We start from the raw sequence: 60,580 nt of genomic DNA, 5'->3' as shown, positions 1-60,580 counted from the left end.
CTAATTTTCCACAGGTCTGAGCGTTCACACAAAGTCGGTGAGCAACGCTTGAAACAACAGTGAGCAATCATAATCCCAAGTGTGGCAAGATAATTAATTATAAAACATGTCCAAAACTTGACATCAAGTTACATTTTGCTGCGTTTTCGGCAATGCAAAGTTATTTTTCTCTTTTGAATGAATTGACTCATGTACTATTGCAAAGGTTGTACGGCCTACAAACGTCATTTGTTCTTACAATTCTTTCACAGGATATCCATTTCTTTTTATTTCCTGATATATTTTGTCGCATAATATTAACATTTTTGGGGGCTTATTTAGTCGGTTGTAAGATACAGAACTGTACTTAATCACATTTTTAGTGGAAGTACAATGTTGGCAACAAGATTCACTTGATATAATTGGAAATTATTTGAATGCAGCACAAACTTTTTCTTCTTTTTTCCGTGTTTTTTTATACTTTTTTTAAATTCCTTTAAAAAAAATCTCATTGTGTTTATTTTTTCCGAGCTGTTACTTTTTTCTTTTTGTTCTCTATTTACTTTTTTCCTACATTTCTTTCTTTTCTTTTTTTCTGGCTTTTTTCTATTTTTTCTTTCTTTTTTCTCTTCCTTTTGTTTCTTTTTTTATCAGCTTTTCACTACTTTTTCATTTTGGTATTTTTTTCTTTTTTGTTCTATGCCCCCCTTTCTTTAAGTCATTTTGTGCATAAGTTTACATAATATTTGGTCATGTTGGGATTAAAGAAGCAAAAACAACCTGAAGAGCCGTTTAGGACCCGAAAGAGCCGCTTCCCTTTAGTGAGCCGAGCCGAAGAAGCCGGTTCTTGACAAACTCTACTAACTTTACTCATTCAAAATACCGCATTTAGGACACAACGTAAGGGGAACCCTTGTATTATTACCTTCATGGACTGTAACTTTGACTTAAGTCATTTCTTGATTAGTAATTGTGAGCCCTCATTTTTGTGCGCTGGCTAGATTTTCTTGTGCGCTGAGAATGTGCGAGCAGTGCGCAATTGCGCACGCGTGCAGCTTAGAGGGAACCCTGCCTATAAGTATTCCTTCAACAATGCTGCAGTTTAAGATACTTCGTGAACGTTTTTCTCATTATTCAAATCAAATTATTTTATTTTGAATCACTGACGTTTTTTAACCACAAGGAGGCAATAAATAAAACACAATATCCAGTTTATATTATTATGACTCAGACTTACTGAGTGACATGTGAAAATCAACCATTTCCATGTATGCGGACTATGGTGAAATCAGGATTTAGGTAATCCAAGGTCTAATGAACGAGGTTAAAGCCTGATCTTTAAATAAATGGCCATCCACGCGCAACCCTTCATCCTAGAAAAGCAAAAAAAACCCGGATTGTGCAATTGTGTTCTGGGCTTTCTTCTCTTGAGTCAAGTTGTGTGTTCAATGTTTGGATTTCAAAACAGAACATTCTGAAGAGCTTCATTCAGAGTACAAAACATTTTAAGTTTAGAAATGGACTAAATTGAACTGAATTGAGTTGTCTTTATCGTCATACATATTGACTTTGTGAAATATTGTATGCCAAGAGATTGGACATGACTCTCCAGGGTAAACTTGTAATAAAGACTTCTAAGAGGCGGTGAATATTAGGCAAGAATACATAAACATACATACATGTGAGAAAAATTAGATGTGGCCCTTGACTAAAAGTTTGACTTGGCCTCTCTTTTGGAAACACATGCCCCAAAGAAATGAAGCTTCATCCATAAACAAACAAAATCAGCTCCACACTGGTATCAAAGTCCAGCATTTTATTGACTAACGTCGCCTCATTTCCCGAAAGTTGTGCGGTTGAGGGGTACAGGGGTGGAGTTTGTTTAGCTATACTAGCCGAGTGCCCAACCTTGGGTTCTCATAGTCAAGTTCGCCATGTCTCCATGGAGGTTTCTATGTTGGATGATTCTCTTGGGCCTCCTGTGCAACGTTTGCACGGGGGGCAGCTTAAGGTGAGCTAACCCGCTAATGCTAATGCCAAAAGTGGGCAGTCAGGGCCAGCATAGCCCAGAAAACACTGAGCTGTATTTATAGAGTATGTTACTTTATTTTCATGGTAGACGTCTTTCAAATAGATAAGCTTAAATGAGTGCACATTTATTATTTTCTGTCCAATCAGATTTAAGCCTCTTTGTTGCCAGGTAGATTATATCCCCGCTGGATTTATCAAATCAAGAGTGCTTAGAGATTAGATGAACAATATTCTGACTCTATTTTTAATTGGGATAGAAAACAATATTTAGATGACATTTTTTTGATAATTTCAGAATAAAATTGCATTTACTTGAGAAAACTGACACATTTTTGGCAGGACTTTTCTTTAACGTGATGTTTTATATCCTGAGATATTAGCTAATCATCTCACTTTTTATTATTCTGAGGGTTTTTTTTGCTTTTCCTACTTTTTTAAATATGTTTTATACTCAAAATCCACTTTTAGCTTGAGGGGGAAGTATTTTTGGTTTGAGAGGCAGTAAACAACCATTACTGAATACTCGACCTCACTACCACTTTACGCATTGTACTACCGCTTTTCTCCCCTTAAAAACGCTTAACAATTTAAAAAAGAAATTCTATCGCTTTTCAAAAATTTAAACAACAAAAAGAGACCTTAACCAGAGATTATTATTTTAGTCTATGGCTACTTAATCTTGAAGCAAAACTAAGTATTTGTGCGTGAATAAACCGTTCCAACCATCGCAGTAGATTTCCGTTTTGGGAAAATTTTGTCTCTTCCTGTTTCAAATAAGTAAATGTTGTTTTTAATATCCCGTAATTTAGATTGTGTTTCATGTGTAAAATTAATGTACACGTTAAAATCTACTGCTTTATAATGTCAAAAAGTTGGCATTTGTACACATTACTGTACAAAACAATGTTTTATTGTCTTTTAAAAGAAATGATCTTAATTATTATTTGCAAATCGTGTGTTAAATAACAATAACAACTGTAACCAATTCTTTGTTAGAGGATTTCTAGATTTGAATGTGTTTATGTGTCAAGGTTAAAAGTTGAGATTGTGGTAGAAATAAGAAAAGAACATTCTCTGAGTTGGAAACTTAAGTTTTTGATGGCCCCTTCCATCGGAGGTACGTGTTTCCAGGACTGACTCAAGGAAGAACACGCTCCTCCTTTTTCAGGAAGCTCATTTATTGTAAAACACAAGAAGGAAACTACACATCTGATTAGTTTGTATGAACACAGGAAATGAATCTGATTGGTTTAAACAGGAATCCCATATTTAAATGCAGTGTTAAATGTTGGTCGCTAGATGGCGTGCGAGTATGATAAATGAGCAATAGGGATAGTGAAACTTTGTAAACACAATGCATCTCTGTGAGAAGAAAAGCAAGCTCTCAGCTTGGAATTAGGGAGTGTCAAGGTCATCTTCATTAGCCAGCTAGCAGGCCTCATAGTGGCTTTCAAGTTGTAGCTTTTTAATCAAAGGCACATCGCTTGGTGCCTGAGAACTTATTTTCCTGACCTTGGAGGTGTTTGCGAAATCATAAAACCACACACTTATTGAGCACTATAGAAATATAAACGTATTAAGATATGAGTATAAAAGTAAGAGTTTAGAAGAATATATTGGGTATGCAGTGTAAAAGGCACATTTAGACCATAATCTCTTTTACAATATGTTCATACATTTCGGGAGTTCAAATTTTAATTGATTATCATTTATAAATATCATTTATTATTTACAAAAATTTGGCGCACGCTCTGCTGCGACAGCACTGACTGGAGGAGACAGTCGGTGAAAATGCATATCATTCAGCCTACCGAATAAATTAAAAAAAACGAAAATTTAGATGGGAATCTTTATTGTGAAAATAGCTGGTAAACAGTTTAACACACTTTGTTTGTATAATGACTGCATTAAAAGCAAACTTACCTCATGCCCTTGGTAAACACTTGCAAAGAACTATCACTAACTAATCCACTTGTGCCCTCTTTGCAGAAAAAAATTCAAAAAGTAAGTATGAAAGAATCTTCTTGGTTTTGGCCATAGCACATGATTTTCAAAATTGTGACTTCTTTTTTTAGGGTGCTGCAAAAGATCGGGTAAGTCATTTGTTTTTTTTTTTGTTTTGTTTTTTTACACAAAGCCACGTTAATCACTTTCAGGTTTCTTTTAGCCTTTTGAACTCACAGCTAGTCAGCTTCAAGGTCATTCTTTCTAAATGTACTTATTCTTTCAAGCTCAAGAGGCTGGTTTATAATATCCATGATCTTGTAACCCACCAGCTGGGAATACCATATAACTGCAATACACTATACAGCAGGGTTAAGGAACCTATGGCTCGGGAACCATATATGGCTCTTTTCATGAGTACATATGGCTACGAAATAAAATTTAACTATTGCACATCTCTCTGTGGCGTTCCAAAGTCCAGTGATTTCATCCCGCATTTGGTCCATATAAAGCCGAAGCAATTTAATGCAGAAGTTTGATAAGAAACCATTTAAACTGATAAATAAAAATGCTGGCAAACGACTTTGATTGGGTGAGCAGTACAGGTGGGCGGGTCCCTGCACACAGCGCAAGGCACTTCCTTCTCTCTCTCTCTCGCTCAGTGCAGTCTACACCGAAAGTGAATACGACGATATGCTTATCGTTTGCAGTAATTTGTGACATTTTTACAAAAGAACTTTGCATGCACATTGTTTTGAAACCGCATCAAAATTGCATCAACACTCTTAAGTGAAGGTGGAAGAAGAATTGTAAATGGCATATTAACATTTATTTGGGACACAGGATTTGGCATTATTATCATTTCATACATTTGATTAAATCATCAAATGACAAACAGTGAAATCAAATGTGCTGAAGTACAGGGAGTGCAGAATTATTAGGCAAATGAGTATTTTGACCACATCATCCTCTTTATGCATGTTGTCTTACTCCAAGCTGTATAGGCTCGAAAGCCTACTACCAATTAAGCATATCAGGTGATGTGCATCTCTGTAATGAGAAGGGGTGTGGTCTAATGACATCAACACCCTATATCAGGTGTGCATAATTATTAGGCAACTTCCTTTCCTTTGGCAAAATGGGTCAGAAGAGGGACTTGACAGGCTCTGAAAAGTCAAAAATAGTGAGATATCTTGCAGAGGGATGCAGCACTCTTAAAATTGCCAAGCTTCTGAAGCGTGATCATCGAACAATCAAGCGTTACATTCAAAATAGTCAACAGGGTCGCAAGAAGCGTGTAGAAAAACCAAGGCGCAAAATAACTGCCCGTGAACTGAGAAAAGTCAAGCGTACAGCTGCCAAGATGCCACTTGCCACCAGTTTTGCCATATTTCAGAGCTGCAACATCACTGGAGTGCCCAAAAGCACAAGGTGTGCAATACTCAGAGACATGGCCAAGGTAAGAAAGGCTGAAAAACGACCACCACTGAACAAGACACACAAGCTGAAACGTCAAGACTGGGCCAAGAAAAATCTCAAGACGGATTTTTCTAAGGTGTTATGGACTGATGAAATGAGAGTGAGTCTTGATGGGCCAGATGGATGGGCCCGTGGCTGGATCGGTAAAGGGCAGAGAGCTCCAGTCCGCCTCAGACGCCAGCAAGGTGGAGGTGGGGTACTGGTATGGGCTGGTATCATCAAAGATGAGCTTGTGGGGCCTTTTCGGGTTGAGGATGGACTCAAGCTCAACTCCCAGTCCTACTGCCAGTTTCTGGAAGACACCTTCTTCAAGCAGTGGTACAGGAAGAAGTCCGCATCCTTCAAGAAAAACATGATTTTCATGCAGGACAACGCTCCATCACACGCATCCAAGTACTCCACAGCGTGGCTGGCAAGAAAGGGTCTAAAAGAAGAAAAAGTAATGACATGGCCTCCTTGTTCACCTGATCTGAACCCCATAAAGAACCTGTGGTCCCTCATCAAATGTGAGATTTACAAGGAGGGAAAACAGTACACCTCTCTGAACAGTGTCTGGGAGGCTGTGGTTGCTGCTGCAAGCAATGTTGATCGTGAACAGATCAAAGCACTGACAGAATCCATGGAAGGCAGGCTTTTGAGTGTCCTTGCAAAGAAAGGTGGCTATATTGGTCACTGATTTGTTTTTGTTTTGTTTTTGAATGTCAGAAATGTATATTTGTGAATGTTGAGCTGTTATATTGGTTTCCCTGATGAAAATAAATAATTGAAATGGGTATACATTTGTTTTTTGTTAAGTTGCCTAATAATTATGCACAGTAATAGTCACCTGCACACACAGATATCCTCCTAAAATAGCTAAAACTAAAAAAGCCCCACTCCAACTTCCAAAATATTCAGCTTTGATATTAATGAGACTTTTGGGTTCATTAAGAACATGGTTGTTGTTCAATAATAAAATTAGTCCTCAAAAATACAACTTGCCTAATAATTCTGCACTCCCTGTATTAGCTTTTGCCTAGAGAGTGTGTTTGGCAGTTTTTTCAATTTTGTCTGAAAATATATGATGTGGATCTCTCAATTTCTTTTTAAAACATTTTTTGCTTTAATGGCTCTTTGGGTCAAAAAGGTTCCTGACCCCTGCTATACAGTGACATGCGGTCAGGCAGTGTCTGCTGAGGCACAGTCAGATTTACAGATAAATGAACCTACATGGCATTCATCATTTGATTAGCAGAGCAAGAAAGGCATACTGTACATAAACTGCAGCCTAGAAAAACGTTCTATCGCCTTGCATTGTCTAATGAAGGCTTTACGCTGCTCCTTTTAAATAAAAGTATCAATTGATAGGTAATCCTCCAGTAAGAAAAAAAAGAACTGGATGGCTGGGTTTGCTGTTAGTTTAACTAATACTATCACTAAATCCATTGTTTGAGACTTAGCTTGCAGCAAATCAAAATCCTTGGTCTCAATATTGCCCTCTGCCATGAGGCAAGAGAACCGTATGCCTCACTCCGCAGACGCTCAGCACAGTAATAAGTTATATATCAATTGTATTTATAATATACATAACATAATAGGAAAATTCGATCATTTTAAATAAGAAAATCTCAAAACTGTGAAGTTAAAAGAGAAGTAACAAACTGTGAATAAATATAAGCATGTAATGTATTTTTAATCTTATGTTTCTATGAAAAGAGCTGAGGCACAGCCTCACCTGCCTCACCTGACTGTGCATCACCGAGTCTTTAGGAGGATGGACGAGTACCTACACCAGCCTTTTTAGTATCTGTACTCTCTTAACTTTTAGCGACCGAATAACAATCAGGGTCTAGATATTGAAGTCGTAGGAAATGGCCATGAAAGACATTCAATAATACTTAAGGAAAATATCTTGGGATTTTAAGGTATTTCGCTAAAAATATCACTTATTTTTCGTAATTTTGTATTTTCGTATTCTCGTGTGTATGATTTATTTTCAATAATTTGCAGCAAACATTACATAAAAAAATGAACAAACTCAACCGGGTAGAAAAAAGAGATAACAGGTTGTAGCCAAAGGCTCATAAGAGACCCATCCCTAAAATAACTGAACGCTTTTATCAATCATTTAGAAAGAATCACATTGCTTGAATTATGATATATTCAGTATTACGTTACAAACTAATTGTATTGATAATACTCCAAATATAAGAACTCAACGATATAAAAAAAGAAAATCCAACAATTGTAAAGTTAAATGATAAAGAGCTTTTACACAATATAACCTTTTAAATATATTTTTAATTTAATGTCACAGCTTCAGAGATAACATTTGAAAGTACTGCCTGAAGGCTCTTCCAAGTGCATTTCTTCCTTAAATGTGACCATAAAGTTACACTGTGTAATAATTGACAACTAGATGTCGCTGTATTGTTTAGCTCGACTGAAAACAGTGCAAAGCACAAAGAGGATTTTAGTTTTGGGTTTTGCCAGTAACAGCAAGGTGAGCTCAGATTATGTAAAATAAAAACATGTTTCTTGTTTTACAAGTATTAAAAAAAAATATCCGTTTATATGATAGTCCATAACTAAATCCATAAGTCATGTCTGTTTGTATAGCCCTTAATCACAAGGAGTCTCAAAGGGCTGCACAGACCAAAGATTGTTCCAAACCACAGACTATCATGACACCATCCCCTGATCTAAAACCTACATGAGGGCAAGGAAAAACTCAAAAACCTCAGCATGAGGAAAATGAAAAACCCTTGAGAAGGGACTGCACTTGAGGACGACCAGGCTGCAACGCATGTTGCAATAACAAATAATACACAGATATTGTCAACATGAAATATAGGTCATTCATAAGCTATAGAATAGAAGTGTGTTTTAAGCCTAGATTTAAACCGTTCCACAGAGGTTGCAGGTTGAATCTCAGGGGGCAGAGCATTCCACAGCACCGGGGCCCAAATGGAGAACGCTCTTGGGATCTAGTTAAAAATAATTCTTCAATGAAATACTGGATTTCATTTTCCTGTAGGTTCTCTCCATTGGAAGTTCTTCAAATTAAAGTTGATGCCACCTTAAAAAGAGCAAAATGTTACTTTATAGAGAGCCTATGCAAAATGTATTGAGATGCAGCATCAAGCATAAAAACTATTGAGAAATGTGTTTACTTTCGGCCGTGTTGGTTATGTTGCAACTATAACCAGTTTGCTTTTCTTTCAGCTTGCGTAAGGAGTCAAAACCAAGGTACAGTTGATAACCTACATCAATTTTTTTGCTAAATAGCATAAGTACATAAGTAGAGTACATAAGATAAAAGACAGCCCGGTCTTTTCGCTTGGCTTTTGATAAATGCTAAGAAACTATTTTGATTTTCAGCGCTCCGGCACCACCGCCACCTCCGCCACCACCTCCTCCACCTCCTCCACCTCCTCCACCTCCTCCACCTCCTCCACCTCCACCACCACCGCCAAGGTTATATTCTCAATCACTACATTACTATCCAGGGGTGGGCAATTATTTGAAGTCAGGGGCCCCCTAAGGTTGAAAAAATTTATGCCAGGAATCAGATCCTGAAGTCAGATTCAATGTTTTCATTTATGAATAGATATACATGCAGACATATACATGTTATTCTTCTTTCTATTAGTTTTTAAAAAGAATAGTTTCATCAAATTTATTTCGAAATCCTCACAATGAAAGCAAAGTGATAAATGAGGTCCCTGTTTTAAGCACTAAATGTGATATTTTGGTTTTGTTGTATCACTGTACTTCTATTTTTTGTGTACAATTTCTGCAGTCAGATATCTAAAGTATTTCTATATTTTTTTAGTATTACAGTAGTTATATCCATCCATCCATCCATCATCTGCACCGCTTATCCTCAGTAGGGCCACGGGGGTGCTGGAGCCCATCCCAACTATCTTCGGGCAGTGGGCAGGGGACACCCTGAACTGGTTGCCAGCCAATCACAGGGCACAGAGAAAGACAACTCACTCGCTCATTCACACCTAGGGACAATTTGGACCGGCCAATTCACCTGAAATGCATGTTTTTGGAATGTGGGAGGAAACCAAAGTGCCCGGAGGAAACCCACGCAAGCACGGGGAGAACATGAAAACTCCACACAGGAGGTTCGATCTCATGACCTCAGAACTGTGCCGCACACGCGTAAACCACTACGCCGCCGTGCTGTCCAATATACATAATAATAATAATAATAGTAATAATAATAATAATAATCATGGACTTAAAAAAACAAAAATGTCATAAATTCTGGATTTATTTCAAATCAAGTTAAATATTGCAATGCAAGATTTTTTTTTATATTTTGATATTGAAGGATATGGTTTACAGCGTACTAGTATACCGGTACTTTTTAATGATATTCTTATACGGATAATCATTTTTTTTCTACCGGGCAGCACGGCAGCCCAGTGGTTAGCGCGTGTGCGGCGCAGTTCTGAGGTGATGGGATCTAACCTTCCTGTGCGGAGTTTGCACGTTGTCCCCCTTGTTGTGTTGGTTTCCTCCGGGATCTACGCTTCCCTCCTACATTTCAAAAAGATGCGTGTCAGGTAAATTGGCCGGTCCAAATTGTCAAGTCAAGTCAAGTCATTTTTATTTCTATAGCCCTTAATCACAAAGAGTGTCAAAGGGCTGCACAGGTTACTGCAAACCACAGACTATTATTACAGACTGTTATTACACCATCCCCTGGTTTAAAACCTACACGAGGGCAAGGAAGCACTCAAAAACCTCAACATGAGGAAAATGAAGAAACCTTGAGAAGGGACCGCACATGTGGTAATCCCCCTTCCAGGATGACCAGGCTGCAATGGATGTTGCAATAACAAATAACACAGATATTGTCAACAAAAAATATAGGTTATTCATATGCTATAGAGTAAGTGTGTTTTAAGCTTAGATTTAAACATTTCCACTGAGGTTGCAGATCACATCTCAGGGGGAAGAGCATTCCACAGCACCTCTTCTTGGCTCTTGGGATCACTAGTAGACCAGCGCTTTCAGAACGAAGGCTCCGGACCGGAACATAGGGGCAATTCAAATCTGAAAGATATGAGGGAGCAAGTCCATGCATGATTTTGTATAATACCAAGAGAACCTTAAAATCACATCTTAAGCTAACAGGGAGCCAATGCAGGTTAGCTAAAATTGGGGTAATGTGATCAAACTTTCTTGTCTTAGTTAAAAGTCTCGCTGCAGAATTTTGTACCAGCTGAAGGCTCTTGATTTTGGACTTCGGGAGGCCGGAGAGTAGTGCATTACAGTAATCGAGACGTCCCTAGGTTTGAATGAGCGAGCGAGTTGTCTGTCTCTGTGTGCCCTGGGACTGGCTGGCAACCAGTTAAGGGTGTCCCCTGCCCACTGCTCGAAGCTCTGACCCTACTGAGGATAAGCAGTGCCGATAATGGATGGATGGATTTTTCTACCCTAGTCAGCAGATTTTAAACAATAAAACACTTGTAATATTTCAGTTGATTTGTAATTAATCGAGAACATGTCGTTTTTATTGCACAATATTGAAATCTAATTGTCATTTCATTATGTATACACTGCCTATCATATCTACAATTTACTTTGTAGAATCGTAGGTTTTATAATGGCTAAGACCAATTTGCAAATGTAGCAAACCTTGTGGTGCAACCAAAAGTATTTCAAAAGAAACAATAATCAAATTGTTTGATTGTTATTAGGTTTAAGTCCCCAACATTTTTAATAAAACGCTCTGAAATAAAAGAAGACATAGAGAATCGGTCATTGAGAATTGGTTATTTTATTATCCATTATAATGAGAGCTGCGGAGACCAGGCTGTTACAAATCTCCTCCTCACTCTGAAGACTCTCCGAACCCTCCCTTCTAATATTAAGGTTCTTGGTGAAAAACAACTTGAGTTATGGCATGCACAGGTCAGGGTGCACCCACTGAAATGTGAAACAGACAGAAACAAAAAGCAACTCATGGCCTTGAAGAACAGCTTACGGCTGAAAACTATACAAAAAGGGCTGAGAACACTTAAAACATATTAATGTCAACTGTAGGATAAATATATGTATATAATTCCAACAATTGTTAAATGACCCACAAACCATAACAATTGCTGTTTTTGAAATTAGTTGATCACTTGGTATTGGTATTGTCCTAATTCCTTTTTTTTTAGTTTTTCCTTGCCCTCCTGCAGGTTTTAGATCAGGGGATCTTGTCATCATGACCGGTGCAGCACTTCGAGACTCCCTGTGGTTAAGAGCTATAATAATAACTGTTTCTTAACATATGACTTGAACTTGACCTTCAGGTTTGCCTTGGTGGCTCCAGACCTGCTGAGGACCGACAGCCCTGAGAACATCTACCTGCAGGCAGAAAGAATCACTAGTCCCATTAACGGGGCCATCACGGTGACTGACGTCACCAAGACTACCACACTCTACACCGGTGTATTCACACTGAATGAGGGCAACAGCTTCCACACTCTCAAGTCTGTCGAGGTGAAAGAAGGCTTGCATGTTGGGCGTTAAAAATGATGTCATCTGTAGCCCCTAAAGCAGTGGTCCTCAACTTGAAGACCCAACATCCCACCCTAATGATAAGCTGCGACCCAAATCAAGAAACAATTTCCACTTCTTAAATTCATCAAAAAGAAACAAAATGACAAGCAAAACCCAAACGACTCAATGTACCATATTTACTCACATAAAAGCCTACATCACATATAAGCCGACCCCCCAACAACTGCTTTGAAATAGCCACACACTAGAAGAAATACACACCCAAAATATTAATGTAATGTTTACCTAAACAAAGATAATTATTGAATTGTGTAGATCAGGGGTGTCAAACTCATTTTCACCGAAGACCACGTCAACCTAATGGTTGTCTTCAAAGGGTCTTGTGTTATTTGTAAATATAAAACTCTGAATTTATTACCTATTAAAGTCAAAACCTTAGTTGTATTAAAAATGTGGCTACACATATTTATTATTTACTAAACCAACATTTTGGACATTTTGGGATATTTTGTTACACTCGTTAAACTTGAAGAAGAAACACTGCTGTATAGTGCCGCTGCGCTGTCACTTGCGGGTATCCTATTCGATAGGCATTGTGGGAAATGTTGTTTTGGGTCAAAGCACTTATGACCCATTTATTCTTAGATGCTTGGACATTTTAAGCCCACAGGGGCCACACAAAATGATGTGAGGGGTCACATTTGGCCTGCTGGCCTTTAGTTTGACACTTGTGATGTAGATAATAAAGATTAATATACCAGTTAAAAAAATCTAAAAATAAACAATTTTAAACCATTTACTGTACCTTTAAGGAGTGCTACAGTGGCAGACACTCGAACACTATTTACGCATTTCACGATGATTTCAATTTTTTTACTCGATTGTTGTCGTCACTGTTTTCCACTTTTCTATCCTTTTATCAATAACTTTCTTGGGACCCATTTCAAAAAGCAAAAAGGGGAAATACAACTAACAAAGTTCCAATAAAATGAAATGTGATTCTTTTCAAACCCAATCGACTGAGCATCAAGAAGAGATCAAGCAGGCCACTATAGTCATATACTCTTAAGGAGTGTAATTTACCCTTATTTTCGACTCCTTAGTATCATTTTTTCCAAGGAAAAGGCCGGCAACTCACTGAAAAAGGACCCATCACTTGAGAAAAACTGCCTTAAATTATGCATTTTAAAGTCAATGTTGTAAAGCCAATCAAAGGCTTTCACATATCAAAGGGTTATTCATACGCATCAAACGATAGACCCCTACGATCAAAAATCGTCCTCAATCATAGATGCTGTGGTTTTCCTTTAGATTCCCTCTGCTCCCTTAAATCGTGACGAGGCGAAAAACAAATATGTGATACTGCAAGTGAAATTTGGTGATTATCATGTGGAGGAGAGGACCGTCATGGTGTCCTTCCACTCGGGATACATCTTCATCCAGACGGACAAGCCCATCTACAACCCTGGGGACGAAGGTAAAGCCATCACTACAACACATGGAAAATATTGTGACACCTTTAAGGATGTAAATTTTCTGTCGGAAATAACAAGACTCACGGTGAAAAGTTTTAAACTAATTGGGGAAAAATAAGTAAAGACAAATCTTTGTCAACTAGTGTGCAGCAGCACACTCGAGCACTGTGAGACTGCCTGGTGTAATTCAAGAATTCATCTAATTCAGGGGTGTCAATGTCGAATGGATGGAAGGGACAATTAGAAAGCCAAGGGCCAGACTTATAAAATTTTAGATTATATTTTGTTTTCTAACACATTGCAATGTGTTTTTCTTTTTCAGTGCGCTTACGGGCATTTGTGTCATCGCTGTCCTTTAAGGCCATCGACAGCTCTCTGACCGTGGACATACAGGTCAGAAGAAATCGGTGATTAGTTAGACTTTTTCCACAGAAATATAACAATAAGTATGGTTGTGTGTGGTAGAATCCAGAAGGGGTCGTTGTTAAGCAGGTCTTGAGGACAAGGGCTTCCTCTGGTGTATTTTCAGATTCGTTTTCCCTCACAGAAATGGCCAAGTAAGTCACTTGATGTCTTTCGCTAGTGCTTCAAGTCCAGGTCAAAATCAAGCTTATTTGAAATCAGCTCACGACAAAGAATGAAGGATTGAAACCTAAACTTTGAGGAGTTATGATCAGGTCATTAAGAAAACCGGGGCTTCACTGACACAAGTCCCATGCCTTGAGGCAGACATGGGGACTTGAGACTTAGTGACTTGGACTCGAGTCGACTCGAGTCGCTGTTTTTATGACTTGTGACTTGACTTGGACTTGGCAATCTAAGACTCGGGACTTGACTTGTGACTTGACTTGCCCAAGAAAAAAATACTTGGGACTTACTTGGGACTTGAAGGTGAAGACTTGAGACTTACTTGAGACTTGCACATGTGTGACTTGGTCCCATGTCTGCCTTGAGGTAATTTGACTAAGCTCTGACCAATGGACTTTCTCCAAAGCATTTTTTTGTATAAGGCATAGATCATGAAATTTTGAATTTTGTCTCGGTCAAGCCAAATATTTGAATGGTTCCAATCAAAAACAGAACTTGGAAATCATTTAGAAATTATCCTTCGACTTTGAAGAGTTGACACCATATGAAGACAAAACTAATTGAACAAAATCATGTGGAGAGCAAAAAAAAACTAACTTTTAAATGTTTTTGTATGACCTCATCCAGTGAAGGGATGTGGAAAGTAATTGCCAAGTTTGACCACTGGAAGCAGAACACTTTCACCTCGCACTTTGAAGTCAAGAAATACGGTACGGCATCACTTGATCTCCATCTCTTCTCTATTCATTTTTGGAGCATACCCTACATGAAGTTATTCATGCTGCAGTGCTCCCGGCCTTTAACGTGACCTTGACACCTAAGACGTCTTACTTGAGCCTTGATGACGAGGAGCTTGAAGTGGAGATCTGGGCAAGGTAAACGCAAATGATTTTATTTTAATACCACGATGAACTGGTTACTACGAAGTGGCTACTACACCGGTCTTGGATTTAGGTACATGTATGGGGAACCGGTTCAGGGGACAGCATATGTGTCGTTTGGGGTAAACATTGACAAGGAGATGAGGCGGCTGCCTTCAGTCAAGCAGGTACAAAATGTAAGTCCCTTCATATAAAAAATCAATCAATAAGTGGCAAGAAAACTAATCAGGTATATATATTTAAATGTGATAACTATAGCTGGAGGGTGGAGTTGTCAAGCTGAGTGTTGACGAGCTGAAGGCATCATACCCTGACGTCAGGACTTTAGTGGGAAAGTCAATATACATCAAAGCTTCTGTCCTCACCAAAACAGGTAAAGGCAGCAGTATGGGAGTGCTATTACTTTCAGAAATGACTTCTCGATATCAAGACCGTATAAACCAAGAAAGACAAGTTTTTAGAGTTGAGACAAAATCAAGGCAAAAGTTTAAAAAAGTTATTCTAAAGTCTAGGACATTAAGCATGTGTTGATCCTCGATCAAGATCAGTGAATCCCAAAGGTTTGAGGTCATTATTAAGACTGATATGAATTGATATTAGATGAAGATTTCAAGACAAGTGTTGAGGCTGAAACAAAACAGAATTATCAGCAGTTTAGGCCAAGTCCTATTTTTTTATAATTTACAAGTCTCAATCATTTTTACCATATGTTTAAGGTTGCAAAGGGGTCAAAGCTTGGAGAACTCAATCATTAAATTGGTCTGATTAGGTCAAATGAAAGACTTTCCAGAATTGAGAATATGTCAAAAGCAAAACTTTAATGGGAAACTAAATTATGTCATTTTTAGTCCTGTCATGTGCTTTAAATTCAACAAGTTTATTCTTTGCGTGCAAAGGCAGCGACCTGGTGGAAGCTGAGAAGACAGGCATCAAGATTGTGGACTCTCCTTATGTTTTATCCTTTAAAGACACCATGAAGTACTTCAAACCGGGACTACCCTTTGATTTTACTGTAAGTCTGTCATCATGTTCATTGGTGGCATACTCTCACAATAACAATTGGGCCCCCATGTATCTATAGATCCAAGTCAGCCACCACGACGGTTCCCCGGCCCAGAACGTTCTGGTGAAAGTCAACTTACTGCCGGAGCCTGTGATGGTTAGCCTTGGGACTGTGAGACTCACAACCAACATGCCCAATGTTCAGAGCCAAATTCTCACCGTAAGAACCTACACTAAAACCTATTTGGAAGGGGAAACCAAGCCTAGACTGAGTTGTGATTTACTTAAGATCAAGACTTTGACAAAGTTCAGGTCAAGAACCAGCCTTGACCAAGACATCTTTGTTTGTGTTTGTGTCTTCAGGCCGAGACCCAACAGGATGGCCTCAAAGCAGAGCAGCAGGCCAAAGTCCAAATGGTTTTGTCACCATACGTCAGTACATCCAGGCAAAGTCCCAACTTCCTCTACATCTCCAGCACCACCAACACGGTGTCTCCTGGAGACACGCTGGCCCTCAAACTCACCATAAAAACTGCCGACCCAAACATCAGACAAAATATCAAACACATCACCTACCTGGTCAGGATGAATCCCATAAATACATGAATGTTGTTGTTTGTTTTTGAACTGGCGGCGCTCATTGTTTGGTTTGACGCAAGGTTGTGAACAAAGGCCGCTTGGTAGAAGCTCGGCGGTTGGACGTCAGTGGTCAGCTGGAGACCAGCCTGCAACTGCCAGTGACTGGCGATCTGATGCCGTCTTTCCGTTTTGTGGCCTTCTACAGCCTTCCCTCACAGGAAGTGGTTGCCGATTCCATCTGGGTGGACGTTATATCTTCCTGTGTTGGAGATGTAAGTCAGCTTTAGCTTTCATATTTTCTACCTACAAATAATTAGTAGTAATACACAGACAATTTTCATCTCATTCAGTTATATTTTTGTGAATTTTGACTTTTATAGACATGCAGGTCCAATATTCAAATTATGCTTTACATTTTAACCTTGTTATTTCATCACATTTTCTTGTTGTATTATAAATTCGTTTTTGTACTATGATTTAATTGTAATAACAGAGGCATTTTATTAAAAATGATTAGGGCCTTTAAACTTTTAATAATTCTTGATAATTTTAAGTTTCTCTGATTACTTTAAAAAAAATTCTCATATTGCAACTTTTTCTGATTATTTTGCAATTTTCTCCTTTCATTTTAATCATCACAGTTATCTCTTACAATGTACCTGTATACTGTAAATGTTTCAGCCACTGGTGTGTTAATGATCGCATAATATACTGTAAACTTCACTATCACTATAAATAATAGTTTTTTTTCTTTAAATAATAAGTGCTTTTTTCTTCAATATAGTTTAGTTTTCCCTAAAAGAATTACAAGGTTTTTTTAATCCAATATTGTGACTTTTTCATTCAATATGTAACTTTATACTTGTAATATGAGGTTTCTTTATCGTGCAATATTATTTTAATAACATTTTAATTGTTCCAATAATCCACATTTTTTCCTCTTAGATATGGTAAATTTTGTTATTTTTGTAAGATAAAAACTCTTCGCCTTGCATATTCTGATAAGCGTGTTTTCTTGTGATATTGGGGCATTTTTCCCACACAAAATTCAATGAATCAATGTTTTTTTTTAAATTAAGACTTAAAAAAACACTTTAATATTAGAACTTGGTTTTCTGGATATGTATACATTCGTTATGTAAAGATACTGTCATAAGGTAACTCTTTTACTTCCCTTAGAATTCAAAGATTTTGTTTTTACTCATAGAATACTTAATTATTCATTCTGGCAACACTTTGCTTCTTAATATTGCACTACTTTTCATTGCAATATATTTCTGATGCCCTTACAATTAAGGCCTATATTCAAGGGATATCTTGTAAATATTTTCGCCGATTTATTCTAACATTATTTTTGATCTTATTTTCGTCTTTTAAGTCTTTATTACATGTTTATGCTTGAGTTCCATGTCTTATCTTGTTGGAAAAAAAATTCACTACATTGTTATCAATTATGAAAAAGACAATTCTAATTGCAGTTTTAATTCTAACATTATTCTTGTAATAATGCACCATTAGTGTTTTATGTTGCGTCTTTTGTTTATTCCCTGACTGATAGAGATCATTTAGGGTAATGTTGTTTTATAACTTCTCATATTGATTTTGTTTCATAATTAATAATTACATTATTGTCAAAAAAGGGAGAGTTGTTTTGTAGTCTTCTTTCCACCTCCTGAGTTCTCACAAATAAATTATGAAAATTCGGGTTTGCTTCTGGTTCGGTCCCTCTAACCAAGTTAATTGGTCGGGGATCGGACTGGTTCAGGCATTTGTACTTGCGGGTCGGGTCAGGCTGGATTTTTTTAGGCCCGATTTTACCTGTAATTCTCTCGCTTAACGACGTAATTAACCTCCGATTTTGATAATATGGTTGGAATAACTTTAGTTTTTTTCTATGAAAAGCATGTCAACTCAATTCTTTAAATACTACAACATTTTTCCCATTAAAGTTAAGTATTTGTGAGTCTGGTAGTAGTCATATTTCTGCCTTATACAACTAAATTTGAATTAATAATGCATGTATGTTTTCAGCTGAGCGTGGGCCCTGCAGACGGCAGGATTCGAGACTACACGCCGGGCAAAAACTTGCAGTTACGCGTACGAGGCGACCCAGGGGCAAGTGTCAGTCTAGTGGCTGTCGACAACTCCGTCTTTCTGCTCAAGAAGGACCGACTCACCCAGAAAAAGGTCAGACGAGCACGTTTAGGGATTCATTTGTGTCAAAATCTGCAGTATTGTAGGTTGTGAATCTCCTTGATAATGAATCCAACCTTCTCTTCTATACAGTTGAAATTGCAAGATAGGCAGTAAGAAAGTAGTCATGTAATATAGTCCAAAGTAACAAAACTAATGAAAAGTAATTGTCAACTTAAAGACTGAAAACAATAAGTAAGGAGTGTATAGTGTGGTAGGCTCTCAAAACAAGAACAGAACACATAAATGAATTTTGAATTTGCAAGGAGAACACGAGAGGACTGTACAAAAATCCTCAAGATGAGAATTTTCCAATCGGTTCTATAGGTTCTCTTTTGAGCTTTTTTTTTTTTTATTAAATACCTGAAATTTCATAAAATGGATGCGCCATATGGGGTGTGGATATCAAAGAACAACAACATTATCCGTCTATGGTGACAATGATGCAAACGGTGCATACAAGTCCAAATAAAAAACAGAGGAATGATAGTCAAGATAGCTAACAACCCTGGCATCCTATGCAATCTCCTCTGCAGGTGTCGAACAATAAAAACAGAAACAAGCGGAATAAATTCAACAGGAGTTAAGCTTTATGAGAATACAATTGCAATATATTGAATTGGAAATATTGCATAGAACACTGTTTAGTAATATTGTGAGAGAAAAGTTTACTCTTTTTTTGAAAAGGAAATATAATAAAATAAAAAGTGGTTAAATAATACAATAATTTAATAGTAAAGAATAAAATGATAAATATGAGGGAGAAAAAAATGGAAAATGCACAAATAATGTTATTTTTGAAATGGTTGAGGTAATAGGTTGTGGATACATCAGGTTTATTTTGGGGGGACTTGTTTACAATGCATTTTAATGCTTGTAAAAAAACTCATTTTTTGTTTGATTTAAATACAAAACAATTTTTTGGGGAACAGTTAGGATGTTGCTTTTATATTATGACTTATTCTGGTAAATGTCCCAAATGAATTATTGTATATTGCGAGGAGGGAAAAAGCCAACCCCAGTTTTACATCTATTTGTGGCATAATCCTATATTTGTTGAATTTCACTTTCCCTTATAAATATTTCAATTTTCAAGTGCAAAGTTTCATATCGAGCCGATACCAGCCTCATTCTAAGGTATCGCGATGGTGGCCGATACCACTTCTTTGGTGGTCTTTCAAGAATGGAGAACTAAGAACTAACAATCTAAAAATTTAAGTCATTTAGATAAATTACCTTTAATTTGATGTGATTTTAAAGAAAAAGCTAATTTGGGGATTTATTTTGTGTCTTTTCCTAAAACTGTCCCAAAGTTATTCTTGTACATTGTGAGCTGCAAAAATGCTCATATATTTTGCTCTTTTAAAACATTTCCCTACATTTTCCCAGCATAAGCTCATATTTGTATCTTTTCTCCCAAAAATGTAAACACTCTACAATTTCATTTTCATCCATAGATATTCCAAATTTACCTTGTAAGTCGTGTAAATCTTTTCAGGGTGGATGTGTAAATACCGATAGCAAGTATGTTAATGTGACACTACCAGCGTTATTTCAAGGTATCAGAATATAGGAACTCATAATGGTGGCAAATACCAGCTCCCTTGTGGATTTTTGAGAATTAAGTGCTAAGAATGGGTAAACGGAGTTAAATGAAACAATTTTAAAAAGAGATTTTGCATTTGAATGCGCTTTCCCTTCAGATGTGGGATACGGTAGAGCAAGGTGATCTGGGCTGCACCTATGGTGGTGGAGCCAATGCGAAGGGCCTCTTTCAGGACGCCGGCCTGCTCTTTGCATCCAGCTACGGATTGAAAACAGACATCAGGAAATGTTAGCACTAATAATAATAACAATAATAATCCTGATCACGAAAGTAATGGCCCTACCTCTCCTTAGCCCTGCATTGTCCGACCAGCAACAGAAGGAGGCGCTCTGCTGAACTCTTGCAGAGGAAAGCTCAACTGGGTGAGTTTGATGTATTCATCAGATTACAGTTTTATGGAATTGTGTGTCCTGAGAACGTAAGGGTTTGGGGGATTCTATTTCCTTACAGGTATCGCAACAACATTTTCTTTTTGGGGGGTTTTTCATCTTGAGTAGGGAGGCAGGAAAGACATGGCAGGGACCAAATGGAGTGGACTTTGCACATTTCAAGCAACTATAATGCTACATAATGATGAACTCTACAATGTCTATGAAGGACAGATCCTTTCATATGTAAAACTATATAAATAAATACCTTCAAATATTTGCCCTGTAAATAAATGAACACGTAAATAAATCAAGCAATCACTAAGTATATAGCGTTAATGAAATTTATTCATTTGATTATGCATTTTGTTTTGCTCTCTTTGTGTGTGCTACACAATTTTAGAAACAGCTTTACTCCTTTTAGAAAAAAAGTGGGGAGTCAAGATTAGCATCCAAGCAATGCTTTAATCCGAAACAGAATACAAATGAAATTTGCAATGAAAATCCAGTGCGTCTGACACCACACCACAGATGATTGAAGAACCTATGAAGCAATTAGCAATTTCAGTGAAATACATCAAAAATATCTATTCACAAAAGTATATCTTCAGAAATTTGTAGACGATGGGGTTTAAGGCACAACAGAATCAGATGGCTGTTGATCGATGTGTCAATGAGGACGTTTCAATACTGAAACCATTATGACTCCCAATGTGACATCACTTTTTCTCTGAGAGTCACATTCAAAATACTGAAAACTACTAGGAGCAGAACAAATTGTATCATTTATTTTGTCATTTAAATATTTCGGGATTATTTTGTCATGTATTTTGGCATGTTTTTTGTCCTGTGCATGGTTACAACAACAAAATTATTTAAATAAGATGGCAGCCCAGTTGCAAGAGCAAAGGGCTGACAACTGACAACAAGTATGTCTCACAATATCTAAGTTAAACACTACTCACTATGTTTGAACAGAGAAAAAGAAGAACAATGAAGGGTGGATCATTTTTAAAAAGTCAGCAAGAGAATCTCGTCCAGTCCCAAATGTAATGATCAACATTTTAGGCCCCACCGGCGTAAAATTTGAAATAGGTCGGGCTTGGGCTCAGGCTTAAGCTCTTACCTGTAGGCTAAAAGTAGAAGATAGAACCTTTACCTGCTGGTGAAAGGCTTGTTCGCTTCAGAGTTGTCTGACCTTTTCACTATCAACACAACAGCATATTTCCTTGAGCAGCTCAGTCTTTAAGTGTAACAGCTGTTGGCGCTATCTCATTGGTGGATTACCGCTTCCTAGCCAATTATAGTTTGTGAACCGGTGACGCTTCCAAAGACCTGCTAGAAGGCGCTCAGACGCCAACTTGAAATCTGATTGGTTAAGCCAACAGCTTTCTCGAAGACTGATGGTTGGATACACAGCCTTCAGGATTTTTTTAATAGGCCTCCAGGTAGATTTCTGAGCCCTAGCAACAACCAATGGCTGAAATGTGATTGGTTAAATGCTTACATATGAGAGCACACATATGGAAGCAGCACAACCAGGGAAAAGCAATGAAAGGAAGCTGAAAGACAATTCAGAATTATTTAATAAGTATTGATGAATATAATTAACATCACATAATTCAGATATTTTTAGGCCAGCATGGAAAGCCTTTCAGGCTCTGACAGCCCTCCACTGCAAACTATATGACAGAATGCATGGAAAAAATACACGACAAAATAAATGACAAAATAAATACATGACAAAACACATAAATATATAAATAGATTGCATTCATGTTGTTTTTGGGTATTACGTATTGTTTAATGTGTTCATTATTTTTTTATTGTATATATTTGCAGCTACTATATCTATTTACATACATGCCAACCTTTTGACATTAAAAAGAAGTAGATTTTCTTGCAAAGATTTATGCGTGAAATACAATGAATCTCTAGAATATTTAAAAAAAAAACAAAAAAACATGTATTTTTTTGGACTGGGAAGAAGCAAACATTTACCAAAACCTAAACGTGATGTGATCGATGGAGTTGTTTATTCACACAGAAAGACAGCCTGGCTTAAAAATAAAGCAGCCATGGACTAAAATACAACTAGTCTTGAGCCAAGGGATTTATTGTTTGTTGTTTAAGTTTGAAAAAGCTGTAGATTAAAAAAAAATAATTGTTACGTGTTTTAAAGCGGTAGTCTAACCATAAAACGGTAGTCTAACGTGTAAAGCGGTAGTGTTGGTGAGTTTGCATTTATTCATACATGTATTCCTACATACGGCAGGATTGGTCCTCCATAATGGTGTGCCTTTTCAACATTTTGTCTCCCAGAGAGTCACTACAAGGAGAAGCTAGCGCAACGCTGCTGCAACGATGGTCTCCGAGCCGTGCGCATGCCATACTCATGTACGCGGCGTTCTCTCTACATCACCGAGGGCTGGGAATGCATACGAGCCTTCCGTTACTGCTGCGCCACCTACCGAGACCAAGTCCTGGACACGGAGATGCCAATCACCCCTCCGCCCACCAGGCCTCCACCTACCACGTCCGCACCTGCTACCACCGCTCGACCAGTCCCCACGCGGATTCACCTTGGAAGAGAAATGTTTAGTAAGTCTTGAGACTTGGAATCTACTTAACTTATTCAATGCTTATTAAGTGGGGTAACACATATACAAAACATATGCAGTGGTACCACTAGATACGAGCTGCAGGATGTTCCAGGATCATGCTCGAATTACTCGTGTGACGAGCGGATTTTCCCAAAATGAAATGATCAGAAACTAATTGGCTTGCTCCCGACCTCCAAAAAGGATATACCGTAAATTCCGGACTATAGAGCGCACCTGATTATAAGCTGCACCCACCACATTTTCAGAGGAAAACCGATTTCGTACATACACAAGCCGCACCCGTATATTAGCCGCATGCGCCCACGTTAAATAATTGTAACACAAACATTAAATTTCATTGAAGTACACAGTCCAAAAATCACAGCCGGCAGAAGGAACGGAAAATCATACCGTACTTTGATGTTGACCTGCAGAGTCCGGGTACCCGTTGAAACTAATCCAAGGAAAAAAAGTCTATATTTCCAAAGGTAAGGGTGGCAAAAATATATATCCACTATTGTCCGCCGCGACAACAGGTCTCACTCTCCTTTACCCCACTTCCCGTCAGCCCGCGTTTGCTCCGCCCTTCTTTTTTAATTCGCAAAACATATCAGAATAAGTGTCTCAAATAAATACATTACAAAAATATACAGGTGCAAATACATATTATACTTGGGTTACACATATTTACAAAGAAAGACGGTACACCGAGAGAGTTTTCAAAGCTTTAATAATAATAACTTTCATCCCAAACGGTGCCTGTGACAGGTAGCAACATGAGAGCAACACGCTCGCAACACAGTAAACGGGTCTGTTAAAAAAACATACCGTACTTGTAAAAATCACGGTAAACCGTCCTCATCTTCCTCCTTACAACTGAAGCCATCAAAGTCGTCTTCCTCAGTGTCGGAAAGAATCAGTGTCATATAGACGTCGTCCCACGCTCCCGCAGCCTCACTCGCGCGGTCACTGTCGCTGGTGTGCCCTTCTCTCCGTCATGGCTTTTGGGAACCCGTTGGTGATGGTGGATTTTTTGATGCTGCTGTCAGGATCCACTGGCAGACTTGCGAAAAAGTTGCCTTTCGCATGCGGCCAGTTTTAGTGAAAGATTTCTCGCCGCTAGTCAAGCCAAAAAGTTGCAGTCTTCCTCGGCGCATATATTCCACCGGTCTAAATCTTACCTTTGGTACTCGAGCGCCGCTGGCGGCCGTTAGAAAAATTACATAAATTGGCCGCATCACTGAATAAGCCGCAGGGTTGAAAGTTTGGGGAAAAAGTAGCGGCTTATAGTCCGGAATTTTCGGTAAGTGAATTTAAAATAGCTATAAAACACATCTTCCTGATCACTAAAAACACTTTCAAATAATATTTAAACTTCAAATCTACAGTAATACGCCAAATCGGATGGTTATAACGAAATAAAATGTTCATTATGATGAGGTCCATGTCACTAAGGAGATTTTGTGATGAGGACGTGCGGAAGTGGGGGAAATAGGAGGAGGGTATGGTTTTAATGATACGTAATCACTAACTGTACACCTCAAGTCAAGTCAAGTCATTTTTATTTGTATAGCCCTAAATCACGAAGAGTCTCAAAGGGCTTCACAGATTATTACACTATATTACACAGACTATTTTTCAGCCGACGAGAAGAGTAGGTTATTCATATGCTATGGAGTAGAAGTGAGTTTTAAGTTTAGATTTAAACATTTCCACTGAGGTTGCAGATCGGATCTCAGGGGGAAGAGCATTCCACAGCACCGGTGCCCGGATGGAGAACGCTCTCGAACCAGCAGAACACTTCTTTGCTCTTGGGATCACCAGAAGACCGGCACTCTCAGATCGTAGGCTTCGGACCGGGACATAGGGGCAAATCAGATCTGAAAGATAAGAGGGAGCAAGTCCATGTATGATTTTGTACAATACTAAGAGAACCTTGAAATCACATCTATGGCTAACTGGGAGCCAATGCAGGTTAGCCAAAATCGATGTTATGTGATCGGACTTTTTTGTCCTAGTTAAAAGCCTCGCTGCGGCATTTTGTACCAGCTGAAGAGACTTGATTCTAGACTTCGGGAGACCAGAGAGTAGTGCATTACAGTAATCGAGACGGGAGGTGACAAATGCATGAATTATAATTTCCGCATCAGACTGAGACAGTATTGAACGGATTTTAGCAATGTTACGAAGATGGAAGAAAGTGGTTCTAGTAATTTTCTTTACGTGCACCTAAAATTAAAGTTACTGTAACTTTAAATGAACATGAACGCACATTTTCTTTGAGCCTGTTTCAATTTTTATCCATCACCTTCTTTTGCCCTTTCGGCTGTACTTGCAATGCTATCACTTTCTATAGGTCTTTTGAAGGAAACCTATCTAATGTGATTTGTCATTTCTTGAATCTTCTTTGAAGATTTCAGCTTCTCTGGTTTATCCTCTTTGCTCTTTGCGACAAGAATTCAACCCGCGTTTGGAAATTGTTGCAGTGAAGCCTGAAATTTCTCATGTGGCCTTTTCTTTGGCACTTCCTGACTGTACTCCTTGGCTTGGTCACTCACACGGACACCACGCTAGTGTTTTTCTATCATTTCTCACTTCCCTTTAGTTTTCATCATTTTCCTTTCTTTTCTCAGACACCTTACTGTTTCCCTCTCTGGAACTCACACAATTTAACAAAAAGATGATGCTATAAATTCAAAATCAAAACAAACTTGCTGCAGAATGCAGGTACTTCCTGGCATAACCAAGGGCGCGGAATCAGGTTTTTGATGACGGTAGGTGCATGCACAAAGTGGACCTAGCTAATGGTGGTTGATGGTCACGAGCGGTGAGCGGTCTCTATTGGTAGTCTTTGGGACTGCTCGTGGACTGGATTTCCTTTGTAAAGCGAGCAAGATTTTTTTGTTCATACCTTGGTCACTTCTTACTTATTCTCCAGACTGGGGAGATCGCAGGACCGACATTGTTGCCTACAGCAGAGTTCAAAAGACAATGGAGGAGCCCATAGTTTACGCCAGGAAGCCCATCATACCAGTGGTGCAGCACTTAGACGAGACCCCCGTCCAAAATGAACAAGTGGATGAGTACGAGGAGGACGAAGGCGAATACTTGGAAGAGAGTGATGTGTACCTGCGCTTTCGCTTCTTTGAGTCTTGGCTTTGGACCGACGTAAAGCTGCCTAATGTGGCAGACAGAGACGGGTGAGTACTGGAAAAGGCAAATGCTGACAAAAGGGTCAAGTAAAGACAGACAAAAAAATAGACACAAGAATGACAAGCATAAATGGTCATCCATAGCATGGAAGGAAAAAAAATCTATTTAGTGCTGTTCATGTTAAGTTTTCTGGGCTAGACCCAAGAGAGATGGAAGCAGAAACTGAGGCAGGGGTGCTCAAAAAGACTGCTGGTATTTAATAATGAAAGAATGCCCAAAGTGACAAACAAACAAGGGTTCAAAAAACAAAATGTCTTAAGAACAAACCAAAAATAGTGCAAAGGAAATTCCCCCGACAACGTGTGCTGCACAAAATATCATTATAGTTATGGACAGGTGTGTGGTGATTCGACACACCAGTGCCCAGTTCCAAACCTAGTTGGCGCCCTATGGGGGAAGGTTGACATACCGAATCCTAACAAAAACTCCCGCTCAAGGACCGGATAACAGATGAATACCGTCCCACACACACACAAAACAAAAATATTTATGGATGCTGCATTAATAGGAATGGGACAGTTGAAGGTCTTTGTTCCTCGCCACCCAGACAGGAAACCAAGAGCAGCCTGGGGGATTTTTCCTCGCCGCCGAGACAGGAAACAGGGAGCAGCTAAGGGTCTTTATACTCGCCGCTGAGACATGAAACCAAAAGCTCCCCTTTAGGTCTATTAGAGGTCGGGTCATTCTGTTACATTTTGCTGGGTGGACCCAAGAGAGAGAAAAGCAGGAACAAAGGCAAAATAACTTGAAATGAGGGAAAGCATTTACAAATGGATGTACAAAGTGACAGCAAACAAGGGTTCACAAAACAAAATGTCCCAACAAGAAAAGAGACACCAAAAACCAAATCTGATGTAGCAGTGACAGTAGAAATACAAAAATGCCATCCAAAATGTCATTATGAAGGGTCAGGATAATGAGAATAGTTTCAAACCCAGTTGGCACCCTCTTAGTAAAGGGGGCGTACCAGATCTCAACAGTTCACACTCAATTTAATCATTTTTAACATCAGGTCCTTTGTGTATGTGTGTCTTTAAATGGCATCCATTATTTCCTGTAAACAACGCGATCTTGTTTTGTTTGTTATCAGGCTGGCGTCTGCGGAGGTCAGCCAGCCTCTGCCTGACAGCATCACCGAATGGGGTGTGCTTGCCGTCAGTTCCTCAACAAACAAAGGTAACATCACATCTTGTTCTTTTGGATATTATAATGGCATAGGTTTTATGAAACTGCATTCATTTAGTGCAGTACTTTATTTTCCGGACTATAAGGCGCACCCAAAAACCCCAAATTTGGATAAAATTGGAAATGCATAATTATAATCAAATGGTACTGCGTACTGCAACTCTTTGAAAAGCACATAGAGTGGTCTTCGAGTTCTCGCTTGTGGTTAACATGTTGATTACACAAATATGCTTGTTCCATGCCAACCATAGATGTAAGGGATTCTTATGATAACCAAAATGCAGCCATATAAAAATGTTTGTCTTTGTCTAATTTTCAGGGCTCTGACAATCCTTTTGAGAGTATTTCATCCAATAATTTGTATTTTTTGAATTGTCTATGTTTAATCAAATAGAGATAAATAATATTTGATCTACAATCATTTGCCAGGGGGAGGTTACTGTTCTGCTTTTGACAAACATATAAAGTGGTCTTAGAGCCCCCTTTTATGGTCAACATATGAATTGTTTGTTACTGAAATTGAAAGGGGCTGTTACCTTATAATCTGATACCATTGAGTAAGACCTTCATCTATTTGATAGATTTTTTATTTTTGCTTGTGCCATTTTCAAATATTTATCCAAACTGTTTTTTATTTACTAGCTATTGTATAATTCAATGTTATTTCTTTTGTGGTGAGCTCTTACTTCTTATAAAATATCCTCAGTGAAAAAAGTAGATTCGAACAGCAACATGATTGGCCGAAAGTGACAATTGTGTAAATAGTGCATAGTAGTCGAAACAATGACCAACAGTGCGCAATCATACTCAAAATAACAAACTGGGATTCAATGTGATCTCCTTTGCAAGTTTCCAATATTGAAAAAAAAAGAATAAACTTATCATTTGCTAATATATTTGTTGCTTGTAATTTGGTGACTGTTCTATTTATTTTGTGTCTTTACTTTAGCGAATGATAATTTTAATTATTTTGGCATTGGTAACCTTTGAATGGCTTTTTTGTTTCAGAGTGTTTTAGTATTTTTATTGTTTATTAAAATAGCCTTCTTTATTATTTGAAGGCATTTGTGTAATGCTTTTTAATGGATTTTTCATTAATTTTATCAAATAAAAAGTAATACTGTCTTTTTGTTGTTGTTTTTTGTTAAATGAATTTGCCGGTCAGGTTTCTGCGTAGCTGAGCCGTACAACATCAAAGCGTGGAAGCGCTTCTTCGTGGACCTGAAACTTCCGTACTCTGTGGCCAGGAACGAGCAAGTGGAGATTAAAGCAGTCATTCATAACTACGGTGATGACGACCTGCACGTGAGTGAATCTTCTATGGAAATAGTCCTTTTGAATTGCTGTCCACTGACTGATGTGACCTTACACCCCAAAGGTCCGCGTGGTGCTAAAGAAGACGGAAGACATGTGCAGCGTGGCCTTCCGTGACAGCCACACGCAAGTAGTCACGTTGCCGGCAGGCACGTCCAAGGTGGTACCCTACACCATCATGCCCCTGATGGTTGGGCAGCTCCCCATCGAGGTGATGGTTGCGGCCCGGGACTCCTTAAACGGAGACCGCGTACAGAAACTCCTGCGGGTGGTGGTGAGTAGTCAAGTGAAGTCATGTTTATTTGTATAGCCCTTAAACACAAGTCTCAAAGTGCTGCACAGGCTACATATTATAAATACACCACCCTGATCTGAAACCTACATGAGGGCAAGGAAAAACACAAAATCCTCAGCGAGAGGAAAATGAAGAAACTTTAAAAAGGGGCCGCACATGAGGTAGTAGGCACATAAGACATAAAAAACTCAGATAAATAAGTGGTTACTCATGTTTTCTTAGTTTATGACAAAACCAGCACCAAATTTGACACACACAAAAAGTGCATCTTATATAAGGGCACAGGTTTTTGTATCCAATCTGCATGAAAATTCTTCATCTTTTTTTTTTCAAATAAAGCGGGAGCAACTCATGCGTATTTGAAGTTTGAGCTGGAGCAACACAAGCACGCATATTTAAAAATAAGGCGGGAACGAAACTTAGGTCAACTTTATGAGGTATTGATGACAAAGTACTAACATGATTTTAATCATCGACAAGCGTGGTCATGTTAAATAACATGGATTAAACAAGAACATGGCACTAGCTGCCAAAACCAGAATAACAATTAGTTGATGTGGAATTTGCTGTTAAATGTTAGCTCGGCTTGCAAAGGGCAGGCATGATTGTAATGCTGATCTGCATAATTGAGTATTCCATAATGCACAAATCTGTGGTTTCTTATCGATACCCACACTTCACCCATGAATGTTCTCATTGTGCCCCCTACTACAGTGGTTATCAAACTTTCTTCAGTTATGTACCCCCTTAGAAATATATTTTTAGTCAAGTACTCCCTGTCAGGGGCAAAACATTTTTGAAAGAAAAAGAGGTACAGTGCTCTAAAGTCAGATTTATTCAAGTCAGACAACAGTGAACCTAACGATGGCAAACATTGCATGTACAAACAAAAAGAAAAACAGAGCACGTTGACCACCAGAAAGCATAAAACCAGTTCAAACTCAAACGTGCAAATTGTTAGTAATAATAAAAAATTTTTAAAAATATACATAAATTCCAAAAATCTGATCACAGAAATAAATTCACAACTTAACTATAAATAGATAAAATTTAATTTACAAAATATATGAACTTCATAAATCAAGATTTGCTCAAAAAATACTAATTAACGTGAACAGTTTTATTTCAATGTCAGGAAACGGACCAGGAAGCAGGAAGTCGGAACTCATGCGCGTAGACGATCCGTCACTTTAATTAGGAAAGAAAACACACAAATGGACCAAAAACAAAACAGGTTCAAAGGCAATCAAAATTACAAACTAGGCATTACTCAGATCAAACGGGCATGAACAGGATTTCAACGAGGGTTAAACAATGGTCTCGCAGCAGGCAGTTCCAAAAGGAGTGCTTAAGTACTCCAAAAGCAATCAGTCCAATGTGTCTCAGCCGGTGTCAAGGGGTGGGGCCAGCTGGGCGCCATGACAACCGTGCAGGACATGACATTCAAAGGATATTGAAACTAAATACTCAATTTAAAATTCAGCGCATAGACACATAACTATATTTTATCTGACTTTTTACAAAATATTTTTTCTCAAGATCTATTATTAAGATAAGCATACTGATTTAGATAGATATTTTGAAAAGCTTCACGCACCCTGTGTAGTACCTCCACGCAACCCCAGGGGTACACATACTCCCATTTGAGAACCACTGCCGTACTACACTCACAACAAAAACACTCACACAAAGTTTTCGAAAATTCTTATGTTATCAAGCTATTCACATTAAAAAGTAACCTTAACTCCAACATACAAATACGTGGGTTTTAGGAATTCCACTTGGTCTGCACATGTTCCTTTTTTGTCAGCTAATGTGTTTTTTCAATGTATTTACAGATTTAAGCAATTGTCATTATTTACAAAGAACCTTACGTTATTACTGTTTTTTCTTATTACCTTCACGGTATTCAATGTGTACACAAACAGATGGATGGTGTACAAAAGACCAAAATGTGGAGCGCCGTTTTGAACCCGGCAGCTGAAGGAGGTGAGGAAGTTTTATTTGTCTGTCTGTGTTGCGATGTTCCGATATCACTTAGGAACAATTAACTGTGCAGACAAAACCCGGAAAATCTCCTAAATATTGTTAAAAAAGAATTGGTTAAAAGTCATTAAACTGCTTAGCCTTCCGTAGATAACTTTTGCCTCCCTTGTGTACAGGCAAGCAGAGCATCCGTGTGGGCAAGGTGGAACTACATGGAGTGGTGCCACACTCAACACCAGAAACATTCATCAATGTCCGAGGTAAATCGACACATCCAATAAAACTGTTTTTCAACTGGTGAACGTCAGGGCCCAAGGGCTGCATAACTCAGGCTTTTTAATCCGACCCACTGACCAATTGTTTATATTAAAAAAAATAATTCATAGGAAAAAAAAAACATTGGTTTTCTGATACCACTTATATTTTTCATAAAAGCCTTGTGAAAATTCATAAAATGTGAATATCAAATTTAAATATATTTTTTTCATGGTGCAATTTTTTTGTATTCGATTAGTTTTTCAAGATACTAATAAATGCCATGCAAAAGTAAACGCTTTTTTAATGTTTAATAGCAAACTTAATGCTTAAATTGGAGCATAATGTGATATTTTGCTTGAGTGTCTCAAAAACATATTGATGAAATAGTCCAGGGGTGGCGAACACGAGGCTCCAGAGCCGCATGCGGATCTTGGCCAATAAGAATGCGGCTCTTTGCCTCATCATATTTTCTATATACTGTTGCTCTTTGCCTTGTTTCATGTTTAGTTTTTTTTTTTGTGTGTGTATTGAGGGTGGACGTTTTCCTTAAAATCAACAAAAGAACAATACTTGTATTGTAAGGAGAGGAGTGTGTTATGGGAAATAATATGTTTTTAGTTGTTGGTTTTGTGTGTCTCTGTCTGTCATGGCAGGTGAGTGCATGGTGTGGCTCTTTAACTCTCACAGTTAAAAATTTTGGCTCTTTGTGTCAAACTTGTTCGCCACCCCTGAAATAGTCTATTATTAACAAATATAAAGCAAAGTATTACATGTAAAATAACATGTAAATATCATGCATGTTCATAAATACAGATGAGAAGAATTGGATATAATGATATGTTACAAATGGGCAGCCCGGCATTGCAGTGGTTAGCGGATGTGCGCCACAGTTCTGAGGTCATAAAATCAAACCTTCCTGTGTGGAGTTTGCATGTTCTCCCCGTGCTCGTGTGGGTTTCCTACGGGCACTCTGGTTTTCTCCCACATTCCAAAAACATGCATATCAGGTTAATTGGCCGGTCCAAATTGTCCCTACGTGTCAACGAGGGAGTGCGTTGTCTGTTTCTGTGTGCTCTGCGGTTTGCTGGCAACCAGTTCAGGGTGTCCCCTGCCCATTGTCCGAAGATAGCTGGGATGGGCTCCAGCACCCCCGCGAACCCTACTGAGAATAAGCGGTGCAGATAATGAAAAGTAGGGTATATTTTTTACTCATGCATTGCTAAGGTATTGGCTTGAGATTCTGTTTTGGCAGATACAAAAAAGTTAAATCAATCATTTAACCTCATTATCGTGAAAGTTTGCCCAATCCTGCAATGTAACGCTAACCTGCCCCAGGGAACGTGTTGGCGGACAGCATCGACAATTCCTTGGGCGACGACTCACTGGCGGCGCTCATCCGCATGCCTGGCGGCTGCGTGGAGCAAAACCTGGCCACCATCACGCTGCCGCTCATCGCTACCATCTACCTGGACAAGACTCTCGACTGGGAAGCGGTGGGGATGGAGCGCAGGGCTCAAGCGCTCAAGTACATCAAGAAAGGTCAGGATGCAAGGGCAGATAGCGCACAGCTGAAGAGGATGACACTATCTTCATATTCTTGTGTTGTTTACAGGCTATGAGAACCAGCTGGTCTACAAGATGAGTGAAGGTTCTTACCCTCCCTATAGGAGGGAGGGTGCAAGCACATGGTACATGAAAACCGACATCAATGTTGGGGCCTTTTCCTGCCAGGAAAAAGAAAAAAAAAGAACAAAAATGCTAGTAAAAGAAAAATAACACTAAAAAAGAGGAGGGGCCTTTTGTTTAATCAAAAGCAATATTTACGTCAGTAGGGGGGGGGTCTTTTTTTCCCCACTGTCAGAAGCCAATTTTGGTCTTTGGAGTATTTTTTTTTTTCTCACTTGTGAAAAGACTGTTGCTCAAAAAACAAAAATGAATAGATTTTTTATTTGAATGATATAATCAGAAAATTATTTCATGTTTTTGCCCCCCAGCATTAGACATGTAAGAAATGCAATGGGGACATTTTAATTGTTGGGGGTGGAGTGTGGGGTGGAGGACTGTTTTTTCTTAAACCATTATTTTAGCTTAACATGGGAAAATATGATTATGTTTTTATATAACCAGAAACAACATTTATGCCGTTAGAGGAAATATTCTTTCTCAAGCCTGCTTTATGGTGGGATACGTTTCCCCCCCACGTTCTTAAAAGAGACATTTTGTACTAATTAGAGCCTCCATCCATCCATCCATTATCTGCACCACTTATCCTCGCGGGGGGTGCCCCTCCCAGCTATCCACGGGCAGTGGGCAGGGGACAACCTGAACTGGTTGCTAGCCAGTCGCTTAGAGCCTCTTATTGTAAAAAACAAAAAAACAAACCCCAATTCCTTAAAAAAAACAGTATTGATATGAATAGTAAGCAAAAATACATGAACTATCATAAACACATACATTTTCTGAAGACTTTTAGTCAAGAAATGTATTTATTTTACATAACACAAGGCTTACCCATAGAAGGAGCTGACATGATTGTCTGCCATCTTGCTGCGAAGGGTACCCAAAAAACAAAAACCTTATGCAATGCAGGGCAAAAGAATAAAATAAGATAAATATCTACTCATTTATTTGTGTGTTGCACAGGATCACGGCGTATGTGGTGAAGGTGTTCTCCATGGCACACTCTATCATCGGTGTGGACACGCAGCAAGTGTGTGACCCGCTCAGTTTCCTTGTGCGCAACAAGCTCAAACTCCCCAGTGGAAGCTTTGTGGAGAACAACCCCGTTTATAGTACCACCATGACAGTAAGATACACTTTTGAAATAAGTGCATGTGTAAAAAATGGGGGTTCATTATCAAAGTTGAAGTCAGGGCACTGATGTGTGGTGGGGTTAATGTCTGGTAAGAAAATTGTCAGATTTACAATTAAATGAACCTCCATCTTATTTATCATTTGATTGGCAGAGCAAGAAAGGAATTTATTAACTGAATAGTAAATGTTTTTTATTGTCTTACCTTAACTTATAAATGCTCCTTTTGAATAAAATCATCAACAGATAGATAATTCTCCTTTATGAAGAAAATGTCCATACAACAAGAAAAAAATTACTGGATGGCTAGACTTGCTTCTATTGTTTGAGGCTGAGGCTAAATCAGAATCATTGGTCTCACTTTCGCCCTCTGCCTTGAATCAAGAGAATGGTTTTCGTTACTTACAGTTTCTGAGAGATTTTTTTCCTCATGCTTCTCCTTAAGGGAATGACGATGTGAAAATTCATGGAGCAAGTGTAAGAAGCGTCCTTTCTCTTGAGAACCCCATAAAAGGTCTATACTATACTTATGGTATCTGTGTGCTGTGTCAGCCTTGATGACTACTCAAATTATTGTTTTTGGTCTGATTTTTTTTTGTTTTGTTTTGCAAATGGAAGGGTATCTACTGATAATATCAGTATATTGTGTCAGTATGGGTGACTACTCAAGACCTGGGTACAAGTATCGAATGAAAAATGCAGCATCAAACATCCCTAATCTTGTGGTCTTGTCATGTAGGGCGGCATGCGGGGAGACGATCCCGAGATCACACTGACAGCATTCGTCCTCATCGCCTTGGCAGAAGCCAAGCAGGCGGGAATACAGTGCAGCCAAGAAAAACTGGAGGTTAGTTGTCATCGTCGTTGATGGGTGACATACTTCAAAATACAAAGCCCATGTGTGCATCCTACAGGAAGCTATTGGTAGCACAACAGAGTTCCTGAGGAAGGCACTGGTGACATCAGGTAGAAGGCCGTACACGGTGGCCATCGCGTCCTACGCAATCGCCTTGATGAGAAAAGACCCCGCCGCCTATGACCCCACCACACAGCTCCTCGCTGCATCCCCCGATGGTGCATACAATCACAACACAATTAGAATTAAAAATGTTAATGGGCGTCAAGTCATGTTTATTTATAATGGCCCTAATCAAAAAAGTATAAAGGGTTGCACAGACCACTATTACAACATCCACTGACCTGAAACCCACATGAAAGCAAGGAAAAACTCAAAGAACTCAACATGAGTCCCCAAAATTTTGACCGATGCAGCAGGTTTTGGATAACGCCTTACATAGTGTCCAAATGCCAGTACTATGGCTCGGAAGACATGTATTGTACAACAAGGAGCAGTGGATTACAGGGCTGATTAAACTAAAAATATAAGAGCTAGGGTTGCATAAAAATGTCAAAAAAATATACGTATATAGTATATAAAGTGCGTCAGATTATAAAACACGAGTTCGGCGTTTTAAGGTGCGTCTTAGAGTCTGGAAAATTGGTAATTTGTTATTCATTCAATGTCAGGTTTTGGATTTTTAAATGACCACTAAAAGATAGAAAACACTGGTATCAGGTACTATCAAGAGCATTTAAAAGCTGTCTTTGGTATGGCTTGTATAAATACTTGCCCGTACGTAGTTTTAAATAAGAATTCCATGCCATGGTAACGCTCTTAAACTGTAGCGGGTTCAAACTGGTGTGATACCCACGTTAAATTTTCAGATTAGGGGTCCCAGGATCAGGTTTTGTTTGTCATTATCTTGAGTAGCCTTTATTGGGGTTTTGAATTTAGTTTTCAAGTAATTTTTAGGTTTTTCCTAGTTAAGATTTGGATTTAAAACTAGAGTTTCAAGCTTGTTTGGTAATTTCAGAGTAGGTATTAAAACTTACAAAGTAGGTCTGAAAGTGGACTTTCAAATATTCAATTAAGCTTTAAATTCAAGTTTGAAATAAGAGTTTTTAAATATTGTTGATGTAACTTGGGAACTGTTACAATGGTTTCAATTAGATTTTCAAATCTGTGTGAGGATTTCAAACAAAATACATAATAATAAATGGAGGTTTTGAGTGGTTTATTGATACTGTAACCCCTATAAAAAAATAATCTTTGGGGGGTTTTCAAATCAGTGTTTGACATTGTCTTTATAAACATGGGAATTGATTGATTCAAAAAATTAGGCCAGACACCTCTGTTAGTCTTCAAAATCAGTGTTAGTGTTAAAAATGCAGTTTGAGGTATTGGCAGATTAAGGCTTTCAATGTAGTGTTAATATTCATCGCATCTCATCTCATTAGCCGTACCGCTTATCCTCATTAGGGTCTCGGGGGGGCTGGAGCCCATCCCAGCCATCTCCGGGCAGTGGGCAGGGGACACCCTGAACTGGTTGCCAGCCAATCGCAGGGCACACGGGGACAGACAACTCATTCGCTCATTCACACCTAGGGACAATTTGGACCGGCCAATTTACCTGAAATTATTGGGATTACATTTTCATGTTCCAGTTTCAAGCCAGGGTTATGGTTTCAATTGCTGAAGACAGGTTACTTAATGTAATGTTGCCCCTTTGCAGGGAGCCATTGGCCAGACACTCACAATCATCTGTTCTCCCTGGAGGCGACCGGCTATGCGTTGTTGGCCCTTGTCAAGATGGGTCACATGCAGGAGGCTGGAAAAGCTTTCCAATGGATCAACAGCCAGCGAAGAATTGGCGGTGGGTACGGTTCCACTCAGGTATGGGCTTCTCTTTAACGCTGCGCAAAATTCAATATCTCAATAATTCAAATAAAATATTGTAAATATTTAATCTTGTTAATGGTGCTGCTAGTCCACTATGGTGGTGCTGCATGCACTGTCCGAGTACTTGATGGCGTCTCGGACAGTCAGCGAGCAATCTTTGAACGTGGACGTCAAGATTACTGGCCGACGAGACATCCGATACCACTTTAATACCAGAACCGCGTACGCTGCCGAATCGTCGAGGGTGAGAAACGCACACTGGGCAGGAATTCACAAGATCATCCCAAATTTTGCTTCTAAGTTGTCTTTCATCACTGTTTTCCAATTGATACCCCCAATGTTAGCTCATGTAAAACGTGCACCCCAAATGTATTCATTTTATGTGCTTTAAAGTCTGATTCAACATCAGATACACAAAGAGATGCTTCCCTTGTCACGATTTTTTATTCTATCTTTCAAGACAACTTTCTTTTTTCTCCATTCTCTAACATTTGTCTTTGGTACTGCGATCAAAATTATCGTGTTAATGAGATAAAACCCAATATTTTTTAATATGTATTCTATATAACTGGTGGTTAGCTGTTAGATTATGACGCTGTCACTGCCACGACCAGGGCTCGGTTCCCACAGCAACCAATGTTTTGAAATTGTGGTCAGCAATATTTTTATGATTGCACAAATACGAATAGATACACTAGCTTGTCTTCGGTACGAGACCGGGTGGAAACATTTGTTGGCCTGTAGAGGGATGGGCACCACCAGGCTGTACTTGCCCAAGACACACCACAGGAAATAGTGCCCCTACGACCCTAGTGATTAAGGAATACAAACACCCACCCACCCACATTAATTTAGTGGACTAGTTTATAATATAAGCTAGTTTTACCGCTAATTTGACATCAAAGCAAACATAAAAAAAGCATCATAAGCCTAAATTGTCAGCAATTGTTTCATCAAATGTCATATTGGGACTAAAGTATCTAATGTTACCCTACCTACCCCCTATGTTGTGCAAAGAAGGACCTTTATCAGCTTCTATTGTTATTGTTTTTTTTTTTTTTACCTCTGAAGATAAAAGTCTCAAGTTAGCTTACATTGTTAGCTTAAATGTGTCCTTCCAGAGACGGCTTTCAATTTCACCGTAGCTATATTTTGACATAAGCTTTCTACATTTATTTCCGCTGTTGGCTCGGGTTAACTTCAACCTTTAGCACTACTGCTAAAAATGATATTTAGCTTCCATACTAGCCTACAGTGTTGGTAAACCTACCTTACTTTTTGTTTTGTTTTCTTCTGTAAAGCTTCCAGCAAATATGGACCTGACCGTAGAGGCCACAGGCAGTGGGCAGGGCATACTAGAGGTAAGGCTTTCATCAAAAAGGTCAACGGCAGAGCGTTAACTTACCTGTTCATTACACTATCATTACACTACATCTTGACTCCAGGTGGTTACCTATTACAACCAGCTGCATGAAGTGGATGACAAAACTACCTGCCCACACTTTGAACTCAGTGTTGACATTGAAGAATCCAGCGGTAAGTCATCAGGTTTTTTTTCTTTGTCTTTTTGTTTAAGAAATAAAACATAACCTAGGTAGGAAACACAACTAAAAGCTGGCAGTAAAACTGTTCTTAGTCACTATAATTTTGCATTTCCAATTTTATGTATTTTCCATTATTTTAGTCGTACTGGTTAAGAGTGCACTAACAAAATCCTGGCAAATTTAGGGCTCTTGGGTGTGCCTTATAAAATAAAAGATATGGTTCGTACCTACTTACTTACTTATTTACTGACTCACTAACTTACTCACTTTATTCTAAACTGAAACAGAAAAGCCTACAGCAGATGTGGAAAAAACCTTCCTGATGACCATCAAAGTCAGGTATGAGGCCTGTCCACCCTGACCTAAATAAAGTCTTGACTCAAACATGATCAAATGGATTTGTGTGGCGCAGGGCATTAGGATCCAGCGATCTCAAGATGGTGTTGCTCGATGTCAGCCTGCCCACGGGCTTTACCCCGGAAAATTCTGACCTGGAGATGGTACATACTGTATTTGTTTTTATATTTTTCATTTGCACTCCTGACTATTGAGACCCATACTAATTTTGTTGTTGATACCAATGTCAAAAAACACCTGCGTGCCCAGCTGTCCAATTCTGTGGACCGCTACATCAACAACTTCAAGATGGTGGACAACCTCAGTGACAGGGGCTCCCTCATCATTCACTTGTTTAAGGTAAATGCTGGAACTGGGCAAGAATACTCTCGCTTCTGCTGGATTACAGCTGATGTGTTCTTCATCTTCTCTCAGGTATCTCACAAGGAACCTGAAGTCCTGATTTTCAGATTGCGGCAGAACTTCAAAGTTGGTCTGCTGCAACCTTCCCCAGTCACTGTGTACGAGTACTACAACCCTGGTACTGCTCATTGTCAAACCAGACTACATATAGGGTACTCCCCAGTTTTTTGTGATGGGTTGCGTTCAAGAATGGATCCTTGATAGTCGAAATCTGCCAAATTGTAACCCTTACTTATTTATCCACGGTGTGGAGGTTCAGGGTTCAAGTCCAGCTACCGCAGCCTCCTCGTGTGGAGTTTGCATTTTCTCCTGTGGGTTTAACCCAGGCACTCCGGTTTCCTCCCACTTTCCCAAAAACATGCATGTCAGGTTAATTGGCCCGTCCAAATTGTCCTTAGATGTGTATGAGCAAGTGAGTTGTCTGTCTCTGTGTGCCCTGCGACTGGCTGGCAACCAGTTCAGGGTGTCCCCTGAAGTCAGCTGGATGGGCTCCAGCACCCCGCTGAGGATAAGCGGTGCAGATAATGGATGGAAGGATGTATTATACATTGCAACCAAACATCAAACCTATTTACAGGCGCAAGCATTTGTTGTCAAATAAAAGTACTTTGTAAAAAAAATAATAATAATCTAAAGTAAACCTTTGAACTGTCGAATTTAAATGTTAACAATAATTGTTTCTGCTATATTGACCTATTAATGATTTTTTTTTGTCATTAGACCACCGCTGCACTAAGACCTACATGCCACCTCAGGATCAGGGACATGTTACACACATCTGCAAAGAAAACGTCTGCCGCTGCACCCAAGGTAAACCAAAACTAAGCATTTAGCATAAATGGACATAATAACGGTAACTCATCTTGCTTCCACAGGGGATTGCGGTGTCGCCAAATCAGATAACGAAAGCTTCAGTGCTAAGGATAGAGAGACCTTCGCTTGCAAGTCATTGCACCACGGTACTTTCAATTTCCAAATATCAAAGACACTTTGGTCATTGTTCTCAAAATAATAATATAAGAAATGCCACCGCTTTTGTGAAGGAACTCCTGCTTGCTGGTCAAATTTCAGATTCTGATTTCTCATAACCCAATCTGACCTTGGGTGTTAACCCCACTAGGGGGCCTAACATGGTCCCCATTCTCTAACACTGACTCCAAAATCACCCCTCTTTTGGTTATCAGTTTTCCAGGTGAAAATTCTGAGCATCCAGCAGGGTCACTATGACAAGTATGAGATGGAGATTGTACGTGTCATCAAACTTGGTGAGTCCTTCGTCTTGGTGGTTTTGAGAGGTTTGTCGATGAGGAATCAACTTCACTAAACGGTCTATACAGGCAGCGAGGCTGGAGTTAAAGCTGGTCAGACCAGGATGTTCCTGTCCCACGGGGGCTGCAGAGGGGGGCTAGATTTGAAGGTGGGCTCCCAATACCTCCTCATTGGACCCAAGGACGACCAGTGGAACGTGGACACGGCCAACAACAGGTATTCCCACAAATTGATTGCCCTATGTTTAATGAAATACGTAACAGGCAATTATATTTGAACGCTTCACCCCCACAACAGTTGATCAGTTTTAAGACCCAATAGCAATGGTTACCATTAGATGAAAAACACCATTCATTTTAAATTCCACTTGTTCTCAGGTTCACGTACACGTTGGGTGTAGGCACATGGGTAGAGCGCTGGCCAACCACTGATGAATGCGCCAATGGAATCCTGCAGGAAAAATGTGCCAGCCTGGACGCTGCCGCCACAGAACTGTCTCTCAACGGCTGCCGCTTGTGAGGAGCTTCATTTTTTCCGGGAAGACGCTTTCTTATTTTCTGCATAGTGTCAGTGTGTGTTCAAAAAGGAAAACGGATGCAATGATTTGTGTGCATCCTTTCAAATAAAAGACTGCAAGAATTCTGATATGGCAAATATTACATACAGTGGATTTGAAAAGTCGACACACATCACTGCTTCAAACTGTTGATGTTTGGGCATATTTTTTAATCACCTTGTGCATGTTAGATTTCACTTCAGGTCTGATTATGATTTTATTTTGTTTTTTATAACAATGAATATAGTCCATGTCTGTTTCTGAGTTAAACTGGTATCACATGTACAGATAACGTACCTGTCAACCTAAGCCAATTGTTTACAGTATTAATGATTGTAATTATTAAGCAATGATAAAACCTTGAAAACACAATGTGGCACCTGTTTGCTTACATCAATACAGACTATGTAGAATAGGGCAACAATATTTGCAATCTACATTGACGTTTTGGTCTGCTACCAGTAACCAAGACAATCAATATTAGAGCCTAAAAAGGCAAGATGAGATCAGTTTAACAAAAAAAAAATAGTTTTTTATTTTTAATTTCCTGTAAAAAATTGTTGTACGGCGTACACATTTTGAAATGATCACAAAACATAAACTCATAAGTTTACAGGTATGATTTAAACCTTGTTACTTTGAATTCAAATTAGCTCAGGAGGTAGGATCAAGAGGTCGCAGGTTCGATTCCCGGCTCCTCCGTGTTATATGTCGAAGTGTCCTTGGGCAAGACACTGAATCCCTAATACCCCAATAAGCAGGTAAGCGCCTTGCATGGCTGAGTCCCTATAAGTGTGTGTGTGAATGGGTAACTGTGAAGCACATTGTAAAGCGCTTTGGGAGGTCTTCATTAACTTGAAAAGCGCTATATAAATGCAGACCATTTACCATTTAGAAAAAAAGTGAGGAGTAGGAGAGAGAAAATGTAAGCACTATTAACACATACTGTCATTTACATTTTGTCAACAGGCATTGATGGCGCTTTAGATGGATATTGTGTATTTTTTAGCACCTCCTAGTGGTGCAAAAAACATCATTAATTTAGAAAATATTGATTAAAATCATAAGCAAAAATTGTGCTTTGTTTCACTTGCAACACTATTGATATCTAGTGATCAAATATTACGCAGTGTCCCTTTAAATTTAAAACATGGAAGCGATTTTTTAATGAATAACTCCCATGAGATGAAACCATTGTCTGATTTTTGGATTTTTCATATCAACTTAAGATATAAAATTGCAAAAGGGTAGAAATGATATATCCTATTTGTCTAATGGAATTTAAGAAAGGTTTTCTTTATCTTGAAAAAGTTCAATCTTGTTAAAAGGGTAGATGAAATAAGCACAAGTATCATCTTGTAAGTTTTAAGCCAGTTTTTTGTTGTATTGCTCATTCTGTTTCACTGTATTTTTGTGACTGATCAAAATAAATTGTCATCATGCATCTATTTATTTGAATATTGCATGGTGTAGTTATATAGAAATGCGGGATTTTTCTAAATGACTGGCAGTAAACTAATCAAAATAAAAAGTCCAATATTGTGAAGATCAAGCACGCAAACGCACGCAAATGTGGACTCAAAATTATGTGGACATGGCGCTGATCAACCGCCTGCATAAAAGGACAACACAGACGGGTCTTTAGTGTCTGATCATTGACTTTTCTTCCTGTCTGTGTCGGTGGCTAAACCCTTGATGCTTGCTTTGTACCAAGTAAGACTTTTGTATTCATCGAGCCTTGAATTTTTTTTTGGACTGTCTCTTATTGTTTAATAACGGGCCGTTATCACTTCTCCTCCCTCTGCGTCTTATTTCCCTTGTCTCCATTAAAACTGTCTACGTGAGGCTTGTGTCTGCGTTAGGATCCTCTCCGCCTAACACAATTTACTACATTTCTATACAAATGTAACAAGAAAATTGACTTTTTTTAAACGTTGATGTAACAATTTACATACAAAGGCATTCTACCACAACCTACCCACGTAAGAATGTTTTTTTAAGCTTTAAAAGTGTGTTGAATTTTGATTGTTCACTTACTTTAAAAACTCACTAATTGTGTAAGGAACAAATTATATTGTGGAACAACATGCATTTTTTTAAATTATTAACAAAAGTTGAGTCATTTTAATTTGTTCAATATCTTATTAAAGGTGTTGGCATGTTTTGAAAAACTTTGCAAACATAGTATGTGATGAGAGGCGTGGAGTGTACGTGCTTCTAATTAATGTTGGTGCATTCTATTAGAACTCCACTAGATGATTTTACACACTGGCCCTTTTAGAACAAATCATCCAATGTGAGAATTCCACTTAAAAGTTCCGCAACGTTGTTTTTCTACAGTTGATGCGTGTATAATTTAGTAGACTACAAAATAATGAGAGAAAACATCAATTAGTTTTGAACCTGCAAAGAGAATAGGAGAGGACTGTACAAAAAACAATTCCAAATCTGTTCTGAATGTCCTCCCCCGACGCCCTTTTTTTATTAAATCTTCAAATAAATAAGTAAAAGGAAATCCATTCTAAAGGGTGTGGAAATTAAAGAACCAGCATAATAGATGGACGGACAGACGACGAGAGAGAGAGAGAGAGAGAACATGCTTGTCTGTCTCATTCATTTTTTTCTACTAACATACAGTATTTGGTTTTTTCAAGTCTTATGTCCTTATTATTACTATTTACTTACTATTCATTTGTCTATTTTCTTTATCTTAATAGTTACTTTTTAATTGTCAAATATTATTCTGCTTGGAAAAATATATTTTAGAATAGCTGAATGTTTTATCATGTGGAAAACCTGATGTGGCCACACTTTACCTGGACCTTAACTTCTGAGGCCCCCAGGTAAAATGAGACGCCTGCTTAAGGTCCATCCATCCATGCATTATCTGCACCGCTTATCCTCAGTGGGGTCACGGGGTTGCTGGAGCCCATCTCAGGTGTCTTCAGGCCGTGGCCTGGGGACACGCTGGACTGGTTGCCAGCCAGTCGCAGGGCACACAGAGACAGACAACTCACTCGCTCATACACACCTAGGGACAATTTGGACCGGCCAATTAACATGACATGCATGTTTTTGGAATGTGGGAGGAAATCGGAGTCACCGGAGGAAACCCACGCACGCACAGGGAGAACATGCAAACTCCACACAGCTAGGTTCGATCTCGTGACCTCAGAACTGTGTCACACACGCGCTAACCACTGCCCCACCGTGCTGCCCTTCTGTGAACTAAACTACTGTAAATATAAACCGGTCATCTGAGTTACTATTTTTGTCTATTAAGCTTGCTGTCATAGACAGGTATTTTGCTTGTTGCTATGGGTCGTTGTCGTATATAACGCACAAAAGCTCCACAAAATGGTTAGCTCAATCTATTTGTAGCTCCATTCAAAATATATATATTTTTTTTATTCTTGACTTTGTTTACTAAAATAAAGTAGCTATTTTGCTGCCTGCCCATACTTTGTGCTTATTTCAGATTTTACCACGATATTTTTTCGTCAATTGGCTGGTGTGAACTGACTTGAATTTCACCATTTTGCCTCAACAACGTGTGCGCAGCTTAGCTAAGTCACACTTGTTTACAAACACGGAAAGCGGCCTATATTGCATTTGTCGTGCATTTTCCAACTTAAGTTATTCAGCCCCCGCTCTTGTGACATTACTATTGCCCATAAGTGCACTTGGGAAGTTGTTTGCAAGGGCACAGAGAAGACGTTCCCCTCAGAATTTGCCCTATAAATCAATAATCAAATCATGTTTATTTGTATTGCCCTTTATCACAAGGAGTCTCAAAGGGCTGCACAGACCACAGATTACTGCAAACTACTTTTTCTCTCTCTTTCTCTTTTCCCCTCTTTTTCTCTTTCTCTCTCTCTCTCTCTCTCTCTCTCTCTCTCTCTCTCTTCTCCCTTTCTTTGCAAAGTCTATCATCAGTTAATTTGCAATATAATAATGTCACTTATGATTTTATAATATGGTTTCAAAATAATGTTGAAACAATACAATGCAGGCAGCACGGCGGGGCAGTGGTTAGCACGCATGCGGCACAGTTCTGAGGGCATGAGATCGAACCTTCTGTGTGGAGTTTGCATGTTCTCCCCGTACTTGCGTGGGTTTCCTCCAGGCACTCTGGTTTCCTCCCACATTCCAGAAACATGCATGTCAGGTTAATCGGCTGGTCCAAATTGTCCCTAGGTGTGTATGGGCGAGTGAGTTGTCTTTCTCTGTGCCCTGTGATTGGCTGGCAACCAGTTGAGAGTGTCCCCTGCCCACTGCCCAAAGATAGCTGGGATGGGCTCCAGCACCCCCGCGACTTTACCGAGGATAAGTGGTACAAATAATGGATGGATGGATGGATAATACAATGCATTAGGTATTCTCAATCCTGGGTAAATAAAGGGTTTAAAATTGTATAATTTCGTTAAAATGTTTGCTTTTTGTCTTGGGCTTTGTATATCTGAGGGTTTTTTTTCTAAAAATCATCGATACAATCCCAAAGAAGCACATGAGACTTTGAAGACAATTTTACTTGAATAGAGTAATAAACCTTTGATTTGTATGCATCTATGTGCTCGTTTTTGGTTGCACTGAGCGACACAGTGACATCTAGCGTTCAAAAAACACCAAGAAAAATTTGAACTGGCCAATCATTAAACGGTGCATGCCTAACTGTTGATAATCGTGCTGCCCCCTTATTCGGAAACTGGCCAACGGGTGAAAAGGTAGGCGGGTTTTCAGAAACAAGAGCGGCGGATTTGAAGTGAACAAACAACATGGCAGCGGGTAAAGAAGCCGACCAAGTCAAAACAAAAATAAGGTAAAGACGCACCCCCCTGCGTTATTTTAAGTAGTTTTATTCCTACACCGTCGCAGGAGCCAAATTTATGCCACCTGGTAGCCGAACGATTAAAGTTCTAGCTGTAAAAGATAAATAAAAATAGCGACTATCCTAACGACTGTCACTTGTTGTGGTTTGCCGCTACGATAACAGCCTTTATCAAAACGAAGAGAACAGATGACAAATACATCCGCTATTGGGTTTATCTTCGACATAAGAACAACAGAGTTGATTGCCATTTAACCTCACTCCCTGTATGTTAGTGTTGTCTTGTATAACACATACCTGTCAACCTCCACGGCTCCATATCCTTACAAAATCTTGTATTTTCTCTTACAAAATACAAAATAATCTTACACCATATTTTTTTTCAAACGTGTTTATTTATGTAGTTTAACATATTTTATTGTACACGTGTTTCATTATATCATCCATCCATCCATTATCGGCACCGCTTATCCTCAGTAGGGTCGCGGGGGTGCTGGAGCCCATCCCAGCCATCTTCGGGCAGTGGGTAGGGGACACCCTGTACTAGTTGCCAGCCAGTCGCAGGGCACACAGGGACAGACAATTTGCTCGCCAATTCACACTTAGGGACAATTTGGACCGGCCAATTAACCTGCCATGCATGTTTATGGGATGTGGGTGGAAACCAAAGTGCCCGGAGGAAACCCACGCAGGCACGGGGAGAACATGCAAACTCCGCACAGGAAGGTTGGTAGCTGGATTTGAACCCAAGTGAGCCGTTTGAGAGCTCTCTTTAATGAGTTGAGCCGAAAAATCCGGTTCTCTAAAAGGAGACGGACTACATCAAACCGCTCGCTTCGTTTGCAACAAAAAAAAAAAAGCTACCGAGATAGAGGCTTCCGCGGCGAACTCGTTTGTTTTGATTGATTTGCCGTTTCTTGATAGTCAATGTATACAGGATGGTACCCATAATTGACAAATTTGCATTATTCCGTACAGATTTTCTTGTACGTCGTACATGTCTTAAAATGCATAATAAACGTACTTTGTACGGCAAAAACTTACAGGTTGACAGTTATGAAAACATATGACAATTTGTTAGAATTAATAGTCCCCACTAGACTATCACATTCACGTGACACGCTGTACAAAAAATACTTTTTATACATCTTTGAAGCAAATAGTTAAAACATATTCAGGGTGTCTGATTTTGGCCATTACTCATATATCTGCCAGTTAGCTTCACGTGCATAACGTTTCCTCAATGAGGAAACATTGAGAAGGTTGGTAATGAAGTTTGGAAGAGTGTGTGATAGGTTTAGTGATAGATTTTCCCTTTTTTATTTTCTTTGCTATTGTATGTGTCTGTCTTGCTATCGGTCACCCCTTTGAGGGATATGACCGAGATAGATAGATAGATAGATAGATAGATAGCATAATGTTCCCACCACTTGATTTCGCTGCCAATTTAGGCAAAAAAATGACATTGTACTTTTGTCAAAAAAAACTCATAACAGCCTCGTTCTCAAACTTTTATGTAGCCAATGTCATTTTTATTTGTCAATTTCTCAAATGTACTTCACCTACAAATATATGCAATTCCGCTTCTCATTCTCCCATGCGCAGACAATTGACTGCAATAAAGTGCAAATCCATGGAAAAGTCCTGTCCTATAATAATACTAATATAATAATAGTGCAAGTGTATTTTCAACTAACGGTTTGTAGGTCCCTTAATCACTAGGGTCTTGGGCAAGTACAGCCTGGTGGTGCCTATCCCTCTCTAGGCCAACATGTTTGATGTCACCTTGTCTGACATATTGGACACGGCATACAATAAGATGTTTAAAGCACCCTCAAATAGTGACAGTGATATAAATAACAGTTAAAATTATAAAAGATAAAATATGTGTAAAAAATAAATACAATCAGAAGGTGTGCAAGTATATGTGTAGTCATTAGTTTTCATTTCTCCTCTTACTGGGTGTGGAGAGAGTTCTGTTGTCTCACTGCCTGGTGGAAAAAAGCTGTTAGTCTTGTTGTGTGGGAGTGCAGGAACTTCGTGTCGCTCACTCTTTTTACAGCAGCGCCGTCGATGGTCAGTGGGATGCGGCAGGTTTGGCCTCCCTAGAAAATTGCTGATAGGTTCTTTGGTCTTATTGACATTTAGCAAGAGGTTATTGTCTTTGCACCACATTGTCAGGAGCTCGACCTCTTTCCTGCAGTGGGTCTCACCGCCCTTTGTGATGAACCCCACCAATGTTGTATCTTCAACTTCACAAGGTTGTTGGAGCTGTTGGTTAGTGTGCAGTCATGAGTCAGCAGGTTGAGGAGCAGAAGACTGAGCACACAGGCTTTTGGAACCCCTGTTTTCAGGGTGATGCTTTTTGAGACCTTTTTGCCCACACGTACCGCCTGAGGCCTCCAAGAAATCCAGTAAATACAGTAGAAGCATAGAATGCTTCTTTTCTAATGTGTCCGAGTTTTTTTCTTTTGTGAGGGAAGTGGACACTCTAGGTCAGTTCATCAAGAAGGAGAATCAGGTCTTTTATTGATTTCAAATGTTTAAAACTGTTCAAATTTGACATGTAACTGGTATCTGATGTTCTCCAATTAAAAAACAGGCACTCCAATGTGATGGTCCACCAGGTTGTGCCACCAGGAGGTTCAAAAGGTGCCGCCCGCCTACCTGTCATCTTCAACCCCGACTTTTTTGTGGAGAAGCTCCGTCATGAGCACACAGACGCCTTCATGGAACTCGTGCTGAGCAACATCTCTCGTCTTATTGACCTCCCGGGCGCCGAGTTCTCCCAGCTCCTCTGCGACGAGGGTCCTAAGACCCCAGGATTTTTCCGCTCATTGAACTTTCTCAGACGCAAAGGTGAAAGACATAACTTTTTTCTAAGCTTCGGTATTTTAAAAGTGGCTATTATGAAGTAAAGTAACACAATGTGTAAATATATTTTTAGGGTGTAAGTAATTATTGAGTATTTTGCATTATCTTTGAGTGAATTATGTTGTTTTTGTCTCAGATAAAGGTGCCATGTATGGGACTGTCCTATCAGAAACCGATGTGTCTTACATATATCGGCTCATTGGATACCTGAGTAAAAGTAAGTTTACGTCTACTACACTTTTCTAAATCTCACCTTAATATCCAATTTCATTGATTTTTTCACTTCGCATTATCCATAATTATTTCATTTTGCAAAATGATATTTTTCCATTTACTTTATTCAACTCAGTTGTTCAAAGACCAATTTTTTTTTTCCTACCGTAATTTTTCGAGCGCAGCATGTTATAGATTTGCTCTGTAAGTAGAGTTAATTTTCCATCTACAGCGTTGTCAGGAGGGTCCGATTCAATTTGTTTTACCTTCTTTGATCTGAATCTCGGTCTCTCTTCTAGATCTGCACATAGAGGGCCTGTTCCGCGTTCCAGGAAACAGCGTGCGGCAGCAGGCTCTGAAAGAGCTTCTCACCAGTGGCACTGATGCAGACTTGCAAGCTGAAGGCTTTCATCCCAATGATGCTGCCACACTGCTCAAGTCTTTCCTGGGGGAGTTGCCCGAACCTTTGCTCACGCATCGGCACTTCCATGTCCACCTCAAGATTGCTGGTAAGTTACACACTGTACATCCAACGTTTCAACAAAAAATAAAACGTTCTTTTTCTATTTTAGTGTCTAAAATGTTACTCAAATTGATTGAATTGTTCCCAACACAGATCTGATGTCTTTTTGTCCTTCCAGAAATGACGCTGCTGGACGAGCAAGGGAACAGGACGTCTGTGCCGAACAAGGAGCGTCAGACAGAAGCTCTGCAGCTCCTTTTCCTCCTCCTGCCCCCTCCCAACCGCTCGCTGCTCAAGCTGCTGCTGGATCTCCTCTACCATACTGCCAAGCAGCAGGATGCTAACAAAATGTCCGCTTTTAACCTGGCGCTCATGTTTGCACCGCATGTGCTCTGGCCGCGACATGTAAGCTCTTTGTTATGCAATCCCATTCACAAAGACAGTTGGTTGCAAAATTCTTCGAGTAAAAAACACCTCATAGGGATTAACAAGATGTCCAGTGCAAATGTAGAACATTGTACAGACGCTGTCCGACCTACAAACGAGTTAGGTTCCGGACGATCGTTCGTAAGTTGAATTTGTTCGTAAATTGCTTCAGTGCTATATTTTGTATGTCTATGGTTTATATAAGTATATTTAAGGCATGTATAAGTAACCTGTATTGTTTGGTACTAAAAAAAACATTTCATAAAATAATATGCCCCATAAGGATAAATAAAGTAAGGTTTTTCTTACTTTCGGGACTTGCGCTTCAAGAGGTCCTCCTCCGTGGTAGAAAATAGCCAAAAAAGCGTTCCGGCCATCAACGCATCAAGCTTTCTTATTCCACTTTGGTTTCAAAAGAAACTGCTCACCTCTTCCTTACACTTTACACCAATCATATTGAATGGATGCACAAGATTTTAAACTTTTCTTAGTGCGCTGGAGATACAGTAGAGTATGTTTACAATATACCTTTATCATCATTGTTACAAAATGGGTTGAACATATTGTGACAACGAAATTGGACGTGGCATGCCAGTTTCATATTTTACTGTGATGATAAAAAACAAAGGATAATTTACACAAGAAAATATGGAGATGTAGAGGCAGAAGATATTTACATTTGGTGTTTACTTACAGTTTTGGGATCGTTTACACACGAACTAGGAAGTAGAAGCCGGATTTCTTCTTCGGGGTGGATGCTGGATGACTTCTCACAGCGCCACACGCCGGTAGTGGCAGAAAGAAGCACTACAGAAATGTCCTATACTCGGAAAATGTGCACACAATACAAAATCGAACTTACAGCAATGTTCTGAGTTTTTTTCGACATCCCGAAAAAAATTATCGTATCTGCCTGAATCAGTAAGCCGAATGTTCGTAAGTCGGGTAGCATCTGTACATTAATTCTTGTTTTCTTGAAGCCTTAGGAGCTGAAGCTATAATGCTCTAACCCCAATCGCACTTAACAATGATTTAGAAAAGATAGGGCTGGTTTTCCTTTTGCAATTTATTTTTTTTCCTGCTGCAGATGACAGCCATCGACCTGAAAGACCACCTGAAGACACTCAACAACAGCATGGCCTTTCTCATCAGACATTCACAGAAACTCTTTAGGGTGACTATCATGCGCACAAAAGCACAAGCCAAAACATATTCCATGAAACACACTCAATCTCCCTTAAATGTTATTTCTTAAAGTTTGGGATTTTTATCTCATTATTTGTTATAAGCAAGGTAACACATGTATGTAACAGTTGAATTGTGTGTTTTGTTTTTAATGGTGTACTACATTCCAATGGAGCGAAATGAGGTACATAATAATAATATTTCAATTTTTTAATGGGAGCTCCTTTTGCTGTCTGAATAAAGATCTATTACAATTCTGAGAATATCTGTCAATGAAAAAAAAGCGAAATGAATATTACATTGTCTGAAATTTAAGAATCAAAATACTACTAGCATGTCTTAATACTAGTGTCACAATAGGGTGTAAGTTAAAACGTAAATGCTGTAAAAATGCATTAAAAATTGTGGTTACAAGTTTTCAAAGTGCAGTAAAATCCAATTCAGTTCAAAAATGGACATACAAAAGAGAAATTCAAAATGTACATAATAACAAGCATAACCAAAACACACAAACACTAAAACAAATAAGACAATTGAATAAGTGAAAAACACACACTTGATACCTGCAAAAGAAGAAATTTAACCATTTTGTACACAAATCATTCACCAGAGATACGCAGGTTCGAGAGCGTACTCCATTCGGGCCCGGTGCTGTGGAATGCTCTTCCCCCTAAGATTCGATCTGCAACCTCAGTAGAAATGTTTAAAATCTAAGCTTAAAACACACTTCCATTCTATAGCATATCAATCACCTATATTTTATGTTGACAATATCTGTGTATTATTTGTTATTGCAACATCCATTGCAGCCTGGTCATCCTGGAAGGGAGATTACCTCATGTGCAGTCCCTTCTCAAGGTTTTTTCATTTTACTCATGTTGAGGTTTTTGACTTTTTCCTTGCCCTCATGTAGTTTTTAGACCATGGGATGGTGTAATACTAGTCTGTGGTTTGCAATAATCTGTGGTCTTTGCAGACCTTTGAGAATCTTTGTGATTAAGGACTATACAAACAAACATGACTTGACTAGTGTGACGTTTGTTGGTTGTGTTAAAGGCACCAGTCTACCTGAGAGAACAGGCCAGAGCACACTTCATGAAGACCACCACTATTCGGAGCAAGGTCAGCCATAGCCTGCCTGTTTTTTGCTCATTAATGAAATCCCTGCCACCCTAAAAAAATGACTCCTTTAATTTTGTGGAATGGATTATTCTTTGTCTGAAAAAAATCACTACGTGGATACAGTTATTTCTATGGATTTTATCCGTAGTTAAATAATGTGAGGGGAGGGTTAAAAATGTTTTAGTTCTTTGCAACACGTTCCATAGCTATCATTTCTTGTGATGTATCTTTAAGATATAAAATAAGGCTACAGTGGACAGTAAGTCAGATGATGCCGATGTGTCTTCATTCAAGGACGACTTGGACCTCTTGTCATCGAGTGACTCACCCAGTCGGCGGGTAGCTTCACCCCTCAAGCAACGGGCACTCCCGCTCAGGGTCCAGGGAACTCCAGATCAATGCCCATCACCGGCTCAGCAGTATACAGAAGAAGCACTTAAGGACCTCTTTAGGCATGTGCAACATAACATGCCCAACTCGGCTAAGAAGAAGAAGCTGGTCCGACAGGTTGGTTTCCTAAAATTAGTTTTCATCAGTGTTGCATTCAGTACCATAGTTGCACCTGCAGCAACCCAGAAAATACAGTGTTAGGGATTTACTATAATTACTTGTGTGCAGTTGGTCAAAGAAACCGCCTCATCCTCTACCACCAGTCAAGATGACGAACCAAGCAAAAAGCGCCCGCGATCTCGCTCCTTCGGAGGACTCATGAAGGTGACTTCTTGACGATGTTTTTTTTTTTTTTTTTTTTTTTTTTTTTTTAATTTATTTGTAAAATGTACTGAATACTCTGTTCGAAAATATTTTCTGAAATCACACGTAAAAGACAGGAATTTATCAAATTAGTTTTCTGTTCAACAGCAGGGCCCGACAGCCCTCACTGGTTTACCCCTGCCGCATCATACAGGGTTATTTCTTCTATTATTTATTCTGTCATTTTTAATTTTCTTTATTATATTATTCTAAATCATGCTTTTTTTGACTCCACATGCACATTGGTGCTTTATTGTGTCAGATATTCGGTTGCGGCATTTCCACATGGTCCCCTTTACTTTCTGTTTCCAGCGTAGAGCTCGAGCTGATCAGCTAACACCAGACGGCGTCGTCAGGATAATGCAGAAACGCAGCAAAGAAAACGCCGTTACGCAGCAGGTGAGCTGCACAAAGCTGCAGATACCCTCTCAATGCATGTGATTCGTACGCTATCATGAAACCCAGGCTGTGTTTTGATTGTGTAGGTCAATGGCAGCAGGCACTTTAAGGTGGGGCTGGTCTTGAGGAACCCTGACTTTGACATTCAAGAGGAAAAAGCTGCAAATGTGTCTAAGGTAGTGAATGCACAGGAATAAAATCCCAATACACGCACTTGATACCTCTAGAATAATGTGTTATTTTTGTTATCAGAACACACTCTCAACCGCAACCAGATTGTTCTCGCCTTCTTAAGAGATGTCACTGTCAGCGCCACCTCATGGTCTTCAAAGCAACAGCACCAATGCTGTGATTTTTCTCCAAATTCTGATCTGTTTTAATACTGCACTATTTTTTCCTTTTAGGAAAGATTCTTTATGTGCACTGGATCCTCATGAAATATGCATCTTTTACCCCCCTTAATTGGTATCAGACACCCCATTCATTTTTCACATTTAAAATAATTTTAACACTTTATGGTACTTTGGGATTTAAAGTGGAATAATATTTCATATTTGTTTTTGTCTAAACAGTCTGCAAGTAGCAGTGATCACTCTTACCTGAATTATACTATTCTCAACTACGGTAAGAGAAAACAATATATGAAAGCTTAATAGATTCTTGTAGCTTTTTTTTTGCAGTACGGATCAAACTATAGAAAAAGACTGACTGACACGTTAGTTCTGCTGAAATGCGGTTTAAAAACCGACACGAGAGGCATTTCTTACTATTACTGTTTATAAAGAATGAAGACTCAACACAAGTTTATGACTAGAACCAACCATTTAGTTGGGAGGGGGCGAACTACGTTATAAAAAACAGATGACTGTTTTTTTTAACATCTACAGTTCCATAAAGCCATACAGAAATGTTTCACTGGTATGTCGTTTAGCCTTTTTGGACTGCTTTTTATAATTAACCATTGCTGAATATAAAGAGAGCCTTGTTATACCTTCTTTAGATCGTATCATTTTATAAGCAACGCTTTAGTCTTTGAAGCAATAAGCACTCTATTTTACCGTTAAAAAATGTGCAGTTTGTTAACAAAAACTACACGAACAGCACCCGCTATTTTCCCTGCGCTATTGTTGGTTTTATAGCTTCTGTACAACCAGCGAATGCCTTCGTGCTTTGCCTGTATCTTTTTTATACTGTAGTTTACGCAACATCTATCTTAGCATTCCAAAATATATGATATGCTATCGCTAACTTGACCGATCATTTCTAAGTAATGTGACATTTTCGAAGCCGTGGCAATATTGCCTGCATTTTTCCTCAATAAGGGAGATGAAAGTACTGTACTGACTTATTTACTGTTTACATTTGAAATTACTGTTACATATTTTAGGGTGGTATGCTTTTTTCCCCACGTTTTATCTGTTAGGATGGGGAAAAGGGATGTTGTTACATGTGAAATGGAAGAGAGAGGGATGTTGTTAAGGCAGGAGGGAGGAAGTCGTGTGACGTCAGTTTGACGAAAGCCTGAGCCTGCAGATTCAGTGCCTTTCTCATCCTTGATGGTATAGAACAGGGGTATCAAACGGGCGGCGCGTGGGCCGTATCAGGCCCGCTAAGGGATTGGATCCGGCCCGCGGGCCGTATCAGGCCCGCTAAGGGATTGGATCCGGCCCGCGAGACAATGCTGAGGGAAGCACAAGAGAAAAACGAGCTGAAGTTTGAAATATGCACACTTGATGCCTCTCACAAACGGTGTACTTGTATTTCTTTCTCTCTCTATCTTCCTGCCCTTTTCTCTTACTCTCTCTCTCTTTCACTCTCTCTGTCTCTGTTTCTCTTTCTTTGTTCCTCTCTTTCTCTTTGTCTGTTTACCTTCTTTTGCTCCCTCCTCCTTTTTTCTTTTCTCTCGCTCTTGCTTTCTCCATCTCTCCTCTTTTTCCCTCTTTCCATTTCTCTTTGGATTTCTTTCTCTCTCTCTTTCCCCCTCTCACTATTTCTCTTTCTCACATTCTCTCTCTTTTTTCTCTCTCTCCTCTCTCTCTTTTTTTTGTCCCACCCTCTATTTTTCTCTCCCGCTCTTTCTCTTATTTCTTTCTTTCTCTCTAATCCACCATGAGAGAATGTGCTATCGTGTGGCCACCGAGTTAAAATGAGTTTGACACCCCTGGTATAGAATTTTGCGGGTGCCGGGCTTTATGAATGGGAAACTGAGAATTGTATTTTGATATCCTGTCTGAGTCTTGTCTAGGTATTGTACATGTACACAGTGTTGATTTTTTTTTTTTTTTTTTTTTTTTTTTTTTTTTTTTTTTTTTCTCCAGCCTTTCCTGCCACTTATTTCCCCTACTTGGACAGACTTGCACAAATGTGTTTACTTTATGTTTCAAGTAATGTTTTCTTCCACTCTGATTCTCGAATGCATTAGTTGATGTTAGTGTCGTGAGTTGGAACTTGCCAGTAGTAGACATACTGACGGGGTGGATGTACACAATTAGTCTGATTTTGATTTTCGATCATACTTGTTGAGGCACATTGTTATTAACAAGTGGATCTCATCCAACCAGTGACGACAAGACACGTACAGTTTCAGCATATTGCAAGTTACAGAAAGTTGTTTGCAGATTGTGGTAAGTCGAATATGAAAATGCTCTCCCTTTGTATTGTGAGGTCAACTTAATTTACCAGTGAAATGTTGTCGTTTATATATTTTTTTGTTTGTTCCTTTTACTTCATGTGAGCAGTTTGTACATTAACATTGTGTTTTGTATTGTAAATGTGAAATATGTATGCTGTATATATGACTTGATTTTAGCGTAGTGGCATGTAAAATGCTGAGTCATTGTCTTTTGTGGCACTTTTGGTACTATTCTATTTTGATGAGAGCATTTGAACTATGTTCATTGTCCAGCGTCTGCTTTTGGATTAAAAGCAATTTATTTGGGGGAAAATGCTTGTTCTTTTTTTCGGAGGCGACGCGGTAATGCACATTGTTGTCCAGTAGAGGACGATACGCTACCAGAGGACGTGCCCTCTCTTTTGGCTGTGACTTCATCTCAATCGGAGCTCGGTTTTTAGTCATTCATTTATATTATTTTACTTCATTAAGTTTGCAGCAGGCGTATCCAACAGTATTATCAAACAGTCTTAAAAATCAAATCCCTCTTTTAAAAAAGGATTTTAAAACATCCAAATGATTTAGGATTGAAAATCACATTCCAGCTTTCTAATCTTTAATGATGAAATTGTCTTAAAACCTTAACCTATTTGTGAAGATTCTTTTGTGACTGGTGTCTACTTAAAGGGACATTGTGTAGTGCAAGAGAAAACGACTGATAGAAAGAATAAGGAGGAACACAGACGATGGGGACTCAAAGTGACTAAAACATGTATTTTTATTTTTTTGCCTAGGCTTTCTAGGAGAGAAAGAATAGAAAAGGGGCATTAAAAAGTTGAAAAGAAACAAGGGGAAAAAGAAAGCAAAATAAAAGAACAAAAAATGTAAAGAATAAGAGGCAAGACAAAAGGGTAGAAATAATGAAATATTAAAGAAGGGAACGGGGAAAAACGACTTAAAAAGAAAAGAGAACAAGGGAAAACAAAAGGTGAAAATAAAAAGAGTAGAAATAACATGAGAAAAATGAAAGGTGAAAAAAGACTAAAAAGGTATGCGTAAAATAAGGAAAAAACACTGGCGTAGGGGGTACCTGTAGCAGCAAAAAAGGGGGAAAATCATGTTCACCACCTCTAGGTGAGCCTCAACTTATGATAAAAAAAAATACAAATTCATTGACCTGCTGTTTAAAAAAATACACCTTTTAAATGATAATGAATTTTTGCTTATTCAGATTGAGCGGCACGGCGGATGAGTGGTTAGCGCATCCGCTGCACAGTTCTCAGGTCTTTGGTTCAAATCCAACTACCAACCTTCCTGTGCAGAGTTTGCATGTTCTCCCCATGCTTGAGTTGGTTTCCTCCGGGCACTCCAGTTTCCTCCCACATTCCATGTTAGGTTAATTGGCCGGTCCAAAATGTCCCTGTGTGTGAATGAGTGAGTGAGTTGTCTGTCTCTGTGTGCCTTGCAGTTGGCTGGCAACCAGATCAGGAGGAGAGCTGGAAAGGGCTCCAGCACCCCCGCGATCCTACTGAGGATAAGCGGTGCAGATAATGAATGGATGGATTATTTAAATCGATATAGAAGTTTTTATTTACCACTAGGGGTGGCTAAATAATGCACATTTCCCCCTTAAGCCTTTAAGTCAGCTTGCTAAAAGGAATAATTGCTTTATCATTTTTATGACAGTTTGTAATAGACCCCCTTTGCACAGAACCAGATAAATTACTTTAGAGTAGACCCTTTCGACTTAATTAATTTTCAAGTCACCAGTCAACTTACAAGTATTTAGATTTATATAATATGTTAAAACCTTTTGGTCAGCACCACTAAGATCATGTCTCCCTTTCTGAATCCACTGGAAAAATAAAAATAAATGTGTAACAATGTCTCTTGGTGTGTATTTCTCATAGTATTCAGCAAGGGATATTCACACACGGTTGCTGGAAAGAAAAAGGCAAACGAAATAATCAATGTTAAGTTGGTTTTGGCGCCGAAACCTCTACTGAGTAAACTACACCGTGTCCTCCTCGACGCCCCTGTGAAGGAGCACAAAAGAAATGTCCATACTCGCCTTGTGGACAATTTGTATGCTGTCACTCAGAAGAGATTGTTTGGGGAAGGGGGCATCTGCTCTAACTGACCCCCTGCCCCGAACCCCCGTCCAAGTCACGCATCCAGCAGACCACCAGGTGGCCATGGCAACACTAATACTTTTCAAAAGACAGACCGCTTGAAAAGTCAATTTCATCGAATCGCACGATGCTAAACTGATATTCGTTTTGTGGCGTGTGCAGGGGAGGTGTATAATGAGATGTCATCCTACAAAAATTAAAGCATCACCTGTTGTATGCCTTTGAAATTTCTTTGAAATTGATTTTATCTTGAGTGGTGTCAACCTTGCATATGATGCAATATATATGTATATACATCTATATTTATTATTGTATAAAGATTTCCATTTGCATCCGCAATAATGTTTTTGCTTCATTTTTTCTCACCCTTATTGGAGTGGTACGGATTTTTTTTTTTACTGTTTGCTGCCATCTACTGGCTTGTATCGTCAAGTCATGTTTATTTGATCAATATTTAATCAAAAGACTTTGCAAAGGGCTGTACAGGCTATTATTACACCATCGCCTGATCTAAAACCTACATGAGGGCAAGGAAAAACTTCAGCATGAGGAGAATGAAGTAACCTTAAGAAGGGGCCGCACATTGTGGTTAGATTGCTGTGAAAATGATATACATTCAGTATAAAATACATTTTTTTTATAAATTGGTAATCCCACCCCTACCCTTTTTGTTTTCTTAATTGTGATGACACAATTGCCTTGCTTTATTATCTCTGCTGTGAAAAGCATTTTAAGGTTAGAAGAAAGGCTTTTATATTGGGAACATAAACGCAAATGACATTGTGGCCCGCCTAAAATGCACTGGACTGTTTTGGCCGCAATCCATTATCCTCAATTGATCATAGTAAGATAAAAGCAGATAGGTGCAGTAGAAAAAAAAGCATAAGGCCTCTTTGAACTCAGCTAGGCATTGTTATCACACAATTAATAGAAAAAATATTTAACTTTTCTATGGGCATCGCAAACGACGGACCCCACCTTTTAAAGCATAAGTCAACCAAGGGATTTCCTAAGAAAATGTTATTGGGGCCCCACTAGTCTTTGATGTTAAAATATGAGATCACTTGTAAAATCCACCTGTTTTAATTTATTTCTAGTGTGGTCATTTTGAGAATGAGTTCAACCAATCATGATAAAAACTTTGTTCTTTATTTTAATCTGATTCTACAAACACAAATCGCAGTTTCTAGACTACTATGATGCAAAACAACATACAGTAAGATTGTTGGGAAATCTTTTGGGTTTGCTGCCACTTTAAAGTTTCACATCGGACTCTCGCAATATGAACGGGCAATCACTGTAAGTATTAATACAGCAGATATTTTTCTGTAATCTAATTACGCAAAATCGTGTAAAATGGTTCAAAAGATTGAAATGACCAATAGCCCTTTTCTTTCAGTCACTACTGAATTCGCCCAAAATGAAACCAGTTTTGGTTACATTTGAACCAAACCAATGTTTATCAACAATTTTTGAGCCAAAAACACGTTTCTTCCCCAGTAAAACCGCTTGTGGAAAATGTTTTAATTCTTAACTCCAGGTTCTTTCAAATGTATACCGTGTCAAGACAGGCAACGATGTAAGTTGAACAGATCAATTAAATGAATATTAACCCACCCGACCCACCTTTTTAAAGTCTATATTGAAGAGTTTTATTTTGATAAAATAAGTTATGCTTAAAATGATTCAAATGGTCTCCCAGTGAACTCATGTTTTATTTTGCAGTATGGTATTTTATTTTTTTAATATTCATAAATACTTGTTTATACTGTTCATATTCTTAGTTTTTATTTATTATTCGTTGTTTTACTGGTGAAACAAAATAAATTTCCCCATTGTGGGCCTAATGAAGGATTCTCTTCTTAAAAGGTGACCAAAATTATTTACTGAGGACATAATAATGATCTTTAGGATTCTTTTTTTTTTTTTTAAATCTATCCTCACTAATTGAAAGTGTCCAATTTCCTGCGGCAAAAATGACTCACTGCACACTTGTTGATGAATACAGTTTGAAACCGTAGGACCACATTGATATGTGAAAATTTTAGAAAACACAAATATATTATTTTGGGTACGCATCAACATGATAATGATTCTGTTAAATTGCCATATTAAACTATTCAAAAAACGAAAAAAATATATTCTTGTTGCAAACAATGTTAACCAGGGGTGTCAGACTCAATTTAGCTCAAAGGACACATGGTAGAAAAAATATTCAGTGGGGGCCGGATAAGCAAATGAATGGCATGAAAAATTTGCCTTACCTGGAGGGCTGGGGCCCCTTTTGGAGGCTCCCAGTTTCAGGGATGTATAATTTAATCATAAAACAATAATTTACTTCACTAATATTTCATCTGGGTCTAAAGTATCTATCTATCTATCTATCTATCTATCTATCTATCTAT

General features: G+C 38.9%; 2 protein-coding genes across 3 annotated transcripts; both read left to right on the top strand.

Annotated features, from left to right (window-relative positions):
- Nucleotides 1-1,898: 1,898 nt before the first annotated feature.
- LOC148361473 (venom factor-like) lies at nucleotides 1,899-41,541 on the top strand. 2 transcript variants are annotated; one of them, XM_088342162.1, is made up of 45 exons: nucleotides 1,899-1,990; nucleotides 4,000-4,014; nucleotides 4,086-4,103; nucleotides 8,638-8,661; nucleotides 8,794-8,889; nucleotides 11,733-11,922; nucleotides 13,255-13,420; nucleotides 13,741-13,811; nucleotides 13,884-13,975; nucleotides 14,634-14,716; nucleotides 14,794-14,881; nucleotides 14,961-15,054; nucleotides 15,146-15,260; nucleotides 15,784-15,899; nucleotides 15,969-16,109; nucleotides 16,253-16,468; nucleotides 16,549-16,740; nucleotides 18,500-18,655; nucleotides 20,365-20,494; nucleotides 20,561-20,629; nucleotides 22,958-23,236; nucleotides 26,177-26,438; nucleotides 27,542-27,627; nucleotides 28,802-28,941; nucleotides 29,015-29,224; nucleotides 31,174-31,234; nucleotides 31,408-31,491; nucleotides 32,825-33,028; nucleotides 33,102-33,177; nucleotides 34,133-34,295; nucleotides 35,041-35,148; nucleotides 35,216-35,375; nucleotides 36,875-37,035; nucleotides 37,130-37,285; nucleotides 38,343-38,402; nucleotides 38,487-38,577; nucleotides 38,873-38,924; nucleotides 38,998-39,085; nucleotides 39,192-39,281; nucleotides 39,357-39,462; nucleotides 40,065-40,154; nucleotides 40,220-40,303; nucleotides 40,529-40,609; nucleotides 40,682-40,829; nucleotides 40,991-41,541. In XM_088342162.1, the coding sequence occupies exons 1-45, from the start codon at nucleotides 1,914-1,916 to the stop codon at nucleotides 41,130-41,132; spliced, it is 5,331 nt and encodes a 1,776-aa protein (XP_088198288.1). In that variant the 5' UTR covers nucleotides 1,899-1,913; the 3' UTR covers nucleotides 41,133-41,541. The 2 variants fall into 2 exon arrangements, with proteins under 2 accessions (XP_088198288.1, XP_088198287.1); XM_088342161.1 differs by having other exon boundaries at nucleotides 14,961-15,063.
- A 4,370-nt stretch (nucleotides 41,542-45,911) lies between these two features.
- On the top strand, nucleotides 45,912-56,360 carry LOC148361472 (rho GTPase-activating protein 19-like). Its single transcript, XM_088342160.1, has 12 exons — nucleotides 45,912-45,988; nucleotides 48,600-48,856; nucleotides 49,008-49,088; nucleotides 49,384-49,593; nucleotides 49,726-49,952; nucleotides 51,061-51,147; nucleotides 52,215-52,280; nucleotides 52,575-52,787; nucleotides 52,899-52,994; nucleotides 53,346-53,432; nucleotides 53,519-53,608; nucleotides 53,685-56,360. The coding sequence occupies exons 1-12, from the start codon at nucleotides 45,945-45,947 to the stop codon at nucleotides 53,724-53,726; spliced, it is 1,500 nt and encodes a 499-aa protein (XP_088198286.1). The 5' UTR covers nucleotides 45,912-45,944; the 3' UTR covers nucleotides 53,727-56,360.
- The last annotated feature ends 4,220 nt before the right edge of the window (nucleotides 56,361-60,580 follow it).

The sequence above is a fragment of the Urocampus carinirostris genome, chromosome 8, assembly GCF_059441175.1.
Source record: "Urocampus carinirostris isolate Australia breed hairy pipefish chromosome 8, RoL_Ucar_1.0, whole genome shotgun sequence".
Taxonomy (NCBI): Eukaryota; Metazoa; Chordata; class Actinopteri; order Syngnathiformes; family Syngnathidae; genus Urocampus; species Urocampus carinirostris.
Note: the sequence above shows the minus strand (reverse complement) of the source record. Positions and strands in the feature narration are given on the sequence as shown.

What these genes read in the sequence shown, in the direction of transcription:
- LOC148361473 (XM_088342161.1), top strand. Translation starts at nt 1,914, where the DNA reads ATGTCTCCATGGAGGTTTCTATGTTGGATGATTCTCTTGGGCCTCCTG. An exon ending in GACTACCCTTTGATTTTACT is followed by an intron (nt 15,900 to 15,968) that starts GTAAGTCTGTCA and finishes ATGTATCTATAG; the next exon opens with ATCCAAGTCAGCCACCACGA. An exon ending in ACGCTGCCGAATCGTCGAGG is followed by an intron (nt 37,286 to 38,342) that starts GTGAGAAACGCA and finishes TCTTCTGTAAAG; the next exon opens with CTTCCAGCAAATATGGACCT.
- LOC148361472 (XM_088342160.1), top strand. Translation starts at nt 45,945, where the DNA reads ATGGCAGCGGGTAAAGAAGCCGACCAAGTCAAAACAAAAATAAG. An exon ending in GAACTTTCTCAGACGCAAAG is followed by an intron (nt 48,857 to 49,007) that starts GTGAAAGACATA and finishes TTTTTGTCTCAG; the next exon opens with ATAAAGGTGCCATGTATGGG. An exon ending in ATTCACAGAAACTCTTTAGG is followed by an intron (nt 51,148 to 52,214) that starts GTGACTATCATG and finishes GTTGTGTTAAAG; the next exon opens with GCACCAGTCTACCTGAGAGA.